Below are 72089 nucleotides of genomic sequence, written 5' to 3'. Positions count from 1 at the left end.
TCGGCAACATCAAAAAGATTCAAGCAAATCATTGCATACTATGTAAGGACATACTATATAAAAACATCCTCACATGCTAAATATTTTTGTTGTTTTCATTCTTAAATGATAAAAATTGGAGAAAAGATAAAATCCAGAAGAATAGGTGAATATGATACAGCAAACACCTAACTTCTCCAAAATATTACAAAATATTACAAAAACAGTAATATTTTACTGTATTTCCTTACAGTTACTTGCTTGACTCTTTTTTTTTAATGTGAAAAACTTTAAACATTACAGATAATGTCAAAGACTCTTCTGGTTTCCAAAGCTGCTGAAAACAGATACCATAAAATGGGGTGGCTTTTAACAACGGAAATTTACTAGCATACAGTTTCCAGGCTGAGAAAAATGTCCAAATCTGGCATCAACAAGATGATGCTTTCTTCCCGAAGACTGGCCTGCAGTGACCTTGGCTGCTCTGCCACGTGGCGAGGCACAGGGAGGCATCTGCTGGTCCCTCCCTTCTCTTCTGGGTTTCCTCAATTTCAGCTTCTTGCATCCATGGCTTTCTTCCCCTCTCTCTGTATCCATCCCACGTGTAAAGAACTCCAGGGAGAGAATTAAGACCCAACCTGAACAAGGTGGGGTGCACCTTAACTGAAGTAGCTCCATCAAACGATATTACTTACAATGAGTCCACACCCCCAGGAATGGATTAACAGTAAGGACCTGATTTTCTGGGGTACGTGTATCTCCAAATCACCACAAAGACCTACCTGTTACCTTTGTCACTGCCCTCCTCCACATTTAATTCCCTTTATCTGCAGAAGCAATCACGGTCATACAGTTCTTAATTTTTTTTCAATGCTTTTCTTAATAAAATTTCATCTCATACAAATGAATTCATAAAGAATATGTAATATCACTCTATGTGCTTAATTTAATTAAATGCCATTTTACCATAAATTGGGTGAAACTTATTCTTCTATATTTTTCTTCTAACAGAATATTTAGTGAATAGTGAAATAATAGTGAAATAATAGATGAATAGAAGTTAGATTTAAACATAAAATCTTCTAGCCAAGATTTTATGTTTAAATCTAACTTCTATTCATCTATTATTTCACTAAATAATAATTTATTATCCAGTTTCCAAATATGGATATTTGGATAATTCTCCAATTTGCTGTATTTGAAACAATTCTACTTTGAACTAACTTTTATGTTTTCTCTTATGGGATAGTTATGAGTTCCCCTAAAATCTGTACTAGAGAGCAGTATCACTCATCACGAGCTATAAGCATTTCAGGTATACTAAATGTTGCCAAAGTACTCTTGGAAAAGGAGGCTTAATTTACATTCCACAAGCAGAGTAAAGCTGTTTTTGTTCCCCATATTCTAGGAGATTTTTTTGTAAGAGAATTTTGATATTTGCCTACAAATATGGTGTATTTGATGACTATTTATCTCCATAGTAATCTATTTCCTTTGAATTATATTTGCTTTATTTTAATATTTTCTAAAAATATAGTTAATTTTAAGTTTCCAATATGACTGATATAAAGTTTGCTATTTTTTCAATAGATAGGTATGGTGTGCCTATCATATTCTAGGAAGTGTACAGTAGGAAAAATCACTGTTTGTGGTCCTCTCAGCAAATATCCCCTTTGGATTTTTTGGATGTTCCTTTCCTTGACCTCACATGTATGTATTGATCAGTACTTGTTGGAAACTCAAGAAAAACCTTTGCCATTCTCCAGGATTCTCTGTGTGGGCTGCTCGCTCCACTCTCATCCCGTCTTATGAACTATAGACACTGGTTTTCCTAGACACTCAGCTCTGTCTTCTCAACTCAGGGAATCCAGCAGGCTCTACCTCACCTTGGAATTTCCTGTTGTAAATACCGTTGGTGGTTCCAGGACCACACCTCAGGTTTGGGGCCAGCCATACCTGCAGTCTTAGCTGGAGGACTGACCCTACCTACATGTGATTATGGGGTTGGGGCTTTGAGCCGTGTCATAGCAACCTCCTTGACTTTGGAGAAGGGAGGGGGCTACATATTGAGTTCAACTGAGTGGGCATGGATTCTATCAAGCAACCATAAGTATGAGAACCCATATAAACTCAGGACATTCAAAGTTCCTACAAGCTTCCATGATTGAGAAGATACATTGCTGTGTCAGGGGGTAACACACTCTGACTCCCTGTGGAAAGGACTCAGAAGCTTGCAACTGAGACCCTTACAGACTCACTCTATGCATTCCTTCTTTTAGCTTCTTATTTGTATCCTTTTTCTGTCATAAAACTTTATTCTTAAGTTTAGTGCTAACAGCGAGTTATGTGAGTCATTTTAGTGAATTATCAAACCTGAGCAGATGGTGGAAATCCCACAATTTGCAGATATGTGGTCAGAGGTAAGGGTGGCCTTTGGGGGGTTCCCGAATTTGTGACTTGGTGCCTGAAGGGCAAACTTGAAAAGGACTACTCTTAACCTGAGGAGTCTGGTTATCTCCAGGCAAAGTTAGAACTTAATTGAGTGACTTCAGCCTTTGCAACTGGTGCTAGAAGCAGTCATGGAAGCTGTTAGAACTTTTGAAAACCTTATGATACCTAAGTGGTAGGAAAGAAGACAAAAACAGTTTCTTAAATTAAGTAAATGCAAAAAATACCTTACTGAGATTTCTCTACACACCATCACCATAATAAAAATGTTTAAATTCTATATTGACATGGAGGTGGTGCAACAATAATTTTCATAATTTCCATTTGTTGAAGATTTAAATATATTGTTTATTTAGTGTATTGTTATACATGCTGTATAACTCAAACTTATTAATTTAAAAAACATATTTAGTTAATTTTTGCCATTAAAAATCATAATACTTTTTATATTGAAGTAATTAGTGATTAGGAGGGGACAGAATCAGGACTTTTGGATTGAAATATATTGTATATTTTTTGAACAGTGTGCTAATTACACAAGTATATTTATTTTGTGGTTATTTGTTGGGCTATGAACATATGATTTATGCACCATTCATTATTTGTGACATATTTTCCCAATTTAATAAACCAATAGAAATATCGGAACCTAAAGTTGAAGAAACTTACAGTAAGTTGGAAAAAATTAATGAAACATAAAATAAGAGAGTAAATATATACTGTGAACCGTTCAGGAAGCAAAAAAAATCATATTATTTAAAATTCTAGAAAGAAAGTAGAAAACTTGAGGTTATACAACTGTCAAAGGAGTTTCAAAAAGAAATGCCAAGATCTGAAAAAAATGTCTTCCAATTGAATGGATAAATTCAGATCCTTATGCAATGAATGCACATTTTGTAAAATTAAAACAAAGATAAGAAAATCTCAATGCTCCCATGGGAGAAATTTAAAGTATAAAAATAAATAAACAAAAGCACTAGGAAACAAGCAACATCAAATATTCAAATACGGCCAAAAAGGAAGAAAATTTGTATCAGACGTCTTATCAGGAGCACCGCACATGGGAGAACAGTAGATGAATGTTTTTAAATTTTCATAGGAAAATTATTTCTAGCTAGAATTTTGTTCTAGGCCAAACAATTAATTATGAGATAGAATAAAGGCATTTTCATGCATGTAATGAGCCATGAAGTTTTCCTTCTATGCATCTTTATGCTTGGAGAATTTATTTCCAGTGAAACAAAACCAAACGTTGGTTCCAACCTAGAAGAAAATAAAGAGACACCTTAAAACTATAGATAAACTGAAGTTATAGAAAATAACTAGCTGAAATAGAACTTAGAAAAGCCTAAACTTATGAAGAAGTCAATTGGTAGATTTTAAAAATGAAATGAATTTAATGCTATGAACACTCTCTGCTGAATAATATGGGGTTCATCATTTGGGGCATCCCATAATGTCATATCATTATGTTTTAACTTGGCATTACATTACAAAATATGTACATGATCTAAATTATGTGTACATGTTATTAGTTTTAAGCTTCTAGAGCTAATCTATCGGAAAACTATGTTTATTGAAAAGGATATGAAAGCAAAGATAATATTGATAGAATTTAGGAAATAAAAGGAGATAAGGAGAAATCAAGGAAATGGGGAAAATATTAATGTTCTCATCTAACAAGGTCAAGAGTCAAGAGATACTGTCCATGGTCATAGAACAAGAGATATTTGGAGTTATTTGAAGTAGCAGAAGGGATTAGAAGGGGACATGTGGATGCTAATTTAATATCAGGTGAGCAGGGGCAGTGAAAGATGGAGGCTAGTCTAAGTAGATGTAGTTTCTTCATAAACCCATCCACACCGATACTCATTTGACAGAAAAGATGCATTGTATTTTATATGATTATTAGTAGTTTATGTCATTTTGAACTATTCTGTTGACTCCTGAGAGTATCTGCATGTTTTTCTACCACTGGCAGAATTCTTTGGCAGATTAAAGGTTAAATGTAGAGTGCTTTTTCTCTCTGTTTGTCTGGTGACTTCTTGGATAACTTAGTCCACCTTGGCTCCCTCTCAAAGAAATCTCCTGAGACACTGTAATTTCTGTCCTTCCAGCTGATACCTTGGCACACGATCCCAGACTGCGCTGTGGGTTATCTGATGTGGTGGCCCCCACGGTGGGTCCACGACCTCTCTACCTAGTCTCCATGCCACAAAAAATCTACAGATGGATTCAAAAGCCTAACTCCTGACTTTATCTGCCTAAACGAGATGGTGCAATGCCAAGAAGACACAGTAGAAGGGTGGCCTGCAATTACATGCTGAAATTCTAATGGAACTGTATTGGTTTTGTATTGTTGATTCGACAAATAACCTTACTTGGTAGCTTGAGACAACACAGATTTATTATCTTACAGTCCTGGAGTTCAGATATCCAAAATGGGCTCCACTCAACTAAAAAGCATGGTGGTGGCAGGTTTGCTTTCTGAAGGAGGCTCTAGGCAAGAAGGTGCCCTTGCCGTCTCTAGCTTCGAGAGGTCACCTGCAGCCTTTGGCACATGGCCCAGCATATGAACATTCTGGGGAGGCCACTATTCTGCCTGCCTCAAGAGCCAAGGAAATAGGCCCATTCTGCACAGTGTTTCCACAGCATTTCTAAGGTATTCCTTTCTAGGATGTGCACATGCCTTGTTTTCCTACCACCTTCTCCCTGTGGTCTTCATATCATCTCCTAGATCCCAAAGCAGAGAGTCCCATTTGTTATTTCCTGCCTCCCTCCTTAGACTTATGTCCTTATAGTGGCCAAGTATATTTCTCTATACATTTGGAGAACTCCATTTTGACATGCTAAAGATGGAAGGCAAGTTTGGGAGAAGGAAGATGTTAAATAAATTTAAAAAATGGTCTCAAGACAACTGCATGCATCTCAAGATGTCATCTTTCTGGATGATTCCATTTGTCTCTAAGCTGATTTTTACTCATCCGTTCTCTTTGTCCCCTTTCTGTAGTAAATCCTTATCTCCCCCAAGCCTGACATATGTCTCTCACTTAACATGGAGAAAGTCAGATACTTAAGAGGCAAAAAAAAAAGGTACAGAAATGACTATCAAAATATTAACATGTTGGAGATAAAATTCTCATCTATCATACAACAAGTAATGGTAAATTTGAAGCAAAGAAATATTACTGATATGAAGTTATCCATTAGAAGTTAAAAAAATAAAAAGAACAATTTTAAAGTCATTCTCCTGTTAGAATTGGAGGAATGGGGAAGGGACGTTTGTGTCATTTGAATTTTTATCCGTATGCATTTATTATTTAGATACAAAATTTGAAAGTATTTTAAATAAAATAATGGGTGAATTTCTGTCCAGGGATTAGTCTTAAGAAAAACTGAGGTTAATGTAAACTCTCTTATTTACCTAGATTTCAGTAGTCTGAAGGGAATGCTTACACAAAGCAAGAAATGGTTTTCCTCTGGTATCCGCTCTTAGCAAATGCAGCTCCCACAAGGAGGTGGATGCCTGGATGCTAATTACGTTCCACTTCTTTGGACAGATGCAGGATTTCATTCTCCGTGGGCCATACATCCGGCGTTCTCCTAAATCCACAATCAGCAAAACCGTGTGAGGCGTTCCTGCACGGGCAATCTAAGCATCCAATCTGCCAGTGATATTACTGCTGATTGGCTGAAAACCACACGTTATACCAGAGCTTTAGAATTCATGCTGCACTTCTTCCCTTTGTTGCTAATTTCAATAACATTGTAGCAGCTTTTTCCCCCTTACTTCATAAAAGACAATGTTATACCAAGAGCAAGGAGGAGGAAGCAGCTTGCCTGGGTTAAGACTATAAATTTTTCTGCTTTTTATTACCACCATGCACTGGAAATTTTAAAACTTATCCATGAGAAAATCCTCCTCTCTGGAAAAAAAGTCATCTGTTATTCAAAGTCCTGATGATAATTACTGTAGTTACTGTTTTAATTTTAATGTCATACATGCATCTTTAAATTAGCTCTTAAAATTACTAGTAATTTTATTATCTATTCATTTGAGATTACTTTATGTTTGTATTCATTTTACTTCTTATACTCATTTTTACTTATCCATTAATAACTGTTGTAAGTTGCCTGGATGTTAATGTGAAGAGTTCTCAGTTATCTGTGCATTTAGTCCCCGGCACACGCAAATTCAAATACTGCCATTTAGTTCCAGAGTAACGTCATAGTGATTTGAAGTTAGCACAGCTTGATTCTGACACAGTATGTATTTCCAACTCCTGTGGGACTACATGTCCTTGATTTTAACTGGTAGCTTTAAAATTAAAGAAAAGGACAAGAGAATGATTTTTAAGACAAAAAACCCTGAATTTACTTCAATTCTGTCACTCAAAATAACCACTCAGAGACTTTATTTTATTTAAAATTTAAAACAGTGAAAAAGAGGGCAAAGAGTGAGATGAAATATTTTTGTTTGTCATGTACAATTTTAATGTTATGTAAGAACTCTTATGAAATTGGAATATAACAGTAGAATTCCTTCCCTTTCAATTTTCAATCATTTTAAATTAAAGAATTAGTCCAGAAAATGATCATTATTATGGATTATTATATGATTACTGTTCTAGTTTGCTAGCTGCCAGGATGCAATATACCAGAAACAGAATGGCTTTTAAAAAGGGGAATTTAATCAGATGATAATTTACAGTTCCAAGCCTGAGAAAATGTCCCAATTAAAACAAGTCTATAGAAATGTCCAATGTAAGGCATCCAGGGAAAGATACCTTGGTTCAAGAAGGCCGATGAAGTTCAGGGTTTCTCTCTCATCTGGAAGGGCACGTGGTGAACACGGCGTCATCTGCTAGCTTCTTCTCCTGGCTTCCTGATTCATGAAGCTCCCCAGGAGGCATTTTCTCCTTCATCTCCAAAGATCGCTGGCTGACGGACTCTGCTTCTCATGGCTATGTCGTTCTGCTCTGCTCTCTCTGAATCGCTCTCATTCTCCAAAATGTTTCCTATTTTATAGGACTCTTATAATGGGTGGAGAAATGTCGTCAGATAATCCAGCTTAACAACCACTCTTGATTAAATCCATCTCCAGGGAGATGATCTGATTATAGTTTCAAACATACAGTATTGAATAGGGATTATTCTGCCTTTACAAAATGGGATTTAGATTAAAACATGGCTTTTCTAGGGGACATACATCCTTTCAAACCAGCACAATTACTAATAAAAATACTGTTGTGAAATAAAGGAAATAGTTTGAAAAAAAGACATACTCAGGATGTCAAATATGCTAAGCATGTTACTGATAGAAAGGTATACTGCTTCGCCACTTGGTAATGGGTATTAGGTAGATATAAATGGTGACATGAAGATTTTGATAGAGATAGTGTTTTGAATTAGGTATGGATAGATTTTTTCTCTCTTTACCTATATTCTTATTCTTATTTATTCATTTATTTATTTTTGCATGGGCAGACACCGGGAATTGAACCCAGGTCTCTGGCATGGCAGGCAAGAATTCTGCCATTGAGCCGCTGTCGCACCGCCCTCTATATTCTTATTTTTAGTATCTAGTGTAGTAGATGCACAGATCAGTGCCTAAAGTGATATCATCAAAGCCGAGGCAGCCTGGCACATCTGACAGGCTAATAAGACAGGCCCGCATGCCCTCTGAGAGCGGCCCTCTGGGAAGGAGCTCATTAGAAGGGAAGAAAGAGCTGACGTACATAAGTCAGGAGCAAGGGCGGGCTGGCAGGGAAGCCTAATTCAGACAGAGCGTTATTAGTGCCCATCGTTCAGCCTATATGCTGGCTTTATACAATAGGCCCGTAATTGGGTGCTACGGCAAAGGGACCACAACGACAGTTCACAGAACTGAAGGCGCCTTCCCTGTAATTGCACAGGGTGTTAAAGGCAAAGCTGTTTGCTAGCCGGGAGCCTGTTGGTAGGGCTGCCAGTCACACTCACTGCAGTGGCGGTGAGAAGCCCTTCAGCAGGCAGAGGCACATCACCCTCAGGTCTTTCGAGTTCTTGGCATTCACACTGGGGCCCTTTACCTGTGTCTTTGGTCCCAGGGATGGATCTTCTCAGCTTCTCTGCATCAGCAACTGTATCCAATGTAGGGTGGGCTTAGCATGAGCAGAGCCCGTGGATTTCACTCTCATGTTTCACAGTGTAAAGAAAGAACTTGAAAGCCAGACATGATACTTGAAACTAGTTCCCTGAACTAGGGTAAGATTCTTTTAGATTAAGACAAATGTTTAGACGGAGTAAGGAAGGAATGAGAATAACCTGGCCAGTTGGGGATTGAAAAGATTAAATAACATTTGCACTCTTATTTTCACTTACATTATTTACAGCAACAGGAAATGTGCTCAGCTTTCTTTTGTTTTGTTTCTCTTGACTATTTTAATCTTGGGGTGATTTCCTCTCATATAATGGCTGTTCCAGTTTGAAAGGACTATGAACCCCAGAAAAGCCATGTTTTAATCCTGATTCAATCTTGTGGAGACAGCTGTTTCTTTTAATCCTGATTCAACACTCTTGGGTGAAAACTTTTGAATAGATTATTTTCGCAGAGCTGTGGCATGCCCAATTGTGGGTGTGATTTTTTAGTTAGATGGAGAGGTGACTCCACCCATTCAAGGTGGGTCTTGGTTAATTCACTGGCATCATTTTTTGGAAAAAGTTCTGAGCCAACAGAAAGAAGTGATGTGGGCTTTGGGAGCTCAAGACAGAAATAACCCAAGTACTAAACAAGGACGCTCAGAAATAGGCAAAACCTGAAGAGTAGAAATCTCCAGCCCCAGCAGATGCTAAGATAAGAGATGAAACCTAGACTTTTGTCCCAGAGCAGCTAAGCGAGACCCACAGACACTTGGAGAGCCAAAGTCACAGAGCCCACACAGCCAGAGACCTTCGGAGACAAGAAGAAAAGAAACGCCCCCAGAGAAGCTGTTAGAAACCAGAAAACAGGGACCAGCAGATGCCAGCCACATGCCTTCCCAGATCACCCTTCCTTGAGCCAAGGTCTCTTTCTTTGGATGCCTTAGTTAGGACATATTTATGGCCTTAGAACTAAAACCCTATAACTTATTAAATTCCCTTTTTAAAAGCCGTTCCAATTCTGGTATATTGCATTCTGGCAGCTTAACAAACTAATACAATGCCTGTCTTCTTTAAGGCAAATAAGAGACGTGAATTGATGCCTTAACCCTGTTTACCTTGTGAGATTCATTATTAAAAAGAGTCACATTTACTCTTGCCACATTTTTCCTGCTGATTAATGGCGAATTTTATAATTAACAAATATGACAGAAAACTAAGTATGCTTAAAAGTTATCAACATGTAACTGTTCTAAGCTAATTGTAATCAAAGTGAGCTCATTAAGCTTCCATTATTCAACCCATTTTTCTCAAATGAAAATGAAAACTGACAAGATTAATACCTTATGGTACCAGAGTTTTTAAAAACAATGCTGCATCCTGGTTTTATAGGATAGCTGGGGGTGGAAGCATTGCAGGTCTTTGTGCAAGGAAGAAAATGGTCATAAATTGTCTAAGAGGTTAGCTTATGTGAGTTCCAGCAAAAGCAAAATTAATTCTCTTACTTTTCAAGAATATTATGCATATTAAAGTTCAGCAAAACAAAACAAGTTTATTCTAAAATTTATTATAAAAATACACCTTCTTTTCTTTATCATACATTTTAAAAGCAAATGTTCCGATTATTAATACATTGATATTATTGAATGACTGACTACATTGTGCTTGACTAGTTCTTATTGATAGTTAAATTTATGTTAAATTTCTGCCCTCAAAGTTTAGGTCCCTTGAGCCTCAATTTAATATTTTGATTAAGGCGCTATAGACTCTAGGCAGGAAATCTATATGAAGTTTGCATATGGAGCTCTAAGACTCAACATTAAGTCCAATCCTGACTGTATACATTAGCTATGTTAACTGTATCCTTGTCTTGTTTCCAATCTGTGTCCCCTACAATAATCAGTTCAGTAGTCCCATCTCTCTAGGCTTGCAGCCTGTGCTAGTTAGGATAGATGAGTGTATTTTGTGGCAATAAGCACATCCGAACTATTAGCACCTCAAGACTACAAAAGTCTGTTTTGCAGACTGCAGATTCCACAGTGGTCAGGTGGTCTCTGGCTCCCCAGGATGTCAGGAGACCAGTAGATTGGCGATTAGGATAAAGTTGCCTCCTCTGTGGTGTGGAAAGAGACATCTGGAGAATCACAGAAAGGTTTTTCACTTCCTCAGCCAGGAAGTGCTGAATCACTTTTATCCATATTTCATTGACAAAAACTAGCCACATGACCCCAATTACTTGTGCGGGAGCCTGGGACGGGTAAGGGAGCAAACCAATACCAGCATCTTGGTCACAGCGCCCTCCCTTATTCATGCCAGAGACTTCATTTCCATCTCTGATTATCAGCCCAATGTCTGGAAAACTGCTCTCTTAGCCCCTCCATCCTTGCCTGGATTCCCAAATGTCACCGTGGTTTTGAATTCTCTATCTCAACGTTTGAAATGCCCTCTCTATAACCATGTATAGATATGGAAATTCCTTACTGCTGATTGCAAAATGAATGACTATACTGATTGTCTCCCTTATTCTCACTGAAATAAAGATTGTCAGAACATTGAAGTTTTAAAATGCGAATCTACTCTAAAACTTGGCTATCTCTCAGTTATCAATTACTACTTTTATCTCGATACCCCAAAGCTTTTCAGAGGATTTTTAAATACTCCTGAGAAGCCAAGAACTAGACAAAGCCTGAGTCTAGTTCTCTCTTCCCTAGGATTTTTCTTATTCAAGATCCTTCTCCCTCACTAGAATATTGTTTCTCTATTTATATCACTTTTGAAAGTATGACGAGGGATATGAATAATAAAATATGATAGGATACAAGTAGAGAACCAGGTAGAGAAGTAGGATAGATGATTGGTTTCTAATAAGATTTGCTCTTAGGATTAGATATGCATAATAGTGAAAGCTACAGGGTAAGTAAGACGGTCCTTGTAAAGTTTATGTCCTAACGGAGTCAAGAGTGTGGGTACGCTCTGAAGATAAGTTAGTGGAAAAAGAATAACAGATTGGAGGTTGGAGTTCCTGCACCCAAACTCATTAATCAGATAAATGAACACTCCTCCCTCAAGGAGGACACAGAGAGAGGGGATGGCAAGGAGCGCTACCTGGTGGAGGTTCTCCATGTGAAACATGCGTAAAAGAAAGTGGAAATAAATATTCCCCAGTTTTTGTTTTTTTTTTCATCCTTAATCTTTCAGGACTTAACCATTAAACTTGCGATTTCTCAGGCATTTGGTTTGCCTCGCAGGAGATCTTCCACTCCTGCTTTCACGAGGCTTACCTCCTGGAACAGAATTAGCTTCTTTTATGTACCATGCAAGAAACAGTAGAGGAGAGAGTAGTATTTTCTTTCAGAAGTTGCTGAAATTGGCCAGATATAAACAGGTTCACTTAAATCCAAGAGTACTCTGTGACCACGGCAAAAAATGGATTTCTCTGATTTTCCATCTCAAAATATGACCAGTAAATTCCTTTTCTGTACAAGAAGAAGTAAACCACCACATTTACCCTCCTTCCAGCAACAGCTACCACCAAAACAACCACACACAAAAAAATTAAGAATAAAAAAAAGATACATGAAATAAAAATGTCAAAATACAGAAGATGAGGCAAAGAAGGAAAAGGAGATGGGAAACAAATAAGGTGATTTCTATAACTTCTTCAACTTACTGCTTTGAAAGACGTTCCAGGCCTCAATGCAGGGAGTGGGATGTGAGATGGAGAGAGAACTGGGAGTCAGGAGAGACCCAGGCAGCTAGAATTCACAGGACAGAGAATTGGAGAGGAAAGAGCCTCACAGCGAGAATACAGGAGTCATATGCTGGGTCTCCCAAAAGAACTCACCCAAATACTGATGAGTGCATGCATTTCTCAGAGAAATAGCCATTCACAAAAAATAAAATAAAGTAGAAGGAACAGCACTTGACACTCAAACAGGACTAGGAATGGAGTATTTTCCTACCAAACTGGAAAACTTCATAATTCATAGAACATTGAACAGAGTATTTAGGAAGATCTTAACGCAGTAAAGGGAAAAATTAACCCTTGACTGCTCACTGTTCCTGACACATATTAGAAATCATAAAAGCAATACCCAAAGGGTCAAACTGTTTCCAAATAACTGCAACCTTGAGCAAAGTTCAAGAAGATTTTTTTCGGAGTAAATAATGACCCAGCAAAGAACAAGGTAAAATTTACAATGTAAGCAATCCATTCAAAGTTTACTAGGCCTATACAAAGAGGGAGGAAAATATACAAAGAGGAAAATGATTGATTGAAATCCAGAATGGACCAGATATTCGAATTAGCAGATAAAGACATTACACAGTTATGAAAATTGTAGTTGTTTTGAAATTTTATTATTTTTATTTATTATCAACATTTTAAGGTTGAGTGGAGTTGTGCAAAAACATATTTTAAAAAGGAAAAATCAGACTTCCAGAGAAGAAAACTACAATACCTGAGATAAAACAAAAAACATATTGAATGGGAGAAATGGTAGGTGAATATTGTAGAAGAAAATGTTAATGAATGTGAAGATATATCAATAGAGACAATTAAAAATGAAATACAGAGAAAGAGTATCTTTTTAAAGTTGCATCAGAAAATTGTAGGCCAACTTCAGATAGCCTCGGACAGAAGAAATTTGTAAAATAATGGCCAATGATTTTCCAAATATGATGAAAATCATAAACCCAGAGACTCAAGAACCTTGATGAACCCCAAACAGAAGAGATATGAAGCAATCTATACCAAGGAATGTCAGGATCAAATAAGTCACAATCAGTCATATAATCTTCAAGCATATAGAGAAATAAGAAATGTTATATACAGAGAAAGTAAGATGAGAATGACAGTGGCTTCTCATCAGAAACAAAGCAAGAAGACAGTGTTGAATATTGTTTAAACGCCTCTTCAAAATACTGAAAGATTGTTGGGAATAGGGAAAGGGTTGTTTGGTGCACCTTTTATGTTGGCTACTTCTCTATATGACTCTAGTTGTGATGTGTGATTTTACGCATTTTTCAAAATGTGCAGAAAACTATACTATTCAGAGTGACTTTAAACAATAAAACAACAAAAATAAACAAGATGTATGGGAGTTGATGGAATGCAGGTCCTGAAAAACATGTCTAACTGTATTACAAATAAACCACATAACCACACTGAAGTGTATGGGGAAAGAAAGTTACTGACCTAAGTAACTTTAAAAGAGAGTGTTTTGACCGCATTCTATAAGACTAAATTCCCAAAAGAGAAAATCAACTAAACTGTTTGAAAAAAAAACCAAATATTCAAAAATACTGTACAATGTCCATGTATTTTTTCCATTTAGGAGACAAAACCTGGTTTACATTAAGTACCCAGTAAATGGTCACTAATTATCTCTATTTGTGCCCCTTTTAGTTTCTGTATTTCAAAATACTGCCTGTAAAATCTCAAATTTGAAGGCTGTTTTGAAGGTTGTTTAGGTAAACTTGTAGACTAAGGCTATAATCAAAATTATTTTTGAAGACTGCTAGTAAGTACATTACTTGAGCTCCAGGTATGATATGATCAAGTGAATGATAAGATGGGATAGCGAAAAGATTATTGGCAGTGAAGAAGTTCATTAATTGAGAGCTTAAGCTACTGGAAACATGATTTTAATCATACTCCCATGCTGTGGTTTATTAATTTATAATGACAAGAAAAGCAAATGCAAAAAATACTTGTGCTATTCATTTAATAGCTTTGATTTATTTTGTTAGTCTCAAGTTTTATTTTCTTGCATTTTCTACTGGGTAGAAGGGGTCACACATAATTAATGGTTATAGTGAAAGAAGGAAACATATATTAAAGCCTAACAAAGAAAAAACAGAACAATCAATTAGGAAATAAGAAAGAGAGTTGAGAATACAAAATGTTTTCATTGTTCACACTGAAAAATGTGGTAAAAGCATTGTCATTTATTTAAAGATAATCAGAATAGTAATTTCAATAGGAGTTACATCATCGGTATTGAATGATTCTGTTGGATTCAGTACTTTTAAAGAACTTCTTCACAAAGCAAAATATCCAAATCCTACTGATAAAAAGGCTTTCTAAATCAGAGATCATATTTATTTAAAGAATATAAACTGGCTCCAAAGAGCACATTTAACTTTTTTGGACAGGAATTTACCTGAACAGATGCTCTGGTACTTTCATTTGAAGTAGCAAATGAGGCTGCATGCATTTGCAGAATTAGCACATAGATGAAAATTGGATGTTGTACCCATTTTCACTGTTATGGGGATTATGCTTAGAGACAACCCAGATGTTACTTTTTGGCAAACAGTTGTTTCATTTTTTGTTTGGGGCTCAGAAGATTATCTTATGATTCTGGATATGTACCAAACTTACTCTCCAAGCATCTGGCCTAATTTAGTCAAGCAGATAATATAAATGGACTTTCTTACTAACAAGGTTTTGTGTAAAATGACAGTTCACATGATTTGGGAATCCTTCATGAATAGCACTGCCTTTCCAATGCCATGTGATGGACTCCACTGTCTTTTGAATGATGATTGTTAGTTGAACAGAAGGCTACATGCTCAATGGAGACAAATTTCCTGGTTTATACTGTATGTTACAACTTCCTTTGGGTTCTGCTTGCTTTCATTAAAGTATGAGATTCTACTTGATGCCAAAAACGGGCTGCTATTTATCCAACAATACTTTTTAGTTTTGTTTTTAAGTATTTGCAATGTCACATTTCTTTTTATAAGATTCATTTGTATTTTGATACTATTGCCAATATTTTTCATTAGCATTCAAACTGTTTATCAAACCTTGGCAGTGAACTAGATAAGTGCTGTGAATACATTTGTCTTCTATCCTTATCCCATTTTGCTGCAGGTCCAAAGTTGGTGTCATCTAGCCCAAATAAGTTAGATGTGGATACTTTCCTTTAAACTCCATTAATGAACTGGGTAGATGAGCCCTCACTCTTCATTCCAAGGACTTAAAAAGTTCTCTGGGATACTGAATGGAAATTTCTTCACATGGATCAGATGAAGGTAATTCATTTCACCAATAGCACATTAAAAGAGCCAGAGGTTATCTTTATCTGCATGCCAGTTTGAAGCTTTTATGTACCCCAGAAAAGCCATGTCCTTTAATCCCCATTCAGTATTGCTGGGTGGGATCTTTTTGATTGTTCCCATAGACATGTGACCTACCCAATTGTGGGTGGTAACTTTTGATTAGATGGTTTCTGTGGAGATGTGTCTCCACCCATTCAAGGGGTGGTTGCTTACTGGAGCCCTATGAGAGAGAACCATTTTTGAGAAAAGCTTGAGAGTCACCAGAACCAACAGAGCCCAGGCAGCCAGAGACCTTTGGAGCAGCAGGGAAATGCCTCCAGGCAAGTCTTAAGAAATGAGGAGAGAAAGCTAGCAGACGTCACCATGTGCCTTCCCTGCTGAGAGAGAAACCCCAATTTCATCGGCTCTTTCTTTGGAGTTAAGGTATCTTTCCTTCAGTGCCTTAACTTGGACATTTTCATGGCCTTACAAGTGTAAACTTGCAGCTTAATAAATTTCCTTTGTAAAAGCCATTCCTTTTCTGGTATATTGCATTCTGGCAGCTTATGAACTAAAACAATCTGTTTCAGTGAAGATACTACATCCAGAACAATATCCACCATAGGTGCTAACACAATTAACATTATACTATTTCATCTTAATCTGTCATGATCCAACTATGTTTACAGAGGCAATGCTGGTAAAATGAACAGTTGATGTGACGAGGACTGTCATCCTGTATCAAAAGTTTTAAAAGAGGCTCTAAGCTCTGCAATGCCACCCTGGATGTGGAATAGCTTCTCCTGTCTGAAAAGAGAAAGGAGTTTCCATGGGTTTCCATTTGGCCATTTCTACCCTAAGTGTCTTACTCCATAGTCTGGGAACCAAAGTGAAGTTTCTTTTAGTTGCCAAGTAGATCCATACCAATTCTGTACTCAGAAAGCATGTAAAAAGTTATGGAATGTGGCGACAGATAAACTAGACTCTCTGTGAGACAGATTTTGGTAATAGTCCATTGATTGCCAAGTTTCAACTTCAGAGTTCACCAACTGTGATGGTTAAGTTCATGTGTCAACTTCACCAAGTTGTAGTGGTCAAGCTAGCACTGGCCTGATTATTATTGTGAGGGAATTTGGGGAATTTAAATCATCAGTAACTTGACTGCATCTATGGCTGATTATATCAAAAATCAATAGAAGAAATTGCCATCAACAATGAGAGAATTCTCACTCAATCTGTTGAAGGTCTTAAAAGGAGAAGTGATGATTTCAATAGTTAGAAGGAAGAATTTCCATCTCTACTTCAGCCAGCCAAAATTCTCCTGGGGAATTCATGGAAAACTTTCATTGGAACTCCCAGTCTGTGGAATTTGGACTTGCCCATCCCCACAGTCACATGAGTCGATTCCTATAAAATAATAAATACACATATCCTGTTAGTTCTGTTTCTTTATAGGACCCTGACTAATGCACCAATCTAACTTGAGGGACAGTATAGTGTTTCACATAACCTAATATTGGATTCAACTTGTACATTGTAGAGATGGGCTTTCAAAAGATCTGGGTACTTTCTTCGCCAGTGTATACTGTTCATCTGATAAATAGCTGTAGGTTTGTTTGGAGAAGAAGTATTGGGGGAAGTATTGGAGGAAGTTTTGGGGGACGTATTGGGGGAAAAAGCCTGAAAGCTGCCAGAGCCCACACAGCCAGAGATCATTGGAGTGCATAAAGAAAATGTCCCCAGGGAAGCCGCTGAAGAAGCCTGGAGAGAAAGCTAACAGGCATTGCCATGTGCCTTTCTCAGCTGAGAGAGAAACTCCATACATCACTGGCCTTCTTGAACCAAGGTATTTTCCATGGATGCCTTAATTTGGACATTTTTATAGCCTTGCCTTCAGTTGGACATGTTCATGGCCTTAGAACTGTAAAATTGCAACGGACAATTCCCCTTTTTAAAAGCCATTCCTTTTCTGGAATATTGCATTCTGGGAGTTTACAAACTAACCTATCCCTGAAGGCATTTTCCTCCTCCATATGCCTTTTATTTCCCATTCAGCCCCTGACATTTATCAGAAACTCCAAAAGTCAGAAGCAGGACCCCAAAGTTCCCAAAACAACCTAGTAAATCTAGTATTTAAAATCTTTAATAGAGAGATGGAAAAGGCCCAGCAGGATAAACTTAAGGAGGAAGCCACAGCTAAATCCTGCATTCAGGCTTACCAACTCCTTGCTTCCACAATGAGAGAAACCCAAGACTCTCCTAAACTGTGAAAGAAAAGCCCAGTGGGAACTTGTTTTAAATGTGGACACTCGCTCAAACAATGCTGGACCCCCACCCAGGGTCATGCCCGCTCTGCAAGTAGGAGGGTCATTGAATGTCCAACTGCCCACAGGCCCCTCAAGCCACGGGTACATCAGTTACGCACTTGAGCAAGACCCCAGCTTTGAGCAAGACCCCCAGCTTTGACCTTCCAGAACTCATAGGACTGGTGGCAGAGGACCGAAGTTACCCTGGAACCATGCAAGACCCTGCAAGGATCACTCAGTGGAAACTCAGTAACTCTCTTAGGAGTAGGTAAGCTTATTTTATTTCTTATAGCAACAGGGACCAGTTACTCTGCTCTTCCTGAGTATGAAGGGCCAACTAACAAATCTTTGGTCTCAATAATTGGGGTTGATGGCATCGTTTCAGAGAATTTAGCTACTCCACTCCTACCCTGTTCACTTGACAACGACATATTTGCTCTCTCATCACTTATCCTCCCACACTGCCCCACACCAATCTTAGGAAGGGATATCCTAGCTGGTTAAAAGCCCAAATACTCATTCCTTCTCCTCAAGTTGCATCAGGCATCTTCCTTCTGTCTTGAGTCAATGCAACCTCTTCAACAGACCCTACCAACCCCTCCTTCTCTCCTTCTCTTGTCGACCCTAAAGTATGGAACACAGAAACTCCCACTGTCACGGCCTCCCATGAACCAGTTACTATTCACCTTAGGGACCCCACCACCTTTCCTGCTCATCCCTAATACCCCATAACCTCTGAAGTCCCCCAAGGAATCGAACCTATTATTAAATGCCTCCTACAAGTGGGACTCTTAAAACCAGCTTCTTCCCAAGAAAACGAAAAGGAAAAAACTGGAGTGTTAGGTGGAACCCCTTCCCCCAAGATGTGACCAACCTCTAGCAAATGTGCCCAGAAGCTTCCTCCATCCATGAATTCCAGGAAACCCACAAAGCCCTCTCCAGCCTACACAACAGTCACGTGACTCCTCTTGCCCTCTGGCAGTTACAGCTCTAGCAGTTGCACTCTAGTGATAAGTTCACTACCCAACATCTGCCCTCTGGCAGTTAGAACTCTGCGTGAATATTGTGGTGCTTAAAATTTAAACTCCACCTATGAAGAGCACCAACTCCCAGCTTAGCCCCTGCTTCTAAACCAATCAATTAATTTAGCTTTTTTCTGAGTTCTATAAGCTGTTATCCATTGATGGTTACCCATCTAACTTGTTCCATGTTAATTTTTCATTGTCATGGATCCTTGGTTTCCACTGCAGTCTAACTGCTAATTATAAGTGATTATTTCTACCTTGCTTCTAACCTATAAGTGGTGTCAGTGCCTTCACTTTGCTAAACCAGAGTTCTATCACCCCCATTCTACTAATGAGGTCAGTTTCAAGGCACATCTCATTCTTTCAACCCTGGTTTTAGGACATAGCCACTACAAACCTTCTCAAAGATACTACCCCCTACCCCACCCCACTTGACATTACTTCATTCCTTACTGATTCAATAAAAGGAGCATCCTCTGGGATCTCTTGATGAATCGAATCAGCTGGTGAATTTTTTGGTTTCAAATGAAAAAGCAATTCTAACATGCCCACGACCCTGAGACCTTAGATCTTTATCAAAATACTAGGGATTCTTATTACCAAGATGGGTTACTCACGGTTTGTCATGGATGAATGACTCATTTCTAGAACCCCATCACAGGGATCCTCCTTCTCCAATGATTACTTCTACCAACACCCTTAATCTGGATGTTCCTGGAAGCAGAACCTGAGATAAGCTCTTAAGGGTAATTGCATTATCTTGGAGGGGACTGTAATGGTTGGAAGCTGTATGTGCCCCAGGTAAGGTCATATTCTTAAAGCTAATCCATTCCTGTGGGCACTTATTGTGAGTAGGATCTTAAGTTGAGATGTGGCCCACCTCATTCAGGACTGAAGTCCTATGTAAGAGGATAAAAGATGGTTAGAAACTCAGAGAAAAACGGCAGAGAAAGGACACAGAAGATAAGAGAAAAACACAGAGGCTCAGAAGGAAAACCACAGATGAAGAATCCAGAAGTTGGAAGCAACAAAGCTTTGGAGAGATGGAAGAGACCAGCAGATGTCACCATGTGCCTAGGCATGTGACAGAGGAGCTGAGGATCACAGGCAGCCAGTCTTTGGGGACAAAGTGTGGCCTGTTGATACCTTGATTAGGACATTTTCACAGCCCCAGAACTGTAACTTGTAAGTTATTAAATCCCCATGTGAAAGCCAACCCATTTCCGATATATTGAATTTCAGCAGCTTTATAAGCTAAAACAATGACTATAGAAAGTTGGAGAGAGGGAGTAGGGAGAATAATCCAAGGAAGCAGTTAAGCCTCAGAATGCATTTTTAAGGTTCCTCAGGAACAGTGGTGACCTAAGTCATGATTCCTCCTGGGTGGGGGCGTTTAGAATTCCTCTCAGAGGTGTCTGCATGAAGGAGGGATGACTGAAATATTTATCCAATGCTTTCATTGCCCTTAGTTTAGCTTTACCCAGGAAGATATTATTTCTTTGGTCTTCTGATATGTACTCATATATTAACTGCATTTTTGAAGAAGGTCTGGGGCAAAAAATGAAAATACGTGCATGGTCTGCACTTATAAGAACAAAATTCTCAGTGTGAGGTGAGTCTGATCTGAGCTTGTATACAACTGTTCAATGTACTTGTGGCTGAAATAAAAAGTAAATGATGTTTGTGAGTCTGGCCTTTTACCTGAGACTAGAGAAAAGAAATATTTTCAGTATATAAGAACCCAAAGAATAGCATACTCTTTATTTCCTTTCTTTTTGGAGTTCACTCTTTTGTCTATGGTTTTTTTTTTTTTAATTTTTGTTGGTGTATTTAACCTATAACACACACACATATAAATAACAAATATATAACCTATATTTAACCTAATAATTTCCATTTTAACCGTGTTCAAATATACAATTCAGTGGTGTTGATTACATTTACAACATCGTGCTACCATCACTATCATCTATTACCAAAACGTTTTCATGGCGCCAAACCGAAGTTCTGTATATTGATCGCTTCATTTTACAGGATGAGCTTATTCACCCAACAGGACCCAGAGAACTTCAGGAAAAGAAATCTAGTGAGTATTAGATATTTTCAATAGGAGAATCAACACCAACATTAAGGTGAGAAAAAAAAGTAGGAAAATTGTATGTAAATACTGTGTATCCTGACAAAGTTAAAATTTTACAAAAGTAGGTCATAGGGAGGAGCCAAAAGATGTCATTTAAACATAGCAAACCAAATTGTAGAAGACAAAGTGAGAAAAGGGCTTTGGGGCACATTAAGAAAAACATATGGTTAAAGGTTATCACTAGGAAAAACTCCCCTAAGGGAGAGGAGAAAGAATAAGGAACTATTAAACCTTACCATCAGGGAATCCCCTGATACAGTGTCAAACAATAGGCCATGCCCTTGATCTTGAGGCTTACTCTTGTGAAGCTTATGTAGATAGCAGAGAAGCTTAAACTACCTATAGGTATACCTAAGAGTTACTTCTGGAAGACCTCCTTTGTTGCTCAGATGTGGCCTCACTCTCTTTAAGCCCAACTCTGCAAATGAAATCATTGCCCTACCCCCTATGTGGGACATGATGTCCAGGAGTGAAAGTCTCCCTGGTGACATGGGAGATTACTCCCAGGGATGAATCCAGACCTGGCACCATGGGATCAACAATTCCATCCTGACCAAAAGGGGGAAAAGAAGTGTAAATAATACAGTGTCAGTGGCAGAGAGAGTTCAAATGGAGTCAAGAGGCTACTCTGAAGGCTGCTCTTACACAAGTTCCAGGTAGACTTTGCTACCTGTCATAACCTGCCAACCAGGACTATTCCAGCCAATCCTAAGGAACATCTAGGGCAATATGTAAGATTCCACAAGGGTTCCATGCACTAGAATAACTTTCCAGAAACCTACAACCTCCAGATGGGTCCCTGTTCCAGATAAATCCTGAAACCTAGCCCAGCCTCTCCACAACACCAGATAGTTCCATCTCCCTACCCCATATTAGTGGCAGACCCTGCCCAATATGAAAAATAAAAATTTTTCATATTTATATGAAAGATGCTGGCCAGCATCTAACATGATCAACCTCGTTCTTGAAATACTGCTGTGTCCTCATTTGGCTTCCGGGACATCCTGTTTTACTGGGACTTTATCTAGTTGCAATTAGTCCTGGTATCATCTCTGAGTATGAACAGGAGCTTCCTCTCTTTTAGGCATTATCCCAAACAATAAATTTTTCATATTGGACAGGAACCCAAACATCCCTAAAGAGGGGGATGGAAAGATCAAAGGTGATGGTGGAGTTTTACAGAGAATATAGTATTTAGCAAATGAATATGAATACTGAATCACTAAATTGACATCTCTTTTAGTCTCCAATATTTTAGAGCAGCTAGAATTAAAAACCTAGAATTGTGAAATTGTAACCCATGTCATGTCAAACTCTGAAATATGTTCTACAACTAATTATGGTGCTGTGCTTTGAAATTTTTAGCCTTTTTGTGTATATGCTATGTTTCACAGAAAAAGAACGAAAAAAGTCAATTGTGATGATAAAAATGTTTAAGCCCTCTAGCCTCCTGTATTCTGGAGCTGCTAGAAGGAAAACTATGAGAGTATCGTATGGTAGCTCATGACAAACTCTGGGATCTGTCCTATAACTACTTGTTGAAGAGTGCTTTGAAAACTATTGCTTTTTTATTTCTTTGCTTTGTATATATGTTATATTATACGATAAAAAAAGTTAAAAATAAAAAAATACTAAAAGATAAAGCAAACAGAAGGCAAAGAACTACATTAAAACTTAAGTTTGGGGTGAGCCACGGTGGCTCAATCAGCAGGCAGAGCTCTCGCCTGCCATGCCAGGGACCCAGGTTAGATTCCTGGTTCTTGCCCATGCAAAAGGAGAAAAAGCAAAAAAAAAAACTTAAGTTTGAAGACAAAAAAAAAAGTTAGAAGTCATTCACTGATTCCACTTCTTCCTTTTCCTTCCCGCTTTTCAAGTTCTCTCCTTCCATTTTTCTCACCTTAGCTTCCTTGATCCATCATTATAATCATTCCCTTATATAGACCTTCACTTCTCTTGCACTTACCACTTACAGCACCTGTAATTCATCTGGCTGAATCTTAACTGATGAAAACCAATTCTCCACTCACCTGGTACCCACACTCACATCACAGAATATGGTAAGAGAAAAACAATGTGCTTCTCGGTGGCACTTCTAAATTTATGATTGTCATGTCTCAAGTGAGCAATTAGTATGTCCCGCAATCCACTTACATTCCTCTGGTAAATTTCCATTTCTACTTTCCAAGATGATGATTTTATATTTATCTTTCTATCCTCCAATGGTCCTAGCTTCCTTCCTACTTAAGGTTGACAATTACATCCTTATTTTTTCTAAGAAAATAGAAATCAGAAAAGAGCTACATAAACTTTTCATCTCAAAATCTGCCCACTCACTGGTGACTACCCATATTTTTGTTCTCTTTTGATGGATGGTGTCCTAGTTTGCTAGCTGCCGGAATGCATCACACCAGAGACAGATTGGCTTTTAATAAAAGGGGATTTATTTTGTTAGTTCTTCAGAGGAAAGGCAGCTAACTTTCCACTGAGGTTCTTTCTTACGTGGGAAGGCACAGGATACTCTCTGCTGGCCTTCTCTCCAGGCCCCTGGGTTCCAACAACTTTCCCTGGGGTGACTTCTTTCTGCATCTCCAAAGGCCTGGGCTGAGCTGTGAGTGCTGAGATGAGGAATGCTGAGCTGCTTAGGCTGTGCTACATTGCGATCTCTCATTTAAGCACCACCCAATTAAGTCAAACGTCCTTCATTGCAGCAGACACGCCTCCTAGCCGACTGCAGATGTAATCAGCAACAGATGAGGTTCACATACCATTGGCTTGTGTCTGCAGCAACAGAACTAGGTATCCTCACCTGGTCAAGTTGACAACTGAATCTAACTACCACTAATGGTATATCTCTCTCTTATTCTGTTACTAAAGGTCAACCCCTTCGCTAATGTACTATACTTTATCCCATCTCTCTTCTTGATGTTGTTTCTTCAATTATCTACTTTCCCCCGTCATCATCAGTATTTTTCCTCAACTGAACCATTTCCTGCCGCATATGAAACACAGCATCTATATTAAAACAAAACTTTGGTCCTATGTCATCTTCTAATTATTGCTGTATTTCTCTGCTCCCTTTTAAGCAAACTCCTTTAAAGATTTGTCTCTGCTTGCTAATGTCCCGTGTTCTCTTTAATTCAATCCAGTCAGGCTCTCTTCCTCTTTCTTATCCTTAGTCAGTGTCACTAGTATGACCTCCATATTTCCTGAACCAGTGTTTAGTTGTGCTCACATCTGGCCAGCATCTAACATGACCAACCTCGTTCTTGAAATACTGCTGTGTCCTCACTTGGCTTCCGGGACATCCTGTTTTACTGGGACTTTATCTAGTTGCAATTAGTCCTGGTATCATCTCTGAGTATGAACAGGGGCTTCCTCTCTTTTGGGCATTATCCCAAACAAAAAGCAAGGGATACATCTGATCATGCTTCATACAGGAAAGCACCAGGAGCCCAAAAGTCATGAAACATGCATTTGGTAGCTGTCCTTTCCCCTCTACATGACTGCGAAATAGGGCTTTATATATATATATATATATTTTTTTTTTCATGGAGTTTGTGAGGTGAGGTGGCATTTGCAACTTAACTTTAAATAACTCAGAACAAAGTACATTCATATGTTTTATATGTGTGTATAGTAAAATATAATGTTTATGTACATGTATATTTATGTATGTATATAAAATATACACCTACACAGAGTACCACAAAAGTTAACAATTACTGAATCTAGATAAAGGGTCTATGGTGCTTAATTAAAATATTCTTACTTTTGAAAGAAGGCTCAATTTTTGAATTTTTTTAAAAGGTTGAATTTTTTTTTAAAGGTTGGAAAATTTTCACTATTAGAGAATACATCAGTGAATAATTTGACTTATTATCTGCTTAGTTTGTTAGTGCTGCCGGAAATGCAATACTCCATAAATCGGTTGGCTTTTATAAAGGGAATTTATTAAGTTACAAGTTTACAGTTTAAGGCCATGAAAATGTCCAGCTAAGGCATCCAGAGAATGATGCCTTGACTCAAGAAAGGCCAGTCTGGTAAGGCACTTGGCTGGCATCTACTGACCCTTTGGCTTCTGGTTTCAAACAGCTTCCCATGGACATTTTTTTTCTGCATTTCCAAACATCTCTCTCTGTGTTAACTCTGAAGCTTCTTTCAGAATTGTTCCCTCTTCAAGGACACCAGTAAGTGGATGAAGACCCACCTTGAATGGGTGGAGATACATCTCCATGGAAACCACCTAATCAGAAGTTCTCACCTTATGACATTAAATCAGTATTAAGAACATGGCTTTGCTGGGGTACACCACAGTTTCAAACCAGCACATTATCCCACCATAATAGGATAAGAAATATAGTACTATTACTATTCTTAAAACTTCTCAGTTTGGCCATCCTACATACTGGAAAATATTCTGTTATAGACAAAAATGAATTATTGTGTGCAACCACAAAGATTTAAGCATTTATTTTAAATGTATTTTAATGGAAGAACAATTCACTATATAAAATGCCAATATCATTGTTTGCATTTAAAGTAAGACAAAAAATATTATCTTTCTAAAACGCATTATTCCTCAAACACATTCTGACCTTGCTTATGTGTTCAGTGATTAAAGAATGTTTATGGTATATTGCTTATGAAATATGCTACTTTAACATTTAAATAATATTGCCTATATCATGTGTTTAGTATTAAATAAAAATGTTCATTAAAAATACATAGTACAGTATTTAGTCCATTGCACACATTCAATAATTGTTAGCTAAAATTATCAGTACTTAAGTAGATTTCATTTACTATGTTTGCAGTTAGAATTTAACAAATTTACACGTATTTTCATTTCTTGTTCCTTCAAGATATCATGGTATTTGATAACCGCCACTATTATCTGTAACATATTTAAGTAAATAATTCTAACATCTAAATGAATACCTGATGCCTTATGCACAAGGTCATTTAATTTGAAGGTTAATTGTAAGTCCTTCAACTTTTTTCTTGCTGGCTTCCTTAGCTATTAACCACTTCATTTTCTGATTATACCAAAGTCTCTGATCAAATATTAGACACTAGAAAGATGGATATTTAAATTGTTGGAGTGTGTTAACAAAGGCAAAATGTACCCAGAGATTGGAATTGCTTGTGCAGTTACTTGGAGAGAGGCTGCCCAGTTCGTTCGTTTCAGGGGTGCCCTTCACCTCCAGTTCTTGTCCTCACCTGTGTGCACAAAACAGCTGTAATCCTGGGCAGGTAGCATGAGAAAACTGGCTACAGAGAGAGGGTTGCTCATTGTCACCCTGCGTTCTTCTTGTGCTGCTCTGGCCCTATTACTTGTATCCAAATCTCATATTTTCTGTGCCTTTTATCATGTTAACCTTCTATCTTAGGTGATAGACTCATGCCTACTATCTTAGTTCGGGGTTTCCCTATCTAGCCCTCACACCATGAAATTCGAATCGGCCTGGACTGCCCAGAATTTGTATATGCATGTTGTGCTGGTTTGAAAGGATTATGTACCCTAGAAAAGCCATGTTCTAATCCTAATCCATAATGTGGAGGCAGCCATTTTTCAAAAATCCTTTCCAGCACTATAGATGGAAAATTTGATTAGATTCACTCACCCAGTTGTGGGTACTCACTTCTGTTTAGATGGAGATGTGACTCCACCCATTCCAGGTGCGTCTTGATTAGTTTACTGAAATATTTTTAAAAGAGGAAGCATTTTGATAGAGCCGCAGGACAGTGCAACATCGACGAGAGACATGAGAGCCCATGTGGCTAGAGACCTTTGGCCATGAAATGCCCCTGGGGGAGCTTCATGAAACAAGAAGCCTGGAGTGGTGCCTTATTTTGGACATTTTATAGACTTGCTTTAATTGGGATATTTTCACAGCCTTAGAACTTGCAAAACTAATAAATTCTCCCTTTTAAAAGCCCCTCCATTTTTGGTATATTGCATTCTGACAGCTAGCCAATGAGAACAAATATATGCACATATTATGTGTGTTTTTTGTGTATGCATTAAACTATGTTTCAGAATACTGGCAAAACTTGCCTACAGACATAGACTTGTTGACTGAGGGAAATCAAGGCAAGGATCCCAGCATCCTTGGCTGTAGTCTAAAACCCTGGTTCTCTGTATAATACTCTGCATTGAATGTCTTTCCCACATAACTTAGACCTGTGGGGATTATAAGAGATTTTGAATTATGATAATATAATTTGAATAGAAATTTAATCATAGGATTTGACACAGTGGTGGAATTTAGAGTTTATTTGTTCTAATCTTTTCCATTCAATGTGGGAACTCTATCTCCCACATCACTGACAGGAGATAATTCAAACTTTCTTTATAGTTTCCAAGAATGAGAGCCGCTAAACCTACTAAATCAGCATATGCATTGGGGGTAACTTCTAATATTAGAGAAAAGTACTTTCTTAGTTTGAATTGCTTTCATTTTTCTCAGTAAATCTGCTACAAGCCTATCTTTAATTTGCTAAAACACAGGAGAGTGGAATAATTAATTATCTATATTTGAGCAGCTGTCTGTAGCTATCATCTATCTATCTTTCTATCTATCTACTAATGTCTACATATATATTCAATTTAACTAAGAAATAGGAGAGATTCCAAGTTCATATATATATTGAAAATGTATACTTTAAATAAATAAGATTATAAGAACCCAGAAAGGGATGAGAAAATACAAAACATTAACCATATTAAAAACCAAACCAAGCCAAACTAAAGCCCTCATAATCTACTTTCTCCCACTGTTGAGATTTGTCATACATAAACAGACATTTCCAACCTGACAAGTGTAACTACCAAGATAGTGCTTTTCAAACTTACTTCTTTGGAAATTCACAGTAGCTTCCAAGCAACCTAAGCTGTCACAAATGACACTTTCGTTTCTGCCTTGAAAAATTTTAGAGAAGTGCCTTCTATTAAGATTGCACCATTTCCATTATTTGCTGGGAAAAAAAGCTATGGTGTGCCTATATATTTTCCCCAAATTTATAAGACATACGCTTGTCTTCTTTATTCCCAACCTCAATCTGTTACGGTACTTATGCTTGTCATTATTATGGCTGTCAGTTCTTTTTGTTATCATTGCATATTTACCTCCACAAATGACTTTATATATATGACCATATATACACATATGTGTGACTTTAAATTAAAACATATATGACTAAATATATAAACAGTCTCTGTATGACTTTGATTAAACCAGGGAATGACATATGACCCATCAATCTAAAATTTCTAGTGTTTCTTATAAATCGGGCTTACCTTTCACCTTTGAGATTATAAAACTAGAAAAATCATTGTCAATGCCAGAGTTGGGAATGGCATGTCTTATAGCCAAAGAACACATCAGTTTTCCCGTTGAGATAATATATTCAATATAATATAACCTTTCCTCAGAATGTTAAAAGGGAAGAGGACAGGGCAGGGAAGAAATTGATATCTTGCCCATACCATGCAAGAAAAGGCAGATAAAAATATGATTGACTTCCTTGTTACAACCGAATCTCCTCTAAGTAGTGGAAAATGGGATCTGATAGTTTTTTGGTTATAAGCATTTCAATGATTTCTTTTATTCAAAAATCTCAGCAGGATCACACCCTTGAATAAAACATCCCCATCAATGCTTATAACATTGAATAGAGTAAAGGTGTAAGGTAATGTGACAGATAATAATTAAAAAAAAAGATTGCCTGTGTCACTGTTCCTTTCTATACAACAATCTTTATTATCTGCCAGTTGTGTCTTTTGCTAAGAATATTTCATGTATATCAATAGAAGCTGCTGACCTATTTTACCCCCAAAAATGTTCATTCACTTCCTAATCAAGATTCCCTTGATATAATGTATTCTAGTTTTCTTACTCTTTACATCTTGTTCTCACGGTATGGTGGCTGAAACAAGATTCACTCTTGAAAAGATGCATATATCATCAAAACTCTATTTGCTAAATAGTCAAGCAATATTAAATTTGAAGGAACTATAAATCCATTTCATTTATGTAGTTCAACAAATCATCACAAGGGATCTTTTGAAATTCAAATCATCTGTATTTAACCATTTAAAGTTAAAAAATTAAATATATTGTTGGAGTAAAAGTAAAATATTCAACTTCGACTAATAATAAAAGTTCACAGTGTGCTCTTTCATGCTCTTCTCTTTGATCGTATATATATTAAATCCATATATGCAAATGTGGGAGTTCTGTTTGTTCTTTTTCCAAAAATGGAATTATATTATAAATATTACCCACATTCTGCCTTTATCTCTCATTTATTTTTTCATTACCATCTCTACAAGTGAGTTGATCTCTAACTCGATATTTCCCAATTCTTGAAGCACATAAATAGATATGTACAGTAGCACATTTTCTGATGAATTTAGTACTTCTTTTCTTTCCTATTATTTTGTAAATGTCTCACCTCTTCTCTCCATTTTGACCCTCCTTCTAGCCAGTTAACCTCTGTTAAAAACTCAATGTCTATTCCTTAGTACTTTTTAATGTGCGCATATCTACACGCAGTAAGATTAGCACACATAATATTTATTTTCTTCACTGACAAAGCCTTATGTGAAACCATCTAAGTGCCCATTACTAGTGTGTGGCATGTAAACTGGTTAGCTCTACATGCGTTCCAACAGATTTCAAGCATAATTTCTCCTGATGAAGGTGCTAAGCAGCTGACACTACATTTCCCTGACTCATGTGCAATTGACGGGCTGAGGTGGCGGGGGGAAGCTGGGCACAAGGCAAGAATTCTGCTGGCATGCTTCAGGGTAGGGGCAGTGAGATTTCACAGTTTGTGGCTTTGGCAGCACCTTCCTGAATCTTTACATCCTTGACCATGTGCAAATGAAGCAGCTATCTCATCTTGCTGGTTGAGCAGTCTGATTCTGGGACACACTCAGTGATATGTGGAGCCTGTTTGCTTCAGTTGATGAACACTGATTATGTGCATCTCTTCTCAATTTTGTGCTAAGCCATATCATGTTGCTGAGATTGGTCATCGCAGAAGTATTCACACGGCTACCATCATTGGAAAAGTTATATGAGGAAAATTCTAGGCTAAGGATTTTCATTTATAACCTTCACATGGTCATAGAACCATGAAGTTTTTATTGCCTCAAATAAAACTCATGTCTCCTTTCAGAGGCATTAGAACTAAAATCAGAAGAAGAGCTTGTGTTTTCAACCTATGAAGTTTAATTTTCAGCTTCTTCTGTATCCTTATATGTAAAATGATTAAGAAATGGAAAATATTGATACCCACAGAACTGAAGTCATAACATCTGGAAGAATTCATATGATACCAGGAACTGTGAATTTCAAGACTCCCCAGAATTACCATTAGTGGCAATTCGCTAATTCTCACCAGCCCTTCGTTGGCTTGTCTTGGATTGCTGGAAGACGATGCAACAACCAAGCCTAAGTCAATAACCTTGAAAAACAATGCAGCATCCTTCATTCCTGTCGACTTCAACCCACAATCACCTCTACATCGATGACAGGAGTCAGGTCCCAGCATGTCCCAGGGGCCAGCTGCAAGATACTCACTCACAAGGGGGAAAACTGAGATTTTGCTAAGTCAATTCACTCTGAACCTGAGGAATATGTAGAAAAAAAAAGATTTTGAGTTTACTAGGCCAAAGGAATGGAACATGGTTCTAGTTCATGCTGAATTTCTTAATATGTGTCCATGTACCAGGGCTTCTGGATTAACCTGACAATGTCATGTGAATGGTAGCCTATAATAACATGTTTTTTTACCCCCAGAATTATGCTTTTCAGATTTCTCCATGCTGGTGCATGTAGCTCTAGTTTATTCATTTTAACCCAGCTTCGTATTCTATTATATGGAAATATCATGATTTTACAAGGTACATTTTATTGTTTAAAAAGTTTTTGCATTTTCCTCTAACTGTTTTATGGTCTTAGACCTAATGTTTAGATCTTTGATCCATTTTGAGTTAACTTTTGTATAGGGTGTGAGATACGGGTCCTCTTTCATTCTTTTGCATATGGATAAGTGTGCCTCTTTCTCCACATCCTCTCCAGCACTTATCATTTTCTGTTTTGTTGATACTGGCCATTCTGGTGGGTGTGAGATGATATCTCATTGTGGTTTTAATTTGCATTTCTCTAATGACCAGGGACATTGAGCATCTCTTCATGTGCCTTTTGGCCATTTGTATTTCCTCTTCTGAGAAGTGTCTGTTCAAGTCTTTTTCCCATTTTGTAATTGGGTTGGCTGTCTTTTTGTTGTTGAGTTGAACAATCTCTTTATAAATTCTGGATACTAGACCTTTATCTGATATGTCGTTTCCAAATATTGTCTCCCATTGTGTAGGCTGTCTTTCTACTTTCTTGATGAAGTTCTTTGATGCACAAAAGTGTTTAATTTTGTGGAGCTCCCATTTCTTTCTTTCTTTCTTCAGTGCTCTTGCTTTAGGTGTAAGGTCCATAAACCTGCCTCCAATTATAAGATTCATAAGATATCTCCCTACAGTGGACCTAGAGAGCATTATGCTGAGTGAGACTAGCCAAAAACTAAAGGACAAATACTGTATGGTCTCACTGATATGAATCGACATCAGTGAATAAACTTGGAATATGTCACTGGTAACAGAGACCATGAGGAGATAGAAATAGGGTAAGATAGTGGGTAATTGGAGCTGAAGGGATACGGACTGTGCAACAGGACTGGATACAAAAACTCAGAAATGGACAGCACAATACTACCTAACTGTAATATAATTATGTTAAAACACTGAATGAAGCTGCATGTGAGAAGGATAGAGGGAGGAGGGCTGGGGACATAAATGAAATCAGAAAGAAAGATAGATGTTAAAGATCAAGATGGTATAATCTAGGAATGCCTAGAGTGTATAACAATAGTGAAATGTACAATGTACAAATTTTAAAAATGTTTTTGCATGAGGAAGAACAAAGGATTGTCATTATTGCAGGGTGCTGAAAATAGATGATAACTAATACTTTAAAATGTCACCTTATGTGTGAGACTAAAGCAAAAAATGTTTATTTGTTACAAAATTTAGATTTTGACTAGAGCATTTCCTAATATAACTCATGTAGAGAGTTTGATTGAATGTCATAAGTACTTGGAATCTCAGGTAGCACATGAGATTTTGTTGGTTTGTCCAGAGTGATCCCCCGATGAATCCCAGAATGATTTGATCAGTGACTAGAAAAGTATTTGCAAGCCCCCTTCGGGGAATGGTGAGAGTGGGGAGAAATTCAACTTCCCCAAGTTGAATTCTTGATATTCTCACAAGCAGTGTGGACAACCAAAGCTATAGGCTGAGCCCCCAGTCTTGGGGTTTGTTCACATGAAACTTAACCCCACAAAAGATAGGTCAAGTCTACTTAAAATTTAAGCCTAAGAGTCACCCCCAAGAGAGCCTCTTTTGTTGCTCAGATGTGGCCTCTCTCTCCAGCCAATATGATGAGCAGTCTCACCACCCTCCCCCTCTCTGTGTGGGACATGACTCCCAGGGGTGTGGACCTTCCTGGCAATATGGGACAAAGATCCTGGAATGAGCTGAGACTCAGCATCAAAGGACCGAGAAAAACCCTAGAATGAGCTGAGAATTAACATCAACAGGCTGAGAGAACCTTCTCGACCAAAAGGGGGAAGAGTAAAATGAGGCAAAGTGTCAATGGCTGAGAGATTCCAAACAGAGTCGAGAGGTTATCCTGGAGGTTATTCTTACGCATTAAGTAGATATCACCTTGTTGTTCAAGATGTAGTGGAGAGGCTGGAGGGAATTGCCTGAAAATGTAGAGCTGTGTTCCAGTAGCCATGTTTCTTGATGATGATTGAACAATGATATAGCTTTCACAATGAGACTCTGTGAATGTGAAAACCTTATGTCTGATGCTCCTTTTAGCTACTATATCAACAGAAGAGTAGAACATATGGAATAAAAATAAATAATAGGGGAAACAAATGTTAAAATAAATTCAGTTTGAAATAGTGGTAAATGAAAGCGAGGGGTAAGGGGTATGGTACGTATAGTTTTTTTTTTTCTCTATTATCATTTTATTTCTTCTTCCGTTGTCTTTTTATTTCTTTTTCTAAATCGATGCAAATGTACTAAGAAATGATGAATATGCAACTATGTGATGATATTAAGAATTACTGATTATATATGTAGAATGGGATGATTTCTAAATGTTTTGTTTGTTAATTTTTTTATTTTTTATTTTTTTTATTTAATAAAAAAAGAGAGACCCACCTTCAATGGGTGGAGTCACATCTCCATCTAATCAAAAGGTCCCACAATTGATTGAGCCACATCTCTGTGGAGATAATCTAATCAAGTTTCCAACCTACACTACTGAATTAGGAGTTAAAAGAGCTGCCTTCAGAAGACTGGATCATGATTAAACATGGCTTTTCTGGGGCACATAATATTTTCAGATTGGTACATTCCACCCTCTGGACCCCCCACCAAAAGGCATGTGTTTTCCTTATACAAAATATATTCACTCCATCACAATATCACAAAAACCTTAAAACACTTCAGTAGCAATAGAAATGCAGTACAAAGTTAAAGCCGGTACAAAATTCCATCAAAGCCTGTTACAGGCATGGTCTGTTCTAAGGCAAAAAAATTTTTCTTCTCTGGCTGCAGACCTGTGAAACTCAATAAAAAAAAAATAATAAATAAATAAATAAATAATAAAAAAATAAAAAGTTTTTGCTATTATAAATAATGTTACAATGAATATTTCTGTTTCCTTGAGCATGTGTTCAAAATTTTATTCAGACTACATTCCTGATAAGAATTTTTGGGTCATGGGGCATATAAATATTTCTTTTATTATTAAATTTACAATTGCTCTCCTAATGTATTATGCAAATTTACACTTATTGGAGGCATTGTTTAAATGTTCTTATTGTTCCACAACTTGCCAAAATTTTATTTTGTGGGACTTAAATTATTGTCAATTTAATGTATAAAAATCTGGGACTATTTGCATTTCCTTGGTAACTAGGGAAGTTGAGCGTTTTCTGTTTATTGTTTCTCCACATCCTTTGTCCATTTTTCTATTGCGATGTTGGTCTTTTGCATATCCATTTTTAGTTATTCTTTACATATTCTAGATATTAAATTGATGGTAAATTCTTTACAATTCTAGATATTAAATTGATTGCAAATAACTTCTTGTATGTCGATTTTCTACTAATTTTTATCTTTGCTGACATTTAAAATTTTGTTATTCTTTCTCAGTCTTTTACCATATGCTTTCTAGTTTAAACATCTTAGAAGTAAGTTCTTATCCTGGTTTTCAAAAATATTTTCCTACATTTTTTTTAAAGCTTTAATATTGTATATATCCATTAAGAGTTTATATCCACTTGAAGTATTATTTTGAGTAAAGCGTGAGGGATCCAATTTTATTTTTTGTATGAGCTTAACACATATCCCAGCAACATTTACTGCAAACTCTACTTTTGCCTCTTTGATTTACAAGGCCACCTTGTATGTCGCAGCCTTCCCTGTATGCACAAATCTGTATCTTGTCTTTGTATTTTCTTTTTAACTCTTCTTTTCCTCCTTGTGAGTGGAGAATGTATAAATTCCACAGTTTTTCATTTAGCTATAGCTTTATAATAACTCTTTAATATCTTGTGGGTGACTGATCCACACCCCCACAAATTCCAGATTATTCATCTTTAAGTTTGTGTTGGTCTTTGCCTGTTTTATACCCATTTTATGCTAATGCTAATTTGTTAAGTTTTATGTAAAAATCATTTTGGACTTTTACTGGAATTGAAATCCAATCATGGAATAATTTGGAGAATAGTGACTGATCTCTGTGGTACCCACATCAACTTATTCAGATATTATATTATTTTTTAATTGTTTTGATATTTTGTCCATAAAGGACTTTAAAAATATCACGTTCATTGTGGAGAAAATGACATGTAGTACACCATTCTTTTTAGTGGGCATTTCTGAGTTGTGAAAAACTCATATGGTCATGTACCCATTACCAGAATCAAGACATACAGCGTTCCTATCACACCAGTGACCTTCCTCATGCTCCATGCAGAAAACTTCCTACCCTATATCCAGCCCCTGGAAACCAATGAGAGTTTTTGTCCCTAAAATTTTCCCTTGTCCTTAATATCATATAAATGGAATAACATTTTTTGTCTGACTTCTGTCACTCAGCATAAGGCATTTGAGATACATTCATGTCATATATTAGTAATTTGTTCTTTTCCACTGTTCTTTTCCAAACAGTATTCCATTTTATGAATGCACTTCTCTTTGTTTAGCCATTTATGAATTGATGGATATGCATTTGTTGTCAATTTTTGTTAATTAGAAATGCAGCATACTATAAACATTCACACAGAGGTCTATGTATGGATAAATGTTTTCATTACTTTGGGAGTAAGGATGCAGGAATGGATATGCTACATTGTATGATAAGTGTATTTATAACTATATAAGAAACTTCCAAAATGTTTTCCATAGTGGTCAATGATATTGCATCCTCAGCATAACTGTATAAGTTCCAATGGCTCCACATATTCATTATCACTTGATAGTGTCAGTTTTTTTCTTTGCCATTATACTAGGTATGTCACGGTATCCCATTGTGGTTTTAATTTGCATTCTAATGATTAATTATATTGAGTATATTTTCATATGTTTATTAGCATTTCATATGTCTTCTTTGGTAAAGTATCTATTCAAACCTTTTGCCCACTTTTTTCTAATTGAGCTTTCTTACTGATTTCTCTGAGTTCTTATATATTCTGGATACTACTCCTTTATCTGATATGTTTTCTGCAAATTTTTTTTTCTCGATCTCTGGCTTGTATTTTCATTTTATTACCTTTGACTACAAAATTTACATGCTAATGAAGTTCAATAGATATTTTTTCTTCTATGATTTTTTTTTCTTTTTGTGCTCTATGAAATCTTTGTCTCATTTGCAAAAATATTCCCTCATATTTTCTTCTAGAAATTTAATCATTTTACACTTTATATTTTGGTCTATAATTCATTTCAAGTGAATAATGGACCCTGGTACCAGTTCAGGGTCAATAGTCATTTATTTGCCCGTGAATGGCCAGTTGTTGCAGCATTATTTGTTTAAAAAAACTATTCTTTCTACATTACACAACTGTTGTACCTTGAAAATACTCAATTGACCCTATATGGTTTAGTCTATTTCTGTGCTCTTTATTCAGTTCCATTGGTCATTGCATGTATCCTTTCTACAATACTGTAATGTCTTGATGACCAGTCTTCACAGAAAGTTTTAAAATCTACATGTTTTTAATAGGATTATTCCTTCTATCTTACCATATTTATTGCTATTTTAAATATTATAATTAGTAAATTTTCTAATTATTTTCTTTTGGTTTTGTAGAAAATCTATTGATTTTTATCCTAGAGAGTGTATGTTAATGGAGGTAAGGTGAAAAGAGTAGAGAGACAAGGATTAGAGGTGAAATAAATAGTTGATACCTTGTTGTCACCTAATAAAGAAGAAATATATTTTTATTATGAATGCCAAGATTGCAAGACAAACATCCACAGAAAATAAAAGTACAGCAGAACACTCAAATTAAAAGAGAAAATACTAGATGAACTAAAAGTAGCAAAAATAAGAAAAAAAGGGAAATTTATTATACATGAAATGATTGATGAAAGAAACAAAATTAGATATAAAAGTCATCATCTTAAGTGGTGTAAATTGCCCTCCAAAATACATATTGAATAATTTTGTTAGAAAAAAAGTGCTGTGAGTTGTCCAGAATAATTTACAATAAAGTGATAAAAAGCAAAGACAACCATGTATGGATAATAGAAATTATCACAATTTTAGAAAATCTGTTAATGTTATTCACCATCTTTATGTATAAAAAATGTTTATAAACTTCTCAATTGGTGAAGAAAAATTCAACAAAATTCAATATTCACACAAGATAAAAATGAATAATAAAATTCTTAAACTAGAATGTGAATGGAACTCTTTAATCTGATAAAACATTTTCCATTTTTAAATTTCTTCTTCCCTTATGAACCTCTAAAGAAAAGCTACTTTTAATTTGATGTTCAAGACCACTATTTTGTATTTCAGTGGTCACCTTTTTCTTCAGTTCTACATTTTTTTTTACATTTCAGTGTCAGATTGGTTTTTTTTCTGCTTAATTACAGTAAATACTTTTGAATATCCTTAAATATTGTTCTATTTTTTTATTTTGATATAATTTGATTTTTGTCACATTCAGTACTTCTATTTTTGTGGGACCTCTTTTGATTTTATTGTTTATTTTTGTCTCTAGGTATGAAAGACCATCCATTATGTTGCATTTTGTTTTGTTTTATTTATTTGAGACCAGAATTTAGGGTGTCTTGACTGGAGGTGACCCTAAGGGTGGCGGTAGGCTCACCAGCTTGAACTTCTCTAGGGAAACCATAAAACAAGTTGGTTGTTAGTTTTCTACCCAAATACAAAAGGAAAATGTTCTGCTCCCTAGTGCTTCCTGAGCCTCTGCAATGAAATTTATTGGCAAACTTATTTGGTTCCTTCTCATCTATAGGGAGCAAAAAAAAGTGGACTTGCTGACAGAAGAGTATTGAAGGAATACTCAATACTCCTTCAGGAGTATAATACTCAATAGTCTTTTGTAAAGGAACACCTTTTAAGTCCTCTCTGTGCTACTTTCCAGGCTTAGCAACTGTTTTCTTCTCAGGATGGGTAATGGAGTTGTGATTAGGAAGAAGCAGTTGTGTGTGTATGAGTGTACATGTGCAATACTCCTAAAATCCCCCATATAAAGGTTTAACCAAATAAAAATTAAAGGTACACTTGTTCCTGCATGACACTGAAAATATCTGTGTTGTGGCTAACATCAGGTCAAATATCAGCTCAATGAGCAGTGCCTGTGCTATTTAATTTAGTCAGTCCTACTGCCATCCAATAAGACTAAGAGTCTGTTTAGTTTGTAGGACTGTTAGTTTTATATCATATAATGACCACATAGTATAAATAAACCATAGAAAATTATTTTGTAAATGCATCACTGTCGTGAGTGTTTTGCTTACAATTCTAACCCCATTGCCTAGCGTGATTCCTAGCATGTGCGAGATGGATAAGAAGTCAGTATTTGTTGAATATTGAGGGTATGCAGAATAGGAACATTTTGTATTTTAAGAATATTCTATTTTAAGTGTCAAAAAAAACAGCTCAAAAACAAATGCTGTACTGATAGAGTGTCACTACACTCAACATTTATTGTATTGAAGTTATGTTCCATGGTTGACTTCCAATGGAAAGGATGTAAGTAAATATCTACACTAGAATCCAAGCTTCCACTAGGATGCCATTATATATTACAGGGTTGCCTCTCTTCAGACGTCTCTAGGACCTCAACCAATTTCTTCTGACCTCATCAGGAGTATCTCAGAGGGAGGCTCAAGCAGAATACTCTATATATTACATGTTGGCAGCAAGTACAAGAACAATCAGTATCTACTGCTCTGCTGCGTGTCCAAAGAAGCTCTATGAACCAGATTTCTACCTCATCAGCCAGCTGCAGAGGTTCCTGGGTCATCATGAGCAGCAGGCATATGTTGCTGCTGGAGAAAATATTCCAGGTCCTCAGAAACAGGGTGCATGGTCTGTGCGTCCACCTGGTGTGGAGTGGGGGCCAAGGGTAGGGTGGAGGGGAACAGAAGGGGGATTATGCAGAGGCACTACTCTATAATTGCATTTCTATTGATTTCTGTTGTATAAATCACAGCACCCTCATTATTTTAAAATACTTGATATGAAATTATTCAGTCTAACCATATCATCTCAGTGTTTTAACATTGCTTTTATAATGGAAGACTAAGAAGAGTAATGAATTCTCTAAATATAATTTTTCCCCTTGCATGTAATTGTGAATGGAGGTAAAATTGGTTTATAATTTTCATCATAAACCTACGCGGACCTTTGTGTAGTCAGTTACCAATAAAAATCTGAAGACATAAACATTTTAAAATCTGCATCAGCGTTAAGTAAAGCTATTACAAGTTTAAAATCAGATTTTAAAGATTTGTGCTCATGAAACATAGAGTGTCCAGTTTATATGCTTTGTATTTTATTTTCTTATGAAAACTTTATATACAGAAAATAACATGAATTTTTCATACTAAACCATATGTAGAATTGTTGAAGTTCAATCCAGGCTTAAACAATTTTATTCATTTACTCTGGGTGCCATAATATACAAAATTTGGGAAACGCTGCTGTAGAGAAACTGAAAGTCTGGTTTACCACACAGATAATAGTATAAATTTATAACAAATTATTTTTTTCTCTAGGTATGCTTTAAAGATATTTATCAAATGTCCTGTTAAGACTGTTTAGATTTAACAGTTACACGTTGAAAAATGTATGCATATGTGTGGTGTACAATGTGTATATAATTTTGACTCATTAATCTTTAATAAAGGAATAGATAAAATACTTTCCAAGGATATAAAAATACTGCCAGGATTGTATTTTAAAATAACATTAAATATCCAAGCCAGAGGCATGGTTTAAGGGCAATAACGCTCATCTTACAGACAAACTGAAAAATGAATGTCTAAGTATTGTATATAAAAAAGCTAAGGGAATCTCATTGATCAATGGTTGCTAAGTGCATAGCTTGGAGAATAATGCTATGAAAATATTAATACTTTCACCTCATTTGATAATGAAAGATTTGGGCTTGTTTAAGGCACACTTCAGGACTATGCTTAACATTTAGGTTATAAAATCAGGTTTTCTTATGTGTGGTAAGTGCATTAATAGACTGTATTTTCTCCAAAGTTTTACAACTTACTGTAATACTATGTCATTAATTATTCCTGTAAAAATTAATATGACAATTGAAATAGTTACCTATGCGATTCTGAAAACTACTTGCTCATGAAAGTGTGTGTGTTTTGCTTTCAGTTATGTTGCGTTAGTATATTCATAACATGAATAATAAGTAATTAATTTTTCTAATATAGCCTCTTTATTTTACCTAGAGATATAAACTTTGTTTTGCAGTAACAGAATATTAGAACTGGAAGAAAGCATCTACCTCAGCTCCTTACATAGCTGAAGAAATCAAGTTGAAAAATAGATCAAACAAGTTTCTTAGCTCTTTATCCTAATATATTGTACTGCCTCTCTCCAAGTCATTGAAAATAGCATCAAGAGTTAATCTCAATCAAGAGTTACTCTCAATCATTTGCAGTTCACAAGAACAACAAAAACAAGAGTCAATAGTTATTTAACATCAACATGGGTCAGGCACTGCTTAAAACACTTTGCATGTTTTAGTCATTTAGTCCCAGCAATAATACTAGCAGGCTTCTATTTTAAAAAAAGAAGAAAATCAGTGTCCTGGTCTGCCAGACTGGTATAATAAATACCACACACTGGCTGACTTGACAAGAATTTATTGCTCATGTTTTCAGTCCATCATCCAGGCATTGTCAAGCCCGTGCTTCCTCCCTAATGCTTTCTCTCTTCTCGTGCCGGCTTTCCACAATCCTTGGGGTCCCTTGGTTGGCATCTCTGCTTCCTGTCACATGACAATCCCTTTCGCCATGTGTCAACTCTCTGGGTTTTCAACTGGCTTCCCACTTCTGGCTCCTCTGTGGCTTTCTCTGACTTTTGGCTCCTGGCTTCTTTTTATAAGCCCCCCATGAGTATGGATTAAGATGCATCTTGATTCAGTCAGCCGACCTTATAACTAAAAATAACATCTCCAAAAGGCCCTGTTTGCAGATGGCTTCACAGCCACAATAATGTGGATTCAGATTAAGAACATAATTCAGTCTACAACCCTCAGATACTAAAAGGTTATGCATGCTTACAAAATTCACATCACCATTAAGTAGCAGAGTGAAGATTTGAACCAGGAATTCTGGTTCTCTGGATCCAACAGGCTTTCTCATCACAGCTTCCTGCACGGCGCAGAAGTTAGGTGGCACCTGGTTTACCCTCTTTCTTTCTCCCACAGCAATGTCATCATTCTGGTTAAAGTTTAGCACCCATTAAATGGTCTGTTTGAACACGACGTTGTCAAATTTTCTTGACCTCCTCAACTACAATAGTCTTTCTTTTTCACATTCCATTTTGCCACCGTTTAACAGTCATGTCCTATGACTTGAGATCCTACACCAAAACATCAACATTCTCTAAATTATTATTGCAATTATCTAACTTTCTGACCATACTCTTTTATTCTCCTTGCACACTTATTCTTACAACATGAAGGGGAGTGTCTGCATTAGGCATTGACCCATGATAGATGCTTTAGAGTCATTGTGGATTTCTTCTTGATTTCTTGCTGGGTTTGTGTTTAAGATAACTGTCTGCATTCTGAGAAGGAAGCCCTGCTGATAATTAGGGGGCAAGGTATCCTTTTCATCTGCTTGCAAAAATCAACATCATGCTTGTCTGTCTCTTTAATATGCCAGGCACACTCCCACCCTAAGAGAGTCTGCACTGTTTCTTTCCATTCATTTATCTTCCAGTCTAACTGTCACTTTGCTGAGTCTTAGGGTGCCGTACTGCAAGTGGTGTTGTGTTTGGAATCGTGTCCCCCAAAAAGATATTTTGACATCCTAATCCCCAGCCCTTGGAAACTAATAAGTGGCTGGGATAATAAATTTTTGGTCACTGAGGGAAAGGAAAGGAATCTTTTCCTAAGAATATTAGCCTGAGATTTTAACAAAAATTCTGTTAAGACTGTTGACAATTCATTGTATTAAAAGTTCATATGCAATATTATTGCTATGATAAACCAGTCATTCTCTTTTTTTTGGTGTGGCAGGCACTGGAAATCGAACCCAGGTCTCTGGCATGGCAGGTGAGAACTCTGCCTGCTGAGCCACCAGTCATTTTATTTTAACATAGAATTTATTAATCCTCTTTTGATAAAAGCTTCTTGGTGAATTCAATATAACAAAGGCACAGATTTCCAAAAATAAGGCTAGAAAAAAGTGTAAAGATATCATGAACCGTATCATGCCAATAAAACTTACAATTTAACTACAATTGATAAATTAATAGGAAAAAACTTTCTATCTCCTATATAAATTTAATCCATCATTGAAAACAGGCCAACAAATTTAGCTCCGAGTCCTCATGACTTCACTGATGGATTCTAAAATGTAAAGAAAACAACTCCAAAGCCAAACAACATTTTCAAGAAAAAGAATATAAGCTTGCAATTGATTTTACAGGTTTGAATAAACTTAATCCCAAAACCTGACAAAGGATTTAGAGTCTTCCAACATGAAAAAGTTGGAATAGCCAGAATACAAACACCCTTTAAGAGAGGGATGGAAAGATCAAAGGTGAGGGTGGAGTCATACAGAGAAGATAGAATATAACAAATGAATATCATTACCGAACCATTAACTTGATATCTCTTTTTGTCTCCAATATCATAGAGCAACTAGAAGTAAAAACTAAAATTGTGGAATTGTAACCCACATCAAACTCTGAAATCTGTTCTACAACTAATTGTTGCGATGTGCTTTGAAATATATTGCTTTTATGCATGTATATCATTTTTCACAAAAAAGAAAGAAAAAAGTTGATTGTGGTGATAAAAAGTATTTAAGGTTTCTGGCCTCTTTATTCTGGAGTATCTAGAAGGAAAAATCTGAGAGGATTATATGATAGTCCATGACAAACTCTGGGATCTGTCCTGTAATTACATGTTGCAGAGTGCTTTGAAAACTATTGCTTTTTTACTTCTTTGCTTTGCATATGTTATATTATACAATAAAAAAAGTTAAAAAAAAAACCCTGACAAGGATTTCATATGAAAATAAAATGTAGGTCAATCTCTCTGATAAACTTATATGCAAACAAAACCTGCAAAACATTAGCAAACTGAAGCCATTATATTTAAAAATAATAATATACTAGAATCATTTTAGAAATGCCATGGCTGTATTTTTATGTTCACAAAATACAAGAAAGAATGAGATAATTGCACCAATAAATGCATAAAAGACAAAAACTCAGCAAACTATGAACAAAAAGTCCTTTAATCTGATGAAGACTATTTACAAACACCTGTAGCAAACATCACACTTATTAAGCAACTAATAAGCCAAGCACCCAAGTAGGTATCCAGGAGATAACAGGGAACAGAACAGAAATTTTATCCTTGTTCTTGTACAGTTTACATTTCAGTGTAAGGATGAAAACATTAAAAATAATAATATGATATAAAGCTACATGGACAATTTATTTCATAAATAAGTGCTGTAGAAAAAGGAAAGAGTAGAGTATGGCCTGGAGAATGGGGACACTGGAGAGGAAGAGGGCTGCTGTTTTTGATAGGGTGGTCAGGATAGGCCTCATTGAGGAGATGAAATGTGAGTGAGGAAACAGGAAAGTTAGAGAGTTAGACAGGAAAGTAACTAAGTGAAGAGCCAACCAGTGGAAAGAAAGCCAGTGCCAACTCCCCTAAGGTAGAAGCATGCCCAGCTTCTTACAGAGAAGACAATAAGGAAGCCAATTTTTATGAAGCACAGTGAGTAAGAAGAAGAGTAGAAAGAAATGAAGTGTGAGGGTAATCGGGTGCACTGCAGGCCTTTGTCAGAAATTTGGCTTTTAGGATGAAGGAAAGGATTGCAGTATTTTGAACTGAGGCATGAGATAACTTGACCTTCATTTGAAAGAGTCACTCTAGTTGCTGTATGGAGAATCTAGGGAAGGCCAAAAGCAGGGGATATTTTAGGAAGCTATTTCAGTAATTCAGGTGGTAATGGTAATGGCCCAGAAGAGCAGAGGTGGCGGGAGAGGCAGGGAGGCCATACCCCTTTCTGCATTATAGTATTTCCAAGACACAGCCAGCTAATTTCCTAATGGACTACATACAGGGTATGAAAGGACAAAAGAAATCAGGAAGAATTCCACTTTTTTCATCCTTCAAAATTGGAAGAATGCAAGTATTGTCAAATGAGGTGATGGATGTTTCCAGAGAAGGTTTGGTCAGGAAGACCAGGAGTTCAGTTCAGTGTACAGTGAGTCTAAATGATCTCCTGTTCTTGTCTGCTAGCTGCCGGAATGCAATATACCACAAACAGAATGGCTTTTAAAAAGGGGAATTTAATAGGTTGCTAGTTTAAAGTTCTAAGGCTGAGAAAATGTCCCAATTAGAACAAGTCTACAGAAATGTCCAATCTAAGGCATCCAGGGAAAGATACCTTGGCTCAAGAAGGCTGATAAACTTCAGGGTTTCTCTCTCAAGTGAGAAGGCACATGGCGAACACAGTCAGGGTTTCTCTCTTGGCTAGAAGGGCACATGGTGAACGTGGTGTCATCAGCTAGCTTTCTCTCCTGGCTTCCTGTTTCATGAAGCTCCCCGGGAGGCATTTTCCTTCTTCATCTCCAAAGGTCACTGGCTGGTGGAGTCTGCTTCTCATGGCTATGTCATTCTGCTCTGCTCTCTCTGAATCTTTCATTCTCCAAAATGTTTCCTCTTTTATAGGACTCCAGAAACTAATCAAGACCCACCCAAATGGGTGGAGACATGTTGTCACCTAGGTCAGCTTAACAACCACTCTTGATCAAATCTCATCTCCAGGGAGATCATCTGATTACAGTTTCAAAGATCCAGTATTGAATAGGGATTATTCTACCTTTACGAAATGGGATTTTGATTAAAATGTGGCTTTTTTAGGGGACATACATCCTTTCAAACCAGCACATCCACTTAACTTTCAGTGAGGGGTGTCTTATAAGCTCTTGGATTTATGTGACCTGAGTTTGGGAACAGAACATACAACAGAAATAAATAGGAATAATGAACTGCCCTATAGATGCCATTTCACATGATGATAACAATGCTGGTTAAGCCCATGTGTCAGTATGGTTAGGTGTTGGTGTCCAGTAGTTCAGTCACCAAGCACTGGCCTGATTTTTACCGTGAGGGTATTTTGGGGATTTAAATCTTCAGTCTGTTTAAATCTTCATTTATGGCTTATTACATCGACAATTAACAAAGGAGGTTGCCTTCAGCAATGAAAGAAGTCTCATCTAATTAGCTGGAGGCTTTAGAGGAGGAACCAGTGATTTTAGCAGTCAGAGAGAAGAACTTCTCTCTTTACTCCATCCAGTCAGATTCTCCTGGAAAATTCATTGAAACTTTTATTGGAGCTCACAAATATGGGATTTGCCGATCCTGTGGAATTCGTACTTGCCAATCCCCATAGTCACATTAGTTAGATAAATTGCATAATATTTACATACATATATATCCTGTCTGTTCTGTTTCTCTGGAGGACCTTAACTAATGCAATATGATTTAGTTCATCAAGAGAGCTGGTGGAACTTGATCAAACAGAGGATAAAAGACTGAGCCCCAGGCCACCCTGATTTTAAGAGGTTAAAGAGAGTAGGAAGAATTCACAAAGATTTTGAGAAGTACAATTTCAGGTAGAAAGAAATCCAGGAGAATATTGGGTCACTGTTAACAGTGGGCATATTTTGCATCACACTCCAGGCATATATTTTTGTTCTTTTTTAATCTCTAACTTTGACAATAAAAGAGTCACTTTTATATGTTCATTGCTATATTTAAATACAGCTTTCAAAATGTAACTAAGAAAAGAAATTATTGTTTTTTGTCCTCAAAGACTTAAATTTGCCAAAATTATCTTCAGTAGTTGTATATGTGAAACCTGACATGGAAGTCAAAAGATTTCCACAGTGCTAGTCTTTGTTAAATCATCAAACAGAATATTAGTTTAGGAAACATGTATTTTAAAAAGTTTTTATATAAGAATGCCATGTAAACTAAAAAAATAGTCAAACATTTAGTATACAATCTATCTTCACAAAAGTGTAGTTTTTATGTGTTCTTTGAAAAGTGTTGAATAAAAGGGAATCACAGTATCACAAATAAGATAAGCATGGATAAATAAATTTTATGAACAAAAGGCAATTGTCTAAAGAATCCATTCTTTAGCCTATTAAAAGTCTAATTGAGATGAAGAGTATTTAGAACTTTTGCATTTGCCCTGAAACATGAAGCAAATATCATAAGCCATATATCTCAAACATTTGCTTCTTTACTTCCATCTCTCTGCTTTGCAAGTATGGCACATGGGCTGGATTCTTTCATTAAAATAAAGAAAGGAAAATGCTATGCAACAAATATCACTATCCAGACTCTGATAAAAAAAAACAAATCAAGATTTGATTTGCTTTAAGTGTATAAGTTCAGCTAATTCCTTTACTTCTTTCTTTCATGCCCTATGTTTATTGCACTCTTATTTGGAATGGGAAAACATTACCTTCATGACTAAACAAATAGGGCTCTATTAGGCTTATTTATGTACTCTGTTAGGGAAGCTATAGCAGCTAATTGCAGAGGTGAATTCCAACCACCTATAATATTAGGACTTAAATCTTATGATATGACCATTAATTGCACTGAGTCTAAGATTTTTTTTGGTTAAATGTTTCACATAATTAATTTTTTCATTTAATTCCAGATGCAAGTTTTTGCTTCAGATTGCTGACAAATGACCATATCTTCATTATTAATGTTTCTGGAGACAAATATGGTTTTCAGATGTCATTTAAATAAAAACATTTATAATGGAATGTAAATTTTGATTGTGTATGAAAGAGAGTTATCCTACACCTGGACAGGGACAGTCCTATGCTTATCTGCAGGAATGTCATGGTATTAAGTTGTGTCCAATAAAAGGAGGAAAAAAAGAGCACATTAGTGATTTACAATGTGCTATTTAAAGTTAAAAACTCCCAGAGTATCTTCAGAGCCAGTTTGTTTGGAATTAGACAAATGTACATTGATGACTTTAACCAGTTTTAAAGGCTAACACCCAAGTCTGTTGGTTTCCTAATTTAATTGATAAAAGTTTTAAAGTTTTAAAATACCTAGGACTTGAAAGCAAATAACTTATAATGTGTTTTCCATAACTATTGCTTAAAGAGTTAGATTTTAATTATTCTTGTTTGTTTTAATTTTTAAGTTGAAAATTTGTTAGCGGTAGAGGGAGAAAAGGTCAAAACGAGAAAGAACTCTATGCTAGCTGAGACGATGCCTAAAATAGTGAGCTAGCCAGACAGTTGAGGTATCCTTTGTATTTTGTAACATTTACCTTGAATCAATCTCTTTTTCACTGTTCATAAATGTAGATATTACATTAAAAACAAAACAAAACAGGGGAATGGCTGTGTTCCAGATCAATTCACAAAGATCAGTTATGTTTCTATATAATGTTCTATACAGTAATAAATAATCTGCAAAGGAAATTAAGAAAAAAATTCCTGTTGCAATAGCATCCAAAAGAAGAAAACACTTTTGAATAAATTTAGCTAAATCGGTGAAAAACTTGTACACTGAAACTATAAAACATAGCTGAAAGAAATTAAAGAAGATCTAAATAAAAAGAAAGACAGCCTGTGTTAATGGATTAGAAGACTTCATATGGTTAAAATGGTAATAGTACTGTAAGTGATCAATAGATTCAATGCAAGGCCTATAAAAATTCCAACAGACATTTTTTTCCAGAAATGGAAAGTCATTTCCTTGAAAACATAGGGAATTACTAGGATTTACAAATCGCCAAAATGATTTTGAAAAAGAAGAACAGACGTCGCTTTTAACTAAAGTTACTAGTACCTCAAAACAGTGTGGTACTGGTATAAGGAAAGTAATATATACAAATGGAGAAAATTGGAGAACAGAAATAAACCCATACATCTAAGGCCATTGTTTTTTTGACAAAGGCGCTGAAATCACTCAAAGGGGAAAGAACAAATCATTCAGTGGTGCTGGGATAATTAGATATCTAATGCAAAATAAAGAAATTGGCCTACCATGCAATAATTACACAAAAAAATTAACTCAAAATGGATCAGTGATCTAAATATAAGAACTAAAGCTATAAAATTCTTAATATAATATGAAAGTAAATCTTCATGATCTTGGATTTGGCAATAGATTCTTTGATATGAAACCAAAACATGACCACAAAAGTAAGATAAATTGGATTTCATTAAATTAAAAATTTTTTAATGAAGACAGCATCAATAAAGTGAAAAAGCAGCTTAAAGAATGGGAGAAAATTTTTGTAAATCATCTTCCAGAATATACTCTTACAAGTCAACAACACAAGGACAAACAACTCAATTTTGAAAATATGCAAAGGACTTGAATAGACATTTCTTCAAAGAAAATATACAAATAGCTAAAAGGGATAGATATAGTAAACCATTAAAAATATACAAAATAACTGTTATGAAGGAAGTGGAAAAAATTAGCATCCTTGAACATTGCTAGTGACCATGTATGTTTCAACCATTTGGAAAAGAGTTGGTGGTTCCACAAAAATGTTAAACATAGAATTACCATGTGACCCACAATTCTATGCCTAGGATCTACCCAAAGGAATGGAAAACTGGCAATTGAACAAATACATGTGCATGTTTGTTTATAGCAGCACCATTCAGAATGGCCAAAAGGTGGAAATAGCTCAAATGTTCACCAACTGATGAATGGATAAACAAATTGTGCTATATGCATACAATGGACTATTATTCAGCCATAAAATGGAATGAAGTACTGATGCATGTAACAATGTGGATGAGCCTCAAAACGTGCTGAACAAAAGAAGCCAGACACAACAGGTCACATAGTGCATGATTCCATTTACGTTTAATATCTAGGATAGCTAACCCCACAGCGACAGAAAGCAGATTAGTGGTTTCCATGAGTTGGGATAAGGAGCAAATAGGGATAAACTACTCAATGGACGAGGGGCTTTACTTTGGCATGGTGGAAATATCTTGGAACTAGATAGAAGTGGGTCTTTTACAACATTATGAATGTACTAATGCCACTGAACCAAACTGAATAAAAAAGAAGTGAGCACATATATAGGAATCTTATTTTTCATTTAAAATATATTGGAATTAAGAGTTAAAAAGTTCCATCTTTTCTGTTAATCATTAGTTGTCAAGAGTTTGGGTTTTAGATTCTAATCCATATTGTACGGACTCAGCGCCTTATTAACTCTGTGAGCTTGGGCAAAGTAGTGCAGCATAATTTCTGTGGCTCCATCATCTCTTGTGAAAGGTGGGCACAACAACAGTATCTAATTGGGTTGTTTTTAGGATTAAATAAAATGGGAGCTGTAAAATCCATAGATGAGTGCACTATTGTTAGTAATCTACCCAGCCCTCGTCAGAATCATATAACAACATATATACTAAACTACCAGCAGCAGCAATTAATCATTAGTTTTCTTGTATTATTTTCAAATTAATCAATTCTTTCATCTTCTCCTAAAGGCAGGAAAAATAGTCCCCTAGAGCAGATTGTGGAGTGTGTTGTGGGAACCGAGGCTCAGGCACAAAAGAAACTTTCAGGAAATGACCACTTTATTACTTACTTCCAGTGGAGTAAGGGGAGGAGATCCCAGTGTGACCTCAGAAGGTTACTTGCTGGGATCAGTGTCAGTGGATGGCTGCTCCGCGTGTCCCACTTGGCACTGGAGGGGAGAGACCCTGTCCTTCCAAGTGTGGTGCAGTTATCCTTCTCAGGGGTTGGGGCCTGCCATTGAGACTCCCTGCCCTGATAACCATCTGGGGCTGCTTGCTCCCAGTTTCTGGGTTTAATGTCTGGCCCATCCTTTTCATTAGACTCACATCTCCCTTGGGTTGTGGAATGGAAACAGATGAAAACATGTGTACAGAATAGAAAAGAAAGCAGCGGGTAGGCAAGGGCTGGGAGATGGCTCTGGAGCTTGTGTCTGTGACTTCCCCCGCAAGCAGTTCAATTATTCCAATGTGCCAGTCCCACCGTGAACCAAAATACTGAGCCACTGACACAATAAGAAGACCTTATGGATTAGACGATTGGGGGGTTGAATGCACAGAGCGATTTAAGTTCTTTTATCTACCCGTTTTTAACTGGGAATGTTGAAAACAATAATAACAAGCAGGTACTCTGTGACTACATTTGCATAAAGATAATGAAGGGGGATATGAAAATTCTTAATAGGTAATTATGTTTTGCATTACTTGAGCACAAATATGGATATTTTAGATTAATTGTATTGATTATTCAAAGAATAACGCCAAACATATAGATACACTATGTTTCTCAAAAAACCTCCCACACTTCTTCTATCAATGGTGCACAGCACTTGAAGTACAGTTTTCATTAACAATGGCACGTATTATAGTCCTAGACATTATCCCTTTTAACTTTATCATGCATTCTGGCAGTGACTCAAAACAGCTCATGCAGAAGAGTTTCATTACGGTGCCACTTAAAATATAAAATAAATTGAGGACAACTTATATGTTAAAAATATTTTTTAAGTCATTAAAGAAATGGTAGTATGTCCACCCAGGGAATAATTTGTGGGAACCAAAATTGAAAATTTTGAGCAATATGTTGCATACATCATTTTTGATAAAAAATCAAAAGAAAAGCTAGACATATTGGATGCCCATCATGACTGGAGACATGTTAAAAATAATTGAAAAGTATTTTCCGATTCAACTTAAGATATACAATGCCAGAAAGACTTTTACTCCACTGCAACCTCAACAAAAATGCTGAATAATCTACAATGTAACAGATTTTTTGACACCATGAGACAGCTGAGTTAATAGATCCAGTAGCCTGAGGTCTAGTGAAGACATGTTTGAGGAGAGACAAGATGAAGAGAACACGGGTTCACATGTGGAAGAGCACAGGAGGAATGAATACCAAGAACCATGCAAAAAATATTAAAAGGAGTCAGTTAAATTGTAATGAATTGCTGGAGGCTGGGTGTAGGCTAACATAAGTATAGAGAATCCCTAAGAACTGCCAATACAAGGGAGATTTGCACCTATGCAGGCATTTGAATGTTGAATACCACTGGGTACGTACTTATCTTAATTTCCTAGCACCACACACACTCTGGGGGGTTTACAACAACAGAAATTATTTTGTCTCACAGCTCTGGAGGCTAGAAGTTAAAAGATCAAGTTGTCAGAAGTCCCATGTATATGGAAAAATCTGTTCCATATACCCACTCCCGGCTTCTGGTGGGGGCTGGCAATCCTTGGCATAACTCAATCCTCTGCCTCCATCACCACATGGCCATCTTCTCTCTCCGTGCATGGCTCTGTCTCCTCTCTTCTCTTATAAGGACCCCACACATCCTGGATTAAGAACCCATCGTTCTCCAGTATTACTTCACTATAATTTCCCTAGTTCCATCCGTAATGCCTCTCTTCCTAAATAAGATCACATTAATTAGAGCATATCTTTTTGGGGAACAGAATTCAAACCATAAAAGCATATGTAAAAAATTAGATGTGCCCCAGAAACTGGTGAAAGCTTCCCTCAGTGGTGGAAACCAAGAGGCAGGGGAGAGGCCATCCGTTTTGGACAATGTGATGTTCTCCACCGGGTCCCATCCCCCCATCGGACAGGGGCATTAAGCTGCCTGGGAAAGCTCATCAAACCTGGTCAACCACAAGGCAAAGATGAAGGCCAACTGGAGCTGTGGAAAGGAAAAAGAAAAAAAATAACTTCTATGCCTGGGTGAGGGAGAGGAAATTGTCCTGGGCCAATAGCATTAAAAGTCTTTTCAGATGATTCAAACAGATTGATCAGTGAGAAAGTGTCCCTCCCAAGGCCAGCAGTACAAGTGCTGCTTAAAAGGAGAGTGAACCAAGTCAGTGGAGAACATTCCGTCACCAAACATTAGGCTGGCATCGGATACCAGCGACTGCAGTTCACTCCTCAGAGAGAAGCACGGAGAAATACGGAGAGGTTCCCCTCTGAGATGCAGGTGCACAGAGAGGGGTAAAGACTGAAGCAGAGGAGGGACATTGGAAGAATCTGCAGTAACCGAGCACAACTCCGGCTAGAAATTTGCATATGTGAAAAACGAAGATCACAGAAATTAATTAAAATGCAAGTAACGTCAAGACAATTTTTTTCTATCACGATTAAAATGGTAACAATGTACTGTGGGTTTAGAACATTCCTAAAAGTAAAATGTTTGACAACAATAGTGAAAAATTTGAGTGCCTATATTGTAAGCTTCTTATAGTATATTTGAAGCAGTATAATATCATTTGAAGGGATGCTGTAATTAGTTAAAAATGCATGTTTTAAATCCTAGAAAATCTTCTAAAAATCAAGAAAGTTTTAAATTAATCCAATAGTGAAGAAAATACAGAGGAAAAAATTACTCAATCTAAACATGAGAAGAAAAAGAGAAGACAGGAATATGAACAAATGAAACAAATAGGAGACAGTGATCAGAATGGTGGATTTAAAACCAACCATACAATAATGGATTTAAAATAAATGTTTAGACAAATTTCTTAACAGAGAGATTGTCAGACCGACTAAAAAAGCAAGAATTAACTATGTGCTATCTATAAGAGATCCACTTAACTATAAAAGTAAAAGGATAAAAATATACACTATGCAACTTTAATCAAAAGTGGGTATACTGATATCAGATGACGTAGACTTCAAAACAAAGAATGCTGTTAGGAGCTAAGAGAGATATTACATGATGAGAAAAGGCCAATTTAACAAGATATGAACATTTAAAATTGTTTATGTACCTAACAGCAAAATTTCATGACACATGACATAATAACTGAAAGAAATAAAAGAATAAATAGAAAAGGAGAAATAGACAAACCCACAGTTATGGTTGGAGATGTCATATCTCTCTTCCCAACAATAGATAGAACAAATAGAAAATCAAAATGGATATCAATGACCTGATGGCATTATCAACCAAATTGTCCTAACTGATATTTTGGAATAATCTATACAACACAGCAGAATATACACTATTTTCAAGAGCACAAGGGATGTTCAACAAGATAGACCATATTCTGGACCATAAAACAAATCCCAACCATTAAGAAAATGAAATTACAGAAAATATTTTCTGTAACCACAATGAAATATTGATAGCAGAAAGATACATGGAAATTCCACAGGTATTTTAAATTTTACCAAGACATTTCTAAACTCCTGGATCAATGGGCAGATTTTTGGAGAATATTATAAAATGTTTAGGTTTAGGTGACATTTAAAGCCTAATATATCAGAAATTGTGGCAAGACTGCCACAAATGGTGTGTCTGGGTGGTCATCGCTGGTGCCTGGGAAACCTGAGGATGAGGTGACCGTGGTACAGCCAGGAGAGGAGTCTGGAGAATGGAGATAAAGTGAAAGAGAATGCAGATCAGTTGGTTCTAGTAGAATTTTCAGGAATTATTGACTCAGACTTCCTCTCAAAACATGAAAATAAATACGCGGCTTTGGAACGTGACAGTAAGAGGAGCATTCTACAAGTTGACAACTACGTCTTTGCTGAGAAGTATGGAGACACTGTTGGGACCCCTGTTATCCTGGAAGAAAATGTGGCTGCACGGGGAGTAGTAAAAGAATGCTAAAATGTAAATGCCACACAATGAAACTTTTCTTTATGACATGAACTGTTCAGAGGGAACAGAAAACATAGAGATGGCTTGTTTCACTATTGAATGTTACCAACTCAAGATGACATGAGATCCTGACTTGGAAGATCATGAAGTAGTATCATCCATTGTGTTGTGAAAATTGTGTGGGTGGTGTGGAGTGGCTACAAAAACAAGGATAATTTCTCCCATAGTCCCAACATGGTTTGTAGCTTTCTACATAAAAATGAAGATGAAGGCATCGTAACTCCGGACCCTCCCTTGGAGCTGCAATAATAAATTCAAATGAAAGACCACTCAATCCTAAGTTATGAACAGGAGAGACCACTGCACTTAGAAATAGAGGACTCTGGTCTTCTTGTTAGTATCCTTTTTGAGACAGAAGATTCTACTTTTGTGGATTCTGCCTTAGAAACCACCCTTAGACGACATAATTCTCATAATAACTAGTAATATACATTTTAGATTTTATATAAAATAATTAGCTCTATCGTTTCAATTGCTCATCTATTTCATTGTTTTTGTTGAGTACACACATTTCTAATTATAGCGCAACTTAATACAGTAGAGTCATTCAGGACCAGATGTGAATTCATTAAAAAAAATGTTTAAACAACCATGGAGACCTGTCCCTGATGAGCCCTTTAATTGGCAGTTTTACTAAAGTAAGTGTATTCATTTTCTATTGCAGCCATCACAAATTACCACTAAATTAGGTAGCTTAAAATAACACAAATGGTTAGTTTTGTCAGTCAGAAACCCAGTATGTTTCTTACCTGAACTAAAAGCAAGGTGTTCGCAGAATTGCATTTCTATTTGTAGGTTCTAGGGTGGAATCCACTTACTTGCTCTTCAGTTGTTGGTAGAAGTCGTGTCCTTATTGTTATAGGACTGAGGTCACCATTTCCTTGTTGTCAGCTGAGGTCCTTTCCCAGTCTCTAGAAGCATCTCACATTCCTTGGCTCATGACCCTCTTCCTCCATCCCAAAGCCATCAAGTGTGGGTCAAGTCCATCCGTGCTTCATATCTTTCCTGTTTCTTCATCCGTCTTCTTCCATCATCTCATCTTTCTGACCAGCTCTTTTACCTTTCACTGCCACTTTTCAAGGCAAGTTTGACTACATTAGGTCCATCCATTTCATCCAGGATAATCTCTCTATTTAAAGCTTTCTAGTCTTAATAGCATCTGCAAAGATCATTTTTTTCCATGTAATTTAAAATATACATGTATAACATAAGAAGTTAAAGCATGGACATCTGGGTGGGAGGAGGGAAGTATTTTTCTGTCTGCCACATTAAGTACTGTATCTCGCTACAGAAAAATAATTTTGACATGCTGCAGGACAAAGGCATAATCCCTGTACTCCAGCGGTAATTTCACTCCCTTCCAACTCAAGAAAGATCACTGGAATTCAAGTGTGAATGCCATTTTATTATTATGATACCCTAGGTATACTCTAATTTGTATTTTTAAGTTAATTATTCACAAACGTCGATACCTTGTTTTAGACTGGGTTGTATGAAATTGCCAATAACTGACTGTTTCTTGTCTGTGAAAACAGCAATTTCATATGGTTTAGCCTGATGCTAATATTTTAAAGCACACCACATATTAAATGTATTTCCCAATTGATGGGAAATGTTGATAAAACTGTTGCAACAGTTTAGAGAACCAATAGTGTATGATGAGGAATTTTTTTATAATAGCTATTGTAGTTTTTTACTATTTAATTGGGAAAAACACTTGTTTTGTTTTAAAGTACTTCAAAATCATGAACAAATATTTTTCCAAATTTTATGTGCCTTTTTTAGTCATCTTTTTTTCGCATGGGCAGGCGCTGGGAATCAAGCCCAGGTCTTGAGAATTCTGCCACTGAGCTGCTGTGGTCTGCCCAGTCATCTTTTGTTTAACAAAAAATTCTTTTTAACACCATATGAATATTTAGGAGATATTCATCCTAAACTCATCATGAACTGCTAAGTTGCCCAAATCAATATTTGATCTCCTTTTTTTAACCTTGGAACCTTAATAAATCCCAGAATTATTTATTAAGTTTAGTAATATACCCAGCTTTCCTTGCAGATACACATGGGTATATGACAATTTTCTGGCCAATGACATGGGATCAGAAGTGTTGAGTGATAGTTCTGGGCAAGTTTCTTTAAACTTCAATGCAAAAGTGTAAGTGGGCAGATTTTTCTTCTCTTTCTTTCTGCTGTCCAAATGGAATGTATATTGATGGTTAGAGCTCTGGCAGGCTTCTTGGACCATAAAATAACCTTGGAAATAGAAGCTATGAGTGAAAGAACACAAAAGAGAAGAAGACTGGGTCCTGATGCTACGGTGCTGTCATACCAGCCCTAACCTGCTGTGAGTAATGGGTTAACAAAACTGGTTCACTTTCTCCATGGTAACATGACCTTGAGTTTAACTTTCAGCATTGTGTCTTTGGAAACCTACTAGACAAGATAATTATGGAATGACTGCTGTCATATCAAGCAATACTGTTTTTGATTAAACCAACGATAAGCTGTATCTGGTCTGGGAAGACTGTGAGAAGTACTGTAAATGACCACCGGAAAGCATGGGCTTCGTGCTTCCCTTAGGGCAGAATTCCTCATTGCAAAGATGCCTGGAAGCTAAGCTCAGGGGCTGTTTCAGGAGATACTGGATCTTATTAAGCATGAAGCTTCTAATACAATATGGTTTCTGCACCCACTCAAATAAGCTTGTTCCCGTATATCTGAACTGACACTTTGGAGGCTGAAGTAAAGACACCTTCCACTGAAATCTAGTCTCAACTTGGCATGTTCACATGCTTTGTGCTGTATCTTGCTGAGTTAAGTCAGGCTGGAGCCAGGGTGGGTCCTTGTTATGGGTTGAATTGTGTCCCCTAGAAAGACATGTCCAAGTACCAAACCCTGGTCCCATGAATGTTGCCTTGTTTTGAAATAGGGTCTTTGAAGCTTGCCTAATAGAAGGAATGAAAAAGTGCATCATCAAACCTGTAAACTTAAATGTTACAGAGATTAATTCAGGAGGACAAAGAAAACCCTGCTCTATTTCAGGGGAGGCTGGTGGAGGCTATAAAAAAGTATACCCAAGTAGACCCTGGCTCCCCAGAGGGTCAAATAATGCTTAAAACCTATTTTATTGGTCAGTCAGCTCCTGATATAAGGAGAAAGCTCCTGAAACTGGCCACTGGGTGACAACTCCTAGGAATGATCTTATGAGCTCTGCTTTTTCTGTCTTTAATAACCAGGACGGGGCTGCAGAGGAGGAAGAGGTAAGGAGGGGCAGGAACAAAGCTCGGTTCATAGCACTGGCCATTCTTGGCAAGCAGCCGCCTCGGGGTCACTCGGGGCAGAAGCCAGCCAGCTACAGCTGCAAATGAGAAGGATGGGGCAATGAAAGTGCGAGTGTCCTCAGGGACATCGAACCCCCCCGGGGCCATGCCCTAGATATGGAAAGCTGGACACTGACCAGGGAATGCATCGAAGACTTCCTTCCTGAAAGACTTGATGACCACTTGTGAGCAAGACTGAGGAGACCCAGGGCCGCTGGCTCCCTGGACATGGCTGAAGAATATCAATTCATTGTCCCCATGAGCCTGTCTCACAGTAGAAGGGCCTGAGGGACAGGTCAGCACTGAATAGGTGGTTGCAGTTACCATCACATCAGTAGTCACCTAGGACTAACTTAGTGATAGGGGAACTAAAATACCCAGAAGAGCTACTCACCTCTCCCCAGCCATAATCAGCTATAAATAGGACCTACCCTTTCCCAAGAGGAGACAGTACCCCCTGAAAACTGAAGATATAATGGGTATTCAACCCCTCATCCAGGCTGCAAACTGGCCTCCCTGTTCCCTGTCAGATTCCCTGTGATACTCCTACGCTGCCTATAAAGAAGCTGAACAGGGCACACTGGTTAGCACAGGACCTTACAGCTAGGGAGCAGTTATATCTTTCCCCTCCATCCTATAGTCCCCAACCTTTACACCCTTCTTAAAAAATGCCTAACTCAATCCTGTGGTACTCGGCCCTTGATTTAAAATATGCCCTCTTCTGTTTACCCCACCATCCAAACTCCCAGGGTTTGTTTGCCTGCAAATGGCAGGGGCCAGGAGATGCTACTTGGGCGGTTTTATCTCAAGGGTTTAGAGACAGCCCTCATATTTTTGGAAATGGCTTAGCTCCTGACTTAGCTGTCTTACATTTAGGCTCTGGTATAGTTCTTCAGTGGGTAGATGATTTGCTGATATGCAGTTCCACTCACGAGGCCCCCCACTGGGTGCTTTTACCGCACTTCATGTTTTAGCTGAATGAGAATATTGGGTTTTGGCTTCCAAGGCCCAAATGGCCTTAGGAAAGGTCCTTTATCTCGGGTGTGTCCTCACCCAGGGGATGCTCTTTGTCATCTGCAGAGTCCAGGCCATGCTTTCAGGGCCCCACCCCCTCAGACCAAGAAGCAATTAAGAACCTTCTTAGGAATTGTGGGATACTGCAGAATCTGGGTACCTCCACTGGGAGAAAATAGCACGGCCTTTATATGAAGTTTCTGGGGTTGGGGTGGGGGGTGGTAGGATAACATCTCCTTGGAATGGGAAGCAGACAGAGCAGGTTACTGCCTTCACCACCCTTCAAAGGACCCTTACCTACCTGTCCGCCATAGGCCTGCCAAGACTAGAGAAGCTCTTTTACCTGTATGTTACCGAGAAAAAGAGGATTAGCAGTAGGAGTCTTAATATAGAAACTAGGGAATGTTCCCTGACCACTGGCATGTTTTTCAAAGCTGCTAGACACCACAGGCCAAGGATTGCTACTTACCTCTGAGAAGTGGGTGCTACTGTCTTACTCATAGAGCAAGTCACCAAGCTGAAGTGGAGACAAGCCCTAGTATTATCCACACCCCACCAAGTCAGAGATATTCAGGAGGCAAGAGGCCATCAGTGGTTCCCAAACAGTAGGCTACTAAAATGTCAGGCCCAATTATTAGACACTCCAGAAGTCCAAATCCAGGTGTGTACTACCCCAAATCCAGCCACCTTGTTGCCTGGAAGCCCAAACCAGGAAAATGTACCTTTCGAGCATTCATCTACAGAAACTTTACCTCAAAATTACTCTAGCTGGCCAGACCTACAGGATCAGCCTCTGTTTAACCCAAAGTTGGAATGGGTTACAGATGGAAGCTGTTTTGAAAGAGAAGGAATCAGAGATGCATGCTATGCGACGGTATCCTTGCATGAGCTTATCAAGGCAATGCCCTTACCCTCTGGGACCTTTGCACAGAAGCTGAGTGCAGAGCTCTTATCGATGGGCTAATGCTAACAGCCAGGAAGACAGTCAACTTCTGTCTGACTCTAAATATGCCTTCTTAGTGTTGCATGCCCACTCTACCATCTGGAAGGAGAGGGGACTGCTTGCTAATCATAAGTTCCCTATCGAGCATAGACAAGAAATTCTCAACTTGCTGGAAGCTGTATTGCTTCCTCAGGAGGCTGTGATAGTCCACTGTCAGAGGCGTCAGAACTCTGACCCCCTCATCGCCAAAGGAAACGTCAGAACAGATGCGGCTGCCAAGGCTGGAGCTCAAGGTACAGCCCCCATAGTGGTGCTAGTGCTTAATATTTCTCCCCTATACACATTGCATGCTTACATGCAAAAGGAGGAAGAACTAGCTGAGAAGTCTTGGTATGCACCTGAGGCAGGTGGATGGATTACTAAGGAAAGAGAGGTTTTCCTGCCTAATGTGATTCAATGGAAGGTCCTTCAGGACTTTCACCAAATCACCCATTTAGAAGGGATTCCCTAACCACCTTGGCACCAAGGATTTTTTGGAGTATAAAATTTAATTAAAATCCTTAACAGGGTCACTCGAAGTTACGTGCTTTTTATCACTAATAACTGAAACCCTGGAAACCTTGCCCAGACTTTAGCATTAATGCCCCTGGTCTAATGGTGTGAAACATACCCTGGGGACAATGGTAAGTTGGTTTCACCCATGTGTCACCTTGCCAAGGGTTCACATATCTCCTTGTCTTTGTAGACACTTTTATTGGCTGGAGTGAAGCCTTTACCACCCAGAAAAAAACAGCCAAAGAAGTTTAAAAACTTCTCATCAAATAAATCATTCATAGGTTCAGCCTGCCCATATCTATTCAAAGTGACAATGGACCAGTCTTTGTTAGTAAAATAACCCAAGTTGTGGCTGCAGCTTTTGGCATAAAATACCACCTTCATTGTGCATGGAGAATCCAGTCATCCAGAAAGCTCGAAAGATCTAACTGAAATTTAAAGTAAACACTAGCTAAACTATGCCAGGAAACTAGTATGTCCTGCTTCTAATCTTTCTATGGCCCTCCTTAGGATACATTTCGCACCAAGTAAACTTCTCCAACTCAGCCCCTGTGAAATAACATATGGAAGGCCATTCTTAACCCAAGACCTAGTATTGGATCCAGAAACCAGCATTTAACGGAATACTTTACCTCATTTAGAACAGCTGAGAACTAATTTGGGACCTAGGAGCTCAATTCCACCCTGCTCTGGGTCTTAAGTTACCTACCTAAGGTAAACCTGGGGACTTGGTCTTAATCAAAACCTGGCATGAAAGCAGACGACTTCCAGCTCAAACCAAAGTGGAAGGGACCTTACTCCGTAATTCTTGTCACTCCCGCAGCAGTCAAGGTCAGTGGATTCTCCACTGGGTGCACCTATCCAGGTGCAAGGAAGCTTGTGAAAAGCTCCGTGACCCTCTGGTGCAGGAGAAATCTTTCAAGTGCCAACCAGAAGAAGGACTAAAGCTTTTATTCAAAAAATAAAGCTAAGTATGCCTCTTTGTATTACTATGATCCATTAATTAGGCCGCCTTTTCATTCTTCTAAACAGCCTATCTTTAACTGTCTCTGAGCATCCAAATTAAAGACCCTTGTCCAATATGCTACCTAGCAACTCAACTTGTCCAATAGCTGGATCTGCACCTACCAGTGTCTGGTTACCCTAGCATGGCCTGCCAACAGTACTCACTGAGGAACTTCTAAACTCTCCATTTCCCTAACTCTGCAGCACACAAAACCATGGTCCCATCATACATGGGGTCCTTTAGCTAACTTTTCAGGGACACTGTCCTATCTTCTGGAGCTACTTAAAGTTCATCAACCTGTAACCCCCACCCCCCATTACAGCTGCTGCATACTTCAAAGTAATGCTAGCCACCAATTCTACTTTCCCTTTTTGTATTAATTCCAATTCCACAAACAGACTGTAATCTGTGCAGGTCCATAATACAGGTCTACCCAAACAGGTGCACATGAGACCTTGAAGAAACAAGCTCAGGCACTAAAACCCAGGCTCAAGGAAACCCCCCAGTTAGGAAGTCGCACTTTCTGTAACAATCCCAACTATTTTCTCCCTACTAAGTTAGATAAAGCAGCATCTATTTAAAAAAAAGTTTAATTAATTGTCAGGATGAAACAGTTTTGTCGCAATAGACCAAATGTGAAGTTTTTCTAAAACTACAATTCAACAGGAGGAATCCTGTAAAGTAGACCCCAGTATCACTAGCCTTTTCATTAATCTGAGCTGGTAAAATAAGAAGCACTCATCTTTTTTTTTGGCCTGGGCAGGCTCTGGGAATCAAACCCAGATCTCCAGCGCAGCAGGTGAGAACTCTGCCACTGAGCCACCGGAGCACCGCCCCCACCCAGCGTTTATTATGAACGCCTTGAGGCACCATCACCCCCTCTTCCCCCTTAACTGCCATTCATTTGAGCCTCTCCAAAATATGCTTCCACACCACAGAGACAGACCTTGACAACCATACCTGTGGAGTGTGTGTCTTAGGACAAAGCGGAGGCTGTGTCACCTCAGTCTGTGGACATCTCGCTACCCTTTACTTTGATTTACCCTCAGAACAGAAGAAGGGTTATTTTATTTTTTTAATAGAAATAATACATAGCTAACTCTGCCCGGAAACTGGACAGGTTTTTGTTCTTTAGCTTATGTAAGCCCCCAGCTCTTCTACCTAGATGATTTTACCCAGGTACTTCTCCCTGCCTTTCACTCCTTTTCTCCTCAGAAAAGAGCAATCCCTCTTTGTTTCAGCACTGGACACCAGTGTGGGGTTAGGGGGCTGGTCACTAGCCATCCATTTCATCATGATCTTTTCCTTAGATCATCTCATGTTAGCAACCATGGCACATGCTTTAGGTCTTCTCCAAAGCCAGGTAGAATCCTTAGCCACTGTAGTCCTTTAAAATAGGCATGCCTTGGACCTATTCATAGAGGAGCCTGTTTTTTCCTAAAAGAAGAATGTCATTTTTATATAAAACAATCAGGACAGTACTAACAAAACATCCAAGATCTGACAGAGCAATCAGAATGTTTCCATGAACACACAGAGATTGACTGAAAGCAGCCTTCCCCCATCCCCAGTCTGCTATCTTCCTTATCTGGGACCTCGGATTTCTTCACTGGCCCTTCTTTTATTTGAACCATGCATCTCAAAATATCTTGTCAAATTTGCCTCCAACAGGTTATAAGCCTTCCACAGTAAACTCATGCTGTCTTGCAGGTGCATTGACCACCTCATCCCTGACACTGACCATGGGGCCTGCCTTCCTTGTCCATCTAGAGTAGCCAGAGAGTCTACACCCGTCAGACAGAGACAACAACCCCTGTTCAGGGGAAGAACCTCCAGAAGATACACCCAGCCCTCAGCAATCTCTTTAGAATAAGGGTGTGAAACTCTCTCATGGGGAAGGTGAAGCAGGTTAGAAGTACGGAAAGCCTAAGGAGACTCTGAGGCAGCTTCAGGAGACCCAGTGCAAGACAGAGGCATTTGGAGATAACAATGAGTTCCCAGAATCCTGAGCAGTTGAGCAAAATGGGATATATTAATCAACCACCAGTCATGGGCAATAATGCATCAAAAACAGTTGTTTTAGATAAGAATGAACAAGGCTGATAAATACAAGGGTGAAGGAATGGGAAATTCCAGTCTCCAAAGTCCACTAACAGCTCACCCATAAAAACCTGTGTGCCAGACAACCTGGGGCCCATCTCTCCCTTGAGCATGCCTGTGCTTACCTCTTGATCATGTACTTTCTTTTCTTCAGTAAACTTTATCTCTCAATTAAACCTGCTTGTCTCAACCCTGAATTACGTCTTGCAATGAGACACCAAGCCTAGAGTAGAGCTCTGGTGGCAACATAACTCTGGTAACACCGTGAATGTTGCCCTTTTTTGAAAAAAAAGATCTTTGAAGATGTTATTCGTTAAAATGGGACTAAACTATGATGGGTCCTAATCGGTGTCTTTACAGGAAGAAAATATTTGAACAGAGACAAACAGACACAGTGGGGAAGGCCATGTGAAGACAGAGGAAGCAGAGATTAAAGAGATACATCTACGAGCAAAGGAGTACCAAGAATTGCCAGAAACGCCAGAGGCCAAAAGAGACAAGGAAGGGTTCTCCCTACAAGTTTCATACAAAGCATGGCCCAGTTAGCACCTCGATTTCTGCCTACTAGCTCCAGAGTAGTGAGAGAATGTGTTTCTATTATTTTAAGCAATCCAGTTCTATCTTGTTTGTCATTCTGTTATAGTAAAAATTAATCCTAACTTATATATTATAAATTTGAAGAAACATGAAAAAAATAAAAAAATATAAAGAAGTAGAGTAAAGGATATCTTTAGATATTCTTTAGAATTCCAGAAATTCTTCTGGAATACAAAGTTTTATTCTGTCTTAAATTGGAGAGTAAAGTCTTAAATTGTTAAGAGAAATAAAAAATTGAAGAACACTGCTTAATTAGGGATATTTATAACATTAAATTCCAATAATAGAAAAAATAATGTTCTTAAATCAATGATCTGAGCTTCCACCTTAAGAAACTAAACTAAACCAACCAAACAAACATACAAAAAGAATGCAAACTGAAATCAAACAAGGCAGAAGGAAGGATATTTTTAAATTAAGGGAAGAAATAGATGAATATGAAATAAAAACCCAGCAATAGAGAATCTTAATGAAACTAAAGGAGATCTTTTAAAAAGATCAATAATTAGATAAACTTTTAGCTAGAATGAACTGGAAAAACTACAATTACCAATGTGAACAATAAACAATGAGCTATCACTACTGATGGTATAGGTATAAATTTTAAAAGAAAATTATGAACATTATAATCATAAGTTCCAAAAATTATTGAAATACAAAGACTAACAAATAGATAAAAAGATAGGTGACTCTCTTATTTATTTTTTATTTTGGGGGGCATGGGCAGGCTCCAGGAATCAAATCTGAGTCTCAGGCATGGCAGGTGAGAATTCTGCCACTGAGCCACCGTTGCACCACCTGGTGACTCTCTTTTAATGCAATTAAATTTGTAGTTAAAAACTTTTCAACAAATGAAATTCCTGGTCCTGATGATTCATAGGTGAATTTTATAAAGCACTTAAGGAAGTAACTAAAAAAAGTCTATACCAACTCATCAGAAAAATAGAAGACAAGGAAAAGTTTCCTAATTTATTCTATAAACTGAACATTATCCTGATAACAAAATCAGGCAGATATTAGAACAAAAGCGCTCTATATACAACATAATTCACTGACATAGACACAAAAGTCCTCAAAACATTTGCAAATTAAATTCAGCAATATATACAGGATCATGCATCACAATCAAGTGCATTTAATCCCGATAATACAAGTTTTGTCAACAAGATCAAAGGTATCTACCAAAAGAAGGGAAAGCAGAAGAAAGAAAGATGGGAATGAAGGAAGGAAGGAAGGAAAGAAGGAAGGAAGAAAGAAAAAGAAAGGAAAAAAGAAAGAAAGAAGAAGAAAGAAGAAAAAAACAGAAATGTCTATTGCTCATAAGTAATAGTAAAAGACTGAATACTTTCCTTGAGATCATGACAAGGCCATGAGGTCCACTCTCATTTCCTCTATGTAACATCATACTAGATATCTTATTTAATGCAAAAAATACATACATACATAGATACATATATACAAAAAGCAAAATAAAAAGAAGAGAGATTGGAAAGGAAGAAAAATATTTTTCTTCTCAGATGAAATCATGATTTTCATAGAAAATCCATAAAAAGTCTACCCCAAATATCCTAGAACTATCATGTATGCTTATAAAGGATATAAGAGAAAAAGTCAATATACAAAAGTAAAAGTTTATCTCAATATACTGGCAATGAACAATAAAATTGAAATGTAAATAAATATATCATTTGCAATAACCCCCACATGAAATATCTTCTGATAGCTCTGTAAAGCTTGTGAAATATCTAATGTTGAAAGGTACAAGAAATAAAAGAAAATAAATAAAATGTCTATATGAAAGGAAAAATATACCACTGTGCCAGTTTGAAGCTATTATATACCCCAGAAAAGCCATTTCTTTTAATCTTCACTCAGTATTGCTGGGTGGTTCCTTTTTTATTGTCTCCATGGATAGATAACCTACCCAATTGTGGGTGGTAACTTTTGTTTAGATGGTTTCCATGGAGATGTGTCTTCCCCATTCAAGGTGGGATTGCTTACTGGAGTTCTTTAAGAGGGAACCATTTTTGGAAAAACTTTAGAGTCACCAGAAGCAACAGAAACAACAGAATGGACAGAGCCCTGGGGAAGCCTGAGAGAAAACTAGCAGAAGTCGCCATGTGCCTTTCCAGCTGAGAGAGAAACCCCAAACATCATTGGCCTTCTTGAACCATGGTATCTTTCCCTGAATGCCTTAATTTGGATTTTTTTTTTATAGACTTGCCTTAATGTGGACATTTCTTGAGCTTTGAACTATAAACTTGTAACTTATTAAATTCCTCTTTTTAAAAGCCGTCCCAGTTCTATCGGATTCCAGCAGCTTACTAACTAAAACAACCATATTCACAGGCTGGAACGGTCAATGTTGTTTCAGAGTCAATTCTCCCCAAATTGATCTATAAATTTAATGCAAACCCAATCAAAATCCTACCAGGAATTTTTCTAGAAATTTACAGGCTCTTGATAAAATTTATATGGCAAGGCAAAGAAATGAAAGATCAAAACAATTTTGATCCTGAAGAACCAAGTGGACTTTCTCACATAGCAGCGTATCCAACAGCAGAGTCTGTGAGACCACGGTACACATGCACAATGGACTTTCTGTGGTATAACTGGGTAAAGAAGTCTTCAACCCGATACCACTTGTATGCAGATAACTTCCAAACCCATCCCCAACCTGGGCTGTGCTCCTCAGCTCTGGAGTTAAACACTTGTAACTTCACATTCAAAATTTGCCTCAGTTTCTTCAAAGGTCCTATCTCTAAATCTCTGCCCAATATCTCCCTTCTTCAGTTTGTTCCTTTTCTATTTTCTCACCATTGAAAGGTGTAGTTGCTCAAAGATAAACATGGGACTATTTCTTCACTTCTCCCAATCTCTCACTGTCCTCCCCTAATTTTAATTCATCTCTTTTATCGTACCTTAATTTACCTTTTTCATCTCCATTGTAACTGCCCTCTTTGTTTGTACCTTCATGGTGTCATCTATTTACCTTCACTGTCACCAAAATTTAACCTTCAGCCCTGCTTCCTCCCACAACTTTGCACAGTCATGTAATCTGTCTTCAATATAATCAGAATGTTGCAAAAAGAATCCTGTCCTGCAACTCTGTTATTATTACTATTATTTTTAAATCTTTCAATAGAAAATCTTCCATTTAAAAGTAAATTCATGTCATGGCATGTCATTTTCTCTTTTTTTGTAGCATTCCTGTCCTCATTTCCCTGGTTCACTCCTTGTCCTTGTGGATGTGCCGATTGCACACTGCCTTTGCACGGTGCGGTGGGCTTCCTGCTTAGGCATTGAATTATTCCTGTTACTAGAACACGTTTTCCCCCTTCTTGATTTTATTGGCTAATTCCTACTCGTATATCAGCCTACTCAGATTTCACTAGTTTGGTGAGTTTCTTTTGACTCCCTAAATTGAACTTGGATGTAAAATCTCTCTGTAACACTGATAGCTAGTCTTCTGATGAGGATGGTTCTCTTTCTCTTGATCAGGAGGCCGCTTTGCCCCTCCTGTGCTCTAGCCTGCCCTCTCCCCCTCTTGACGACCTTGAAACCAATCTTGCAGCTGTGGGGCTGCAGCTCTTACAGGACCCCAAGGCCCTGAGAGGCCCTAATGGGTCAGTTCATCTCCTTTCTTCTCTCTCAGCCCTACTGGCGCAGGTGTCCTAATTATGGCAGAGGGAAGTACTCTGAACCAAGGGTCCTAACTGCAGCTCCGTAAACCCTTCTCCTGTGTCTGTGGGACCAAGCACTCCTAACTGGAACTTCAGTAGATCCCTCAGCTAGTGATCAGGCTCCTCCGGTCCACTCCCAGCCCTTAAAAAGCTTCCTGCCTTTTGTTCACACAGAGTTGAGTTCTACTCTCTCTCCCCTGCCACAGCAGCCCCTGAGTAAAGTTAGCATCGTCTGTCTCACATTGGTGCATTTCTTCTCTGACACTATTAAGGAAATGTACTCAATGACACTATGATAAAATTGGAAATAAAGCTTCTAATATTAACTCAATTCCTAGAGATTTTTCAAATGATAAATGAATTAATTAAAGGTGACTTTCTAAAGGAGTTAATATTTTGTGTTGTTCCTTGAAGGGTGGTCAGGGTTTTGCTGGATGGAGAGATATGATGGGAGTGTTCAGTAGTAGCTGGAAAATGTAACTGCACCTTGTTCCAGAGGCCACATACTGCAGACAGAGCTGTCAAAAAACTACGTTCAAGGTGTATAACTGAAATCATCAAAGTGGATAAAATTGCTGAAAGAAAAATGTGTTCATGAAAACGAACAAAGAAGAAAATTCAGTATAGACCTAGGAAAGAAGAAGCCAAGGAATGAAAAGAAAAGTTGTGGATAATAACAGTGATAAAGGAATGGATAAAAAGGATGGCAATCACAGTAATCTACTTTCCTCCAATCGCAGGGAGAATGGAATTGCAAGAAAGAACAGAATAGTGTCAAAGGATGTGGTAAGGTCAAGAGGATAAAAAGTGAATAAAGGTTGTAAGCTTTGGTAAAGAGATTACAGGTGAACATGAAGAGATATGCTTCTTTAGAAAGCGATGCCTCATACAAGAATGGAGCTACTAGAGAAAATCACAGGTGGTGGAGAATTGCAGGCTTATAGATGTTTACTATGAAAGGGTGCTAGCCAGCAAATGTGATGCCAGCCAGAGGGGCAAAAAGTTCACATGAACATTTTTGGTTTGTTTTTGTAGTTGTGTAGTTCCTTGGGTCAGGGGAAGGGGTAAACAGAGGCTGAAATCTAGTTTCTTGGGGGAATTGGAGGCTGAAATACAGCCAGCAGCTCACCAGCCAGGATCTGCTCCAGCCAGAAGCAGGGGCATCTTTTCCTTTGCACAAGTCTACCATCCTTATAAAACCTCTGCTCTCTGCCTTTTCCTATTTTCAGCAAAGGAACCGGAAAGGCTAGCAATGGCCCTGGGAGCATTTATACATTCCACTGAGACAGCAGAAATTAATCCATGAAAGCTATTTAAAAATTGAAAAAAAAATTAGATAAGTTAAAAATGTGGGGTACATGGGTGGTCAGTGGTAGAAAGCTCGTCCTCCATGCGGGAGACCTGGGTTCGATTCCCAGACCATGCACCTAAAAAAGCAAGACAACACAATAAAACATAAAAAAATAAAAATGTGTGGGTGTACATAGTTTTCAAAACTATTTTGGGTGTAAACAAGTAAAACATCTTGAAGATCTGTGTTCTTTTTCTTACTTTCTATGACTCGCAAGTCTGCAAGTCTCTTTCTTTTTCCTTTCAGCCTCTACTTCTTAACACCCCACAATATCCCTACCCCAAGAGAACTTTTTTTCCTTTCTACCTCTCCTTGACCTTTTCCCTAAATGTCCCCAACTTTATTCTCTTCTCTGGAGGGCTCCCCCTCTTCATTGCTAGGACTATGGCAGCACTTTCAGGCCTAACTAAATATGGCAATCCACTTGGCACTTCAGCTATAACTAGCTTTGTTATAGCTCATTTCCAGCCTCTCTTTTCTACCTCTTTCCCTCTCATTTCTTTTTTTGCTTTGTTTGTTGCTTGGGTTGAGAAGACAGTGTGTAAGTAAGCCCAGTGAAATAAATTAAATGAATTTGTTGGCATCAGTGCCTTGTTTCTCTAAATCCTAGGGCTTTCAAGTGACCTTTTCAGAGTTTCCTTATAGGACTCACTGAGAATTTATTTTCCTTCATTTTGTTGTTTTAATCACTTGTATAATGCTGGAATATATCACAACTATTTAATGAGTGTGCATCTGGTTCGTATTTTGAAATTGTCCTAAAACTTCCTGAAGATTTTCATTTTAAAAGATGATGTAAAATCAAAGACCTATGTAGATGATGTGAGTGAAATCTTTAATAGTCAAAACTCAAGAAGGAAGTGTCTCAGAATAAATCCAAACCCATCTTGTATCACCTGGGTTTTATTCCCAAATAGAAGCTTTGAGGACTATTTTAAAGTCTATGATAACAAATCAGGCATTTGTTGAGTGTCGCTCAACAAACCATGCTTGGTGAGTGTCGCTTTTTTATTGAGTTAATTTGAAACTTTAAAAATAATACTCTGAACTGGCAACTGGACCATGAAAAGAGTTTTGTCTTCTGAAGATATCAGGCTGACAGTGACAACTGGCCATACTCAGAGAATAGGTCAGAATCAACTAAGAGATATTTCTAAACTTTCAAAGAACTCTTCCAGCAACCACCAACAGGAGAACCTCAACTTCCCTGCCCTGGGACGTGATGTCACGAGAAGAAGTCCCTATCCTGGTGAGAACGCTTCATGTCTCTGAGATGAACTGGGGAGAAACTCAAGGTTGAAAAGCTCTGACACGTTAAGTTTCCACACTAATCCTCTTGTGTCAGTAGAATAAAAATTCATTTAATGTAGAAATTGTGAACAAGTAGCTACAGTCCTTCATAGATGTTATGTATGTCTTAAATTTTATTTTCCTTATGGACTTTTGCCCCAAATTCAAAACTGTATTAATACTTATATGCACAGTAATAATTATTAGTGCTGTTTCAAATAATACCATATAAAACTTTACAATGTACTTTTATATAGTATCTCATTTCATCTTTCCCCAAACTCCTGCTTGTCATTCTTCTTGAGATGAGTGAACCAGAACTAAAGAAGGATACAAAATCTGCCCATGATGATTAGTTTTAAGTGGCTAAGCTGGGATTTGAAAATGGGCTTTCCAAGTCCTAATGTCTTCATCATTTTTACGGTACTGTTATCTATAAAGTAAAATTTTATGTTATAAAATAAAATGTATTATTTTGTGTCTTTAATCCATATGTTCAGTCTAATTTCAAATGAACATGTGGCCAATTTCTCAATTAATCTCAGACTGTATTATATTTCTGTGCTTTTTCTGTGCTTGAATATAGTTTGGTATATATTTTCCTTCCTCACTTTCAATAGATATTATGCCATTTAATCATAGTAAATTTATAATTTTCCTGCGGGATAAAGTTTTGTTTGTGGAAAGGCTCTTTTAAGATAAACTATGAGTGAAGAAAATGAACTTGCAGTCTTGATATAAGTGAGTCCCTACAGTGTAAAGGAACGCGATGTCACCAGAAATGGAGTAGCAGGCTCTGTCTGTCCATGAAACAATTAATAAGCTGGCAAAAACCTGTCAGAATCCACTTTTGAAGAATTCTGAAATCTCATCAAAATTTACCAGAACCAGGAGAAGAGATTTGTGAAGAAAGAAGCTACTGTATTGTGGTAAGACAGTGCTGTGACATTTAAATTACCTGCCTACCATCTTGTCCTCCTAAGGGAATGATAGAGAAATTATTCTCAGAGAATGTGGTCAGGCATTTTAACCTGCTTGGTGACGAAGCAAGGCTTGCATCTATTTGTCTGACTTGGAGTATCCTAGAGCTGGAGGGCTTTGATAGCATTTAAAGGCAAAAGTACTGGCCATGGGGGCCTGGGGCAGAGAATAAGCCTTAGTAGGCAGACATAAACCTCGTGGAAAGAATAGACCGGGAAGGAGATACGCAGGAGAATGGGTTTATGAGACGTCATTCATATAATGGATTGTTGAAAGTCGACAGCGGCGAAATGACAAATAAGGACCCAAAGGTAAATTAAATAATTCATAGTATAAAGAATTATGTTTACAGTTGATAGAGATGATATATGGAGCATAAAGAAGTATGTTCGATGACCATGAAATACCAATGTGACTAGCATGTGGGAAGAAGAACCTTTTGAAGATGAGGCATCATCTCTTGGCATGGCTTACTACACAGCCACATCGAATGGGCTATGGAGGGAAAGAAGATTATTAATGCCAGCTGGAAGGCAGGGGAAATCCCCAAATCTGCCCCCTGATAGTGATTTTTCTCATGGCTTTTATGCACTTTAGAGGCAAAGAAAGTTAATTATCTTGGGTAGCATACCTTGGGTAATTAAGGGTATGGAGCATTTCATTACTTCCTTATCTCAGTTTGGATTACCTCCTTAAGAGGCTTGGTGCCTGGTGCCTCCAAGTCTGGGGCAACAGATGAGAGAACACAAACAATAGTGATTTGTGTCTAGTTTAATCAGTGTCTATATGTGCCTGGGAGCATTCCCATATTTTGTTTCTCCATGAGACTAAAACTTAAATACATAGCTTGCTTACAGTTTTAAGGTCACATTTTGTGCTGGTTTGAAACTGTTATATACCCCAGAAAAGCTATGCTCCTTTAATCTAGTCTTTTGGGTGCAGACTTATTATGGGTGAGACCTTTTGATTAGTTTGTTCCCATGGAGACGTGACCCTGCCCATTCAAAGTGGGTCTTAATATACTTACTGGAGTCTTTTAAAAGAGGAGCATTCTGGAGAGGACACAGATGCTTGGAGATACAGACAGAAATGCCCTGGGAGAGGCTAAGCAAGGATCCAGAGTAACTGAAGGAGCCAGAACCTTGGAAGACCCAAGGGAAACTAAGAGATGAAATCTAAAGTTTTCCCTGGAGACTCTAAGGGAGGACTCACAGAGGCTTAGAGAGAGAAAGCCACTGGAAACAGAAGCTGAAAGCAACAGAACCAGGAGCAAGGATCAGCAGACACTGGCCACGTGCCTTCAGCTGACAGATGTGTTCCAAATGCTGGCAGCCTTTCTCCAGAGTCCACAGGGTATCATCTAGTTGATGCCATAATTTGTACATATTCATGGTGTTGGAACTGTAAATTTATAACCTAATAAGCCAATCCATTTCTGGTATATTGCATTATAGAAGTTTTAGGAAGCTGAAACACATTTAAAATGCTAACAATACATTATGAAAAAGATTATAAAGACAGAGATTAAGGGAGGGGAACATTTTTTCAAAGGAAATGCACAAATAGTGCTAAATTTTGACTCTGGTCTTAA

At 37.5% G+C, this 72089-nt stretch overlaps 1 pseudogene; it reads left to right on the top strand.

The window, feature by feature from the left end:
- The first annotated feature begins 17965 nt into the window (after positions 1-17965).
- LOC143656575 (general transcription factor 3C polypeptide 6 pseudogene) lies at positions 17966-54081 on the top strand (annotated as a pseudogene).
- Positions 54082-72089: the final 18008 nt, after the last annotated feature.

Source organism: Tamandua tetradactyla, chromosome 14 (assembly GCF_023851605.1).
Source record: "Tamandua tetradactyla isolate mTamTet1 chromosome 14, mTamTet1.pri, whole genome shotgun sequence".
In the NCBI taxonomy this organism is placed as follows: domain Eukaryota; kingdom Metazoa; phylum Chordata; class Mammalia; order Pilosa; family Myrmecophagidae; genus Tamandua; species Tamandua tetradactyla.
Note: the sequence above shows the minus strand (reverse complement) of the source record. Positions and strands in the feature narration are given on the sequence as shown.